The sequence below is a fragment of the Platalea leucorodia genome, assembly GCF_965183815.1.
Source record: "Platalea leucorodia genome assembly, chromosome: 13".
Lineage (NCBI taxonomy): Eukaryota > Metazoa > Chordata > Aves > Pelecaniformes > Threskiornithidae > Platalea > Platalea leucorodia.
In genome coordinates this window covers 12,152,725-12,224,813 of record NC_138835.1, presented here as the reverse complement: position 1 = coordinate 12,224,813, position 72,089 = coordinate 12,152,725, and the positions used below count along the sequence as shown (strand labels likewise).

General features: G+C 41.0%; 2 protein-coding genes across 2 annotated transcripts; both read right to left on the bottom strand.

The window, feature by feature from the left end:
• Positions 1-4,099: 4,099 nt before the first annotated feature.
• Positions 4,100-19,193, bottom strand: EDN3 (endothelin 3; the record flags this gene model as incomplete). The annotated part of the gene is made up of 4 exons (XM_082325638.1): positions 4,100-4,247; positions 5,732-5,896; positions 18,477-18,717; positions 19,142-19,193. The coding sequence occupies 4 exons, from the start codon at positions 19,191-19,193 to the stop codon at positions 4,100-4,102; spliced, it is 606 nt and encodes a 201-aa protein (XP_082181764.1).
• A 31,894-nt stretch (positions 19,194-51,087) lies between these two features.
• ZNF831 (zinc finger protein 831) lies at positions 51,088-70,852 on the bottom strand. The gene is made up of 7 exons (XM_082325773.1): positions 70,797-70,852; positions 57,054-61,338; positions 56,447-56,503; positions 56,103-56,257; positions 54,232-54,395; positions 53,380-53,531; positions 51,088-52,132 (listed from the first exon to the last, which is right to left on the bottom strand). The coding sequence occupies exons 2-7, from the start codon at positions 61,332-61,334 to the stop codon at positions 51,284-51,286; spliced, it is 5,658 nt and encodes a 1,885-aa protein (XP_082181899.1). The 5' UTR covers positions 61,335-61,338; positions 70,797-70,852; the 3' UTR covers positions 51,088-51,283.
• Positions 70,853-72,089: the final 1,237 nt, after the last annotated feature.

Here is a 72,089-nt window from a genome sequence, read left to right as displayed (position 1 = left end):
ATTTCACATCTCCTCTCTTCTTTCTCCTTTGTAGGCTAAAAAACTGAAATTCTTCCAAACCTCCCTTCTATATTGTTTTCTAGACTTCTGATCATTTATTGTTCTTATTGCTATTAACAACTGAAAACTGAACTTTTATAAACGGGAACTAGAATGAGAGCTATGCAACTCTGACGGAATTAGAGCAGAATTAGAGCCTTCTAAATTGGAAGGATATGGATTTGATGGGTGGACTGTTGGGTGGATAAGGAATTGGCTTGATGGTCACATCCAGAGGGTAGTGGTCAATGGCTCGATGTCCAGATGAAGAACAGTGATGAGTGGTGTCCCTCAGGGGTCTGTTCTGGGGCCAGTGCTGTTCAGTATGGTCATCAATGACATGGACAGTGGGATCGAGTGCACCCTCAGCAAGTTTGCATATGACACCAAGCTGAGTGGTGCGGTTGACACGCCTGAGGGACGGGATGCCATCCAAAGGGACCTGGACAGGCTGGAGAGGTGGGCCTGTGTGAACCTCATGAGGTTCAACAAGGACAAGTGCAGGGTCCTGCACTTGGGTCGGGGCAATCCCCGGTATCAGTGCAGGCTGGGGGATGAAGGGATTGTGTGCAGCCCTGCCGAGAAGGACTTGGGAGTACTGATAGACGAAAAGCTGGACATGAGCCAGCAACATGCTCTCGCAGCCCAGAAGGCCAACCATATCTTGGGCCGCATCAAAAGCAGCGTGGCCAGCAGGGCGAGGGAGGCGATTCTGCCCCTCTACTCTGCTCTGGTGAGACCCCACCTGGAGCACTGCGTCCAGCTCTGGGGTCCTCAGTACAAGAAGGACATGGACCTGTTGGAGAGGATCCAGAGGAGGGCCACAAAAATGATCAGAGGGCTGCAGCACCTCTCTTATGAGGAAAGGCTGAAAGAGCTGGGGTTGTTCAGCCTGGAGAAGAGAAGGCTGCGGGGAGACCTTATTGCAGCCTTTCAGTACTTAAAGGGGGCTTATAAGCAAGATGGGGACAGACTTTTTAGCAGGGCCTTTAGCGATAAGGCAAGGGGTAATGGTTTTAAACTAAAAGAGGGTAGATTCAGACTCAGTATAAGGAAGAAGTTTTTTACAATGAGGGGGGTGAAGCACTGGCACAGGTTGCCCAGAGAGGGGGTAGATGCCCCATCCTTGGAAACATTCAACGCCAGGCTGGACGGGGCTCTGAGCAACCTGATCTGGTTGTAGATGGCCCTGCCAGTTGCAGGGGGGATGGACTAGATGGCCTTTAAAGGTCCCTTCCATCCCAAAGCATTCTGTGATTCTATATATATAAATGGGTTTACATGGAATAGAGTAAGAATCAGAACTAATTTGTGGTTACAAAAGTAAACATGAGTGTCCTCAAAATAACATCCCAGACCAAGAACAATTCTGCTAACATGTAACTATGCTAATGTTACATGTTGAAAGAACATTTATTTCTAACTTCCGCAAATAATCATTTTATGATTTATCACATTTTAAGAGTTGTTTCTTAAAAACATTCATTACTTGTTTATGAAATTAATTTTGTGTATAATTTTCGAAGAACAGTATTTTAAATTAGCTTAACATCTTCTAGTTACAAATTAAAAATACATAAACTGAGTCCCTAAGAGCTGAGGAATATTAATGGTGACGTTTTCTATAAACGTATGAAATTAGGTAAAAACAATCTCATGGCTGCTAACTATTCCCAGTCAGAGTAATGGTAGTTCAACTCCAGAACCCAGCACATACAATTTTCAGGTATATGCTGTGGTTTATAGATTTATTTGGAGATATCTACAGTAAACTTTAGATTTTCCATCTTCTGAGTTTGATATAACAGTTATTTCTCATTTTCTTTCTTTTGCTGTATTCGTGACGGACTGATTTTTACATTAACATTGGCACAATGTTATCAGCTACTGTGCAGAGTCCCAAAACCAAACTACTTGAAAGTGGGATTCACATAGAAAGAAGTTGGATTTTTCTTTCTTGAGGAAAAAACACAACAACAACCCATAGCCCACTACTCAAAGGCTAAATCTACCCACATGCCAAAGAAAGAAGCCAATTTTTTTTTTTCCCCACCTGAAGGTTTAAAACAGAGTGAAAGCATGTGGGACTGGGGAAGGTGTGAATCCATCTTCAAATGCAACATTTAAATTAATGTGGGGGAAGACAGTAGAAATCCAAACACAGACTGAGCAGTTCATCTAAAAGCTGAATTGTATCAGTCGAGGAGGCATTGACGCCCTTGTCAGCACTGGAATGTGGCCGCAATTCCAGGAAAAACAAAATACAATGACTGAAGCTGAAGGCAGTGAACGTTGTTCGCCAAAAGAACTCACAGTCCAAGTGACCATTTCCTCCTCGTTTGTCCCAGGATACAAATCAGGCCAGATGAGGGTTACATTTATAGCAAAAGGGACACAAAATTGAAATGTGTAATTTTTATGTGTAAATTTTTATGGGTAATTATTATCAAAGAATTTTTTATTATGTTTTCATACTCAGTTCTCAAACTGTTAGGAGAACTATCAATCTCTTGAAGAAGGCAGGTTTTTGTATGACCTGGGTGTATGCGTTCGGGGCGGGGAGGGGGGAAATTCCAGTTGGTGGTTATAAAATGAGTATTAAGCATTCTTCATAACAAAGCTCGATTTTTTTTTTTTTTTTTTTTTTTTAAAAAAACCCGAAACTATACAGTGTCTTTAAAAAATTATGGGAAAATAGCATGTGAAGTGGTTTTATACAATAAATAAACTATTTTCTATAAATGTACAAAATCATTTGTACAGCAAGTAAGAAACTAATACAAATGCAATAACTGAAAGATATATTTAATTTTATAACCATAATAATTTATTTATGAAATATATCCACATATATATAAAATATATCATATATATTTTGGCAAAAACCTCCCTTTCTTGTTTCAAACAAAATCTATTACCACCATTTTAAGCCTATATAACCATTTTTACTGTTTCTTTCTTTTAATTTTTCTTTTGGTATCCATCTTTCTTCTGATAAAATATAATTTAATGTAATCAGGTTACAGTTTAACCTATGTGCCCTGGGGAAAGTCTGCGTGAAGGTCAATCAAACCAAAAAAATATCTGTAATGTCACAAGTAAGGGATTTCCTCTCTTTTTAAAATAAAATAGAACAGGATTTGCAAAAGTTACTGTTATTTTCCCAGCTCACTCTTGCATCCTCCTTTCAAAAAAAAGTCCATAATTTCTGAAGAAATCATTTACATTGAAAAATGCCCAGGGTTGGATATAATCCTTATTGCCAAGTTTCCAAGTTATTCAGTGATGATGGTTCAATGAAGAGATAAGAATGTGATTTATAGTACTAGCAAAGATGAATGTATGTACTGTGGATGATAACGTATGTAGGCGCTTAAATCACAAACGGTCTACTACAGTAAGTTCTTCTGATTGTATGAAGTTTCATTTGAAGTTCCACAGTCCTACCCTTTCATCTTTAGGAAATTCTTTGGGATGAATAATTGGAGTTCTGTTCATCAACTACAGTGCATCCTTAAATAATGACTGTAAATGTTTTTGAATGGAACTTTGAAGTGCAGGAATAATTTGTGCCTAAATTAGGTAACCTATTGAATACTCAATGTATACTCTTAACTTGCTATAGTTTATAATAATATTTATATTAGCCATTCATATTTATTCTGCATAGATACTGTCATTTAAACATCTGCCACAAAGTTACAATATGATGATTCAGGCTTGCATACATTAACAAGAGAAATATTTCGTATCTGTTTATTCTTAATGAGAACTCATGTATAGGCAATCTCTCTCTAACTCATCACATTCTCCAATTACAGTTGCCTGCATGAAGCTGTGGATGGATTCTTCAGACATACAGCGAGCAGTAAGTGGAACAGTATGTTTCTATTGTACTTTGTCAAATCACACAGAAAAATGTTTCCTGAAACTTTGTGTTGCTGAAGTTTGGATCTGCCTTTGAATTTTTCTTCAATAGCGATACATTCCCTGCCAGGTTACATGATAAAGATTATCCTTTACTGAGAGTCTCAGGAGGGGAGCGTGGGAGAAAGCTTCTTCATACAGGTTCACATGCCCCCAAAGTGGCATTGTTGAAATGGAAGGGTTGCATACTGCTGAATTCTCCACTGCCATCAGACTGAAGCATCAAGGGAGAGTTGTAGTTTAAGTTCTTGCTTCTGAGCTTCAGCAAATAAACAGTAAAGCTTTAAAAAAAAAACAAAAACAAAACACAAACCAAACTGCTTAATTATGCAGAACTAACTCCCTACTACTTGATAGAACTATGGTTCATCTTCTTGAGTATGCGTACACAGAGTGAATGCTACCCGGTTGTCTAATTCGCTCTGACCAAGTAATGATAGCAATCACAGCTTGGGGACTTCCAAGTGCTTCCCTTCATAGCAAAAAAATTTGGGTAATTGTGTGACTTTTTTTTTAAACTTTTCTAATTCTAATGGCTGCTTCATTTCGCTTATCCTGACATCATTTTGTATTTCGTATGTAGCAATTAAGGGTAGATTTGGAACTGGGACTTTTTGAAACTGGCTACTAGCTCACAGTAACCTCTTTATATCTGACATCTAAAATAGATTTATTTTTCCCTCCAAATACTTTTTCCACAAAGTTTGTTCGGTTTCTTTACCTTGACAGTTTAAGTTTTACTGAAGCACTGCACTGGGACACGTAGCTTAAGTTGTTGCAGTGCTAAATGAGCGAAAAGATGATAGACAGGAACAGCCCTTGCCTTAAAAAGAAAAAAGGGGGGACTGTTGCCAAAATATGTATTGGCTTATAGCCAAAGAATCCAGCTTTTGAAGGAGCTGTATCAGCATGAGGAAGGTTATAATAGTTCTGTGTATATTAAAGGTTATTTTAAAAAATAAATTTAAAAAAAAAACAAAACAAAACAAAAAACAACAAACAACTCATGGGCCAAATTCTGCCCTTATTTAGCAAGAAGTGATAATATTCAGTTGCAAGAACTTAGAGTTCTGCAAATACAACGAAAATTTATGGAAAATTCATATTTCCTTTCCACATGAAACATCTGTAGCGTACCTGACTGTTCAGAATCCTCCGAACTCTCTGTGCTACTGACTGAAGGTGTGTTCCTCTTCCCTGCATTGGTCTTTCCCCTCTGTCTTTTTCATTGATCCATGATTTCTGGGGGAGAGAGTTTCTTAGTTTGTCACTGTGTTCTCATCAATTACCCTTACAGAGACATTCATAAAATGACAGTGTCATACTCTTCAGTAGACTAGATAAAACTTAAAATATTCTAAGGTAGTGCAATATTAAGCATGCCCCTAACTGGACAGGAGATCTGCTGTGTAAAAAATACCACCTCATAAACGGAAACAGCAAAAAGAAAATTCAAAGCAGTACTGTAACTGGGTCTGGCCTCTTTCCTTCGCCTATTAAACGCCCTCGATTGTGACTTGTGAGTGCTCTCACTTTTGTTCTTCCTATTCACTCCCCCGTCCCGCTGAAGGGGGGAGTGAACAAGCAGCTGTGTAAGCGCTTGGCTGCTGGCCAGGATTAACCCACTGCAACCGGAGACAGGATTTTCTTTAAAATCAATGTATTTATGAATTGATTGCATTTGATACGTGCAACTTGATTAATTTATCTCCACGAAATAGTCAAATCGTGTAGACAGTTTGCAAGATTAAGAAAAGATACTCACCTTCTTCTGTTTTGCATTCTTCTGCAAAACTGCATACACTGTTTGTCCTGAGCATCCAAACAAGAACACCGAAATGAAGATAGCAAAGTACTTTGAATCTGGCCTGTAGACCTTTTGCCTCTAAAACTGCCTCTGTAGTTAGACAGCCCATACGGCACAGTCCTCCTGTTGTGAGAATCACAAAATTGTATATTTTAGGAGCCAATTAAAATGATATTCCATATTTTTTCTGTTTTAGAAAATAGATCTATTGATGCAAAGCAATAAACAGCGGCACAAAAATCAAACCCTATGCTTAGGTAAGAAGTTTTCCCTATAACAGATCCCAACTTCTGCTCAATCAACTCAGGCTGACATGAAGTTATAAAGTAGCAGACACTCAGCTTAACTGGCAGAATTAATTGGCAGCTACACTGGCTATATAAAAAAAATTGTATTACCTAACAGCTGATACAAATAAATCCTCAGGCTATTGTTTATTTTACTGCTTATTCCTTTATTGTATTGGTTACCACCCACAAATGCACAAAATTTGTTATGTTCAGTGTCATAGCTCGTATGAAATGACAATTCTGTGCTCATTTCCAACAGATAAATAACATTGTGTTGGCGTTGTCACCCTCATGATTCAGAGCCTGATTTGCCATTAATTTTATCATTGGGAAATGGAGAAAACTGTTGGCAGGATTCATTTACTCCATCATGTTTGGAACATGACCCATGGAGTTATAAATGTGAGAAACAGCTAGATAATCTTCCTCATATGTATCTACTAGTACTTTTCTACGAGAGATCATATGAAGTACCACAGCACACCAAGAAATACTAAAAGGTAGTTCTCTCTATTTCCCTGCGGTCTGGCATGCTTTGTTCTTTAATGGGTTATAGTCAGTACTATTATCTGGAAAGGGCACGCGCCATCTCTGCCTGCTAACATCCCCAAAAAGAGTTCGGTAATTTAGACTGATGTCATAAATTATTCTCCCACAAGTTGTTAAAGAATCTCAATTGATAGCAGCTGGACACCACGTGCAACTTCTGGAGACCCATAAAAGTTCCTGTGTACTTGAGGGGATAGGCTAAGCAACCCACAAATCCACAAACACTAAAAATCTGAAAAGAACCTCATGTTCAAAAGTGAGAAAGAGGAGTGGAGGAAAAAAAAAGGCGGGGGGCAGGGGAGGGGAAGTAAGACCTAGATCTAGAAAGGTTACAGAACAAAGCCTGAATAATCAGTCTGGAACCACTAACTTCACACAGTTGTACCACTTTCATTTGCTTTCATAAAAACATCATTAGGCTATTAATTGGAAAGCTGCAAATTTTCCATTTTCCCACACTCATGGTGGGCCGAAAGGTTCAGAAACATTATTTTCCTCAACTCTGCCATAATTTTTGATGTAACATCGGTACAGTTGATGCAAATCATTTATTCAAACCTCTGCACTTACAGTTCATATGAGCTTCTAACAGTGCATCTTGTCTTTCACAGCCTGAACCAGAGCACGCCTATCATATATAGATTTATCATAAAATCATACTGAAAGATAGAAAAATCACAAGCAGTATTTCTGTGTGTCGGAGAAGATGAGATGGTCTTTCTCTAGCAGATGCTGATCTGCCTTGCCTGTATGTGGAAACGGTTGCGTATTTTCACTACTTACTTCATTCTATGGCTATGCCTAGACACTGGGAGAGACCAAGAACATGCATCTTGGTCTTAAAAGACTTTAGGACTTGATTTTGGCCCCCCTTCTCAGACATTTAAAAAGCTTTTTGTTGTCTTCAGGATTAGGGGTGAGTCCCATAGAGCATTAATAATTGTATACTGCCATCCACTTTAGAATAATGAATGATAAATGGCTAATGTAGGTAACTTCTGGTATCTTCTAATTGCTGTATGGTCATACTTTTTGATATATTCATGTTTTTTATGAAGTAATGGCTGGTATTTAGAGACAGGAACAGGAAGAAGTTCCTGTATTTTTAAGAGTGACAAACCCTCTCTGAAAACTGTCTGGTAAAATTTTGTTATTCAACTCCCTGGTCAGATTTAGGCTGAAATGAAAAGATTAATTTTGCTTGGTCTAGCCAACCATGAAATTCCTATCTCATGGCAGATAGCTTGCTGGGGATAAAGAAACTTTTTACAGCTTTTGCAGATGTCATCCCACATTGTGCTAAGGACATAAAATACTGCAGCATGTTATTATTTAAAGTGGCTCCTTGTTAACAAGTCCACTTTTCCAAAATAAATACTGGGGTTTTTTACTTTAATTCTCTAAATCAGAGTCTCTGTGGGACTGAGCTGCAGTTTGCCCTGTGACAGAGGTTCTGCCTGAATAGCCAGAGAGGAAGAAAGGCACGTGTTTTATTCCTTAATTCCTGCAGTTTGCAAATTAATGGACCAACTAGAATTGTCATCAACTTCAATTTTATCTTACTACATCAGTATGTGAACTACAGTGATTGAGGAACGGGCCCCTTACCAGTCTGCTGTCTTTCCTAAGGGGCAGTAAGTTCCAGCAAACAGGCAGGAGTGGAGAATATACTACAATTACAAGTTATAAGAACCACGAATCACAGCCCTAAGCAAAGGAGGGGACTAATATTTTAGATACTGCTTCTGATCTTTCTAAAGAAGTGTCATGTTCTATAAAACTTACAATTCTTACAAGTATGCTTCATAGCTTGGAAAATGTATTCAAGACCGCTTCATTCTCAGTGGTCCAGAAATACATGTCAAAGCAATGACATTTTCAAGTGTAAGAATTTTAACTAGAACGCCCATGCGAAAAATTGTGTGTAAGCTAATGTGCAGATTTGCCAACCAGAGCTGAAAATATAATAAATCTTCCAATATGCCTGGTTGTGATGTCTAATCCAAAAATTCAAATCCAAAACACATAAACTTCAATAGCAACCCCGAGTCCTTCCAACAGTATTCAGAAAGAGCTAAAAAATATCCATGTTTTCTTGCCTGTCAGTTATTCTGATGCAACTCATAAATTACAACATTTAAGCAAATCTTAGTGTGTGTATGGTTATCATTCCAGCAGCTGAAAATGTTAGTATTTCAAGTTAGTTCATGCCTCGTTCTCAGCACTTCAGAAGTGAGAGATGCCTAAGAGATTCAGTTGAACAAGTATCAGAAGCATTTGCCTAGCAGCATGCTTAATCTTAGATTGTTACATGTGATTAACAAATGCTGCTTTTTATTATTATTTATTATTATTATTTATGGTGCTGCAGTGCGCAGGTTCAAAATGAGGTAAGTAGAATCACAATTTCTACATGCTGAATGGGAATTATTGTCAACATGCAATTGTCACCAAGCGTTTGTGTTGCTAAGAAGCCTCTTCGCTTTCCATTTCAGGTGAGGCATCTGTTTTGTGTAGTCAAAGCATGCTGACTTCAGTATACCCAGGGCAGGCTGTGTATCCACAGTGAGGATGAGGAACAGCTCAGCTAGGCAGAGGCAGGTTTGTTGGCTAGCCGTATGCTAGGCTTCTGGGGATCCTGAACAACCAGTTCCCTTATGGTTATGACCGGGTCCCTGGCCAAAGTACTGGCTAAGAGCCATTTACAAACTTTTTGGAAATTTCTATGCAAAATTTATAGATTTTTAAAAATTTTTTAACATTCACATTTCCCAAGAAACTTTGCATTTCTGACCTTTAACTCAGTATGCATCATTTCTTCCTTTAGGAGAACAAAATTCTCCTGAAGCAGTGAAATGGGTTTCCACATACCGAAGAGCTAAGGTGTACTGTGTGTCCTTTATGCCTTTCTTCTCTACGAAGTGGAGAACAAGCAAACCTACGCAATTCTGGATCAGCCTTTCCAAGGTACTACTTTGAACTGGTATCTGTGTGGCAACATACAAACCTGCGACTGATGTGGAAGTCACCCTCTTTCGTGGAGTTCCGTTACCAGTATGATCACTGCAGCCAGGGAGTGGGTGCATAAAAGTCTGCATGCTCAGTTTTAAAGCACTTTCTAAATTACAGAAGGTTTGAGTTGAAGGAAATGGTTTCTTCTTCGGTATAAGCTATTTGTTCTTTATTCTGTATGCAAAAAAGATGCTAACGAAACTCTCCAGTACCTGGAATTATTCCATATGATGAAATTATGATCAGTCATTGCAACAGAGATGTGTTAGTTGAAGGTAATTCCATATATAATATAGAGCCGCACAAAGCTTATCAAAGCACAGTGCATTCTTGTCACTTGAAACATAATTTTGATTTCTGCAATAGAAGGAACACACAGCAATCTTTGTCAGCCAGTGTTTCTCCTAGAATTTTAAAAGAAAAAAAGTATAGATCTGCAGATTGGATACTCAGATGCTGCAATAACCTAGATTATTTCTGGACTTTGTGTCCACAAAACACAATCAGAAAAGCTCTCCCCTGAAAAGTCAGCTAGCTCTTGAAGCAAGTTTTTGCCATTAAATTAACAGAGGCATTTGTTTGTTGAAAAAGACAAAAGAAGTACTGAGTACTAGTGAAACAGCCATTCTGAACCAGCGATATCAGTGAAGATTTCCCACAGAAAAAACCTGCCCATTGAATGACTACTACCTTCAAGTCTAATTGGGTAGTGTGACTAGCCTAAGTCCTGCTGTCCCTCATTTATACTATAGCGAATGTTCAGAATTCAGGCAGACAAATCCAATTGGTTTATTTTAATTTTTATAACATGTGGCTGAGTTTCTCATGCTATGTTATAATTGACCTATGAGCTGCTATTATTTTCTACTTTCCCAGCCACTTAAACACAGTAGATACCTCCAGGGCACTTTAGTTTCAGCCAAAACAAAGAGATGAGGGGGTTGCAGCAATCATCTTAGATGCTGTGATTTCAGTATTCAGCAATATATTTTCTGGCACGCATCCAGGCCAGCAAGGCTCCCAGCAGTCGCCAGTGTTTTCAGTCAATCTTAAAATGTATGAGATCCCTGTAAGGACCACTGAGAACAAAGAACGTAGAAAGGAAGCAAAATTTAACATCCTTCAAGTGAAACAAAATGTCTCCAGAATGAAAGATGCTTGGGGGAAAATAACCGATATTTCTGTGTGTATTTTCATATAAAGCTACTGCACTAATATCGTGTAGCTCTGTAGATGAAGAGATCATTGGCTGCTCTGAACGTTGGCTCAAACTCTTTCTGTAACAGGCATGTTTTTTTAACAGAGTAGTTCACAATAGGTGTACCTCCCATATTATCCCTTCCTTCTCATCCTCCTCATTTAAGTAGTAAAACACCTTCTTCAAAGAAGTGCCTGACTTGTTGGACTTCCGTCATCCTAACCACATGCTCCATTCACAGAAGCTGTACTTTTTCTGAGTAGCTTTTTGCAGTTGTAATTATTTTTAGAGGAAACAAGCTTTTATCCTTTATAGCCACACCTTTATTTTCCACATCCTCAATTTAGTAGTGGTCAGTGTTCCTAGACACCTAATAGGCTACTGTTATCCAAAAAGATGTACCTCCACGATCTTGCTAGATTTGGTTTAACCTTCACTTCCCTCCCCCACCAAGTCTTTAAGTAATACTTACTAATTTGTGAGGACCCTGAATTAGTTATAGTTAATTAGTTATAGCTTACTTAGGTAATAAGCTAAGGACTGCACACACCTGCTTCATCATCCAGTTTCACTGACCACATGAGTTCTTTGATTTCCCTCCTACTGGGACTTCGTGGTACCCAAGTTAAGCACTGTGAGAGAATCTGAAGGCTTTTTATCACTAGTCATCCTCCTCCCGTAGCTGTCAAAAGGATGTTACATGTTTTCTGTTTCAAATATGATCAGAAAAGTATCTGAGTTGTTGAGTGAAAAGCTGGGGTACGTTTCCTGAGGTAAGCAATATGAAGCATGCGGGGCGGGGGGGGCATTTTTCCATTACCAGCCCAAATACCCAGAGAGGCTGGGTAGAGCTCACCTGACCCCATAAACTGAGCCCTTGTTTCACAGAAATACCTCTCCCAAAACAACATTGCTCATATTCTTCAGTACCTCATACCAATCCTAATCTGCTCCCCGTTTTGTGGCAAGATATATGATTGTTAGTTTAAATAAGTAAAATCCCGTGCAGTATTTTCTGTCTGTGAGGCCCAAACTCCCATCATTCCTTTTCCTTCCTCTGACTGGCAGGGAGTAGTATTAGTAAGTTGGCTGGTTCTAACGCAAATACAAATCCCGAAAGGCAGAGCAGCTGGAAAATATGGATGAAAGGAATCAAGTTAAGTGTCAAATGATAGCTTTTTCAAACTAAAATTCAGAGTACTTATTGCTAGCTTCTGAAGCCACCGTACACAAAGAACACACGCTCTACTGCATGTTTCTGCCACTCTCCACAGTGTGCATAGTTCCAAATCCACTGCTGGTTTAAAAACAAATAACACAAAAACCTGGGGGAAAATAAACACATGGTGTTAAAATGTAAGACTGATGAAAGTGACTGTGGTTTGATGGCCCTCAAGACTGTTTATTCTTAGAATTAGACCAACATGAGCAGCAGTAGTAAAATTTCCAGGCAGTAGCTCCTAGGTCTCATCCCTGACCTCATCTTCTGCAGGGCCAGCTCCTGCAGTGAGATGGGATTTCAGTCTGCAGAGCCAAATCATTTCAAGTCTTTCTGAGAATACTGCTGTTAAAGCATCAATACTGTGAGTACTGTAAATAAGCTCTACAGGAAGACGAAGAGGATATATTCTACTTTTAGACTGTGGAGGCCATGCAAGTTGTGCATGTTTCAGACAGTAAGACACTGAAAGTGTGAAGTCGGTACACAATCAAAATATGCAAGAAGAATAACTATGTTTGAATAACAGGCCTAAAAATCAAATCAGTTTGTCCACGATAAAAGATAACAATAACAGCAGAAGCCTGTTACTATGTTCAGTAAATCTATTTGAAATACTCTCCATTTGATGTGAAGACTTGTGCAGCTTTTTAACACCAAAGATCCTCCAGTTTTTAGGATTAGAGAGATTTACAATCTGACATTTAAATTTTCACAAAAATTTGTAACTAAAAAAAAAAAAAAAGGAAAAAGTTAACAGGAATTGATGGAGATAAGGGAGATTATCTGCTTTATACTTGGCATTTTTTCTACCAGTGAGCATGACCATAGATTCCATAGCGTTAGTTATTTCAATTGTTACTAGCTTGTTAAGATTTTTCTTTTTCTCCTTCAACATTCAGGCTACATTAGGACATAGAGTGCATATACATAGTCTAATCTTGGTAGCATCCACACACGTAAGGCAAATAGATTTCAGTGAACATGTGGATAGTAAAGTCTGCAAAATGCAAGGCAAACTTCATTCAGAAAAATAAAATCAGCTCAACAGAAGATTCATCACTTCACTTTTGGCACTTGGTTCTGATGGTTAACCGTGCGCAATGTTTAACCGACAGATCGGCTTCCTTATTTGAACTGCCTGGCTTGCAGCCACTGTTTATCATCGTGCCTTTGGGTAGCAGGTATTTTCAGTCTGATCTATTAAGATTATAAGCACATGCATAGTTGTTTTGCTGAACAAGAGATCTTTAGCTGTGTACTTTTATTGCCAGTAATATACAGGACATCATCTGTACTTGCCTAACGATGAAGAAAATTCGCAAAAAATGGGGTAACTTTATAATACCACTTATTATCCATAAGGATGAAAAGCATTTTAAGTTACTTTATGTGGGCTTCCATTCAACAAAATTCAATCATCAATGAGATGCAGGTAACAAAAAGATGTTATGAAGGAAAAGTTAGCCAGCAGAGCAAGAGTATCCAAGTCTTGTTTTCTCTTTTGTAACAACATCCCCAGACATCACTTCCTCTCTATATATGAGCAAAACTATGAGTGAAGCCATGATAGGGTACAAAATGTTTCCATTCTAAGTTGACTTTCTGATGGTGACCTAAACCACTATGGAGCAAAGATTCATTAACTTATAACTGTTAGAGAGCTGATTGTATGTGGAATCAGCTGCTGTTGGCTGTTTAGCTTCTGACAAGTCCTGGACCCCTAACAGACCCATTTGTCAGGACTTTCAGGAAAGACCAAAAAAATGAAGTTGTATGAAAAGCCTTTCTCATCCCAACAGGTGGTCAGATTACGGCAGGAAAACAGATTTCTACAGGGGAACTATCTGGAGTCAACCTAGTGCTAAATTTTGATGGCCACTTAAGAATATCTGACTTGCATATGTTACAGAAACAAATTTCTTCTTTATTAGAAGTGACAAAACACCACATCCTTGCAGTCTCACCGTGTAACCACACGCTGTGAAACACTTGCCGTATCCTCTACCAATATATCCCACAGAGCAAAGCAACAGACTGCAAGGCAGTGCATGCCCTCGTCCTTCCACTGAGGAAATGGAACACGTGTAAGTACAGAGGATCAGAGTCGCAAACACAAAGATGTTAGATCAAATTCTTCCTTTCGCTTTGTCCATCCAATTCTACGGATTCAGAAATTCATGTGATTACTGAGCAGAACTCTTAGATCGTCGTGTAAGCTGGTCTTTATAACATGGTCACAGAATTTCATTGTTAGTCCTCATTTGAGCATAATAGCGGATACCAAAACAAGATGTCATCTGGAAAAAAAACCTTTTGCTTTGACTTAGACACTTCCAAGAAATTATTATTTTTGGTGTTTAGTTTGAGTGAGGAAGTAACTTTACCATTGTGGATCTATGCTAATTCTCTTTTGAAAGTGTCTCGATTATTGCCATAAATTCTCGTTACACTTTTATTTCAGAATTAAAGACCACTTGAGTATCTGATACTGTGTCCTCATGACAGTATCGCTTTCTTATAGTTATCACCTTCTAAACTTTTACTAATCATTCTGAGCATCTCTAAAGCTTCACACAGCAACATTAACGTCATTAACTGAACCACGTTTTTCTGTCACATGCACAAGCTCAGTTCATATTGAAATACAGGACCCCTTTGAAGAAGTGCAGATCTAGAAGAAGTCTTGCTTATATTTTCTTCTTTAACTTATAGAATTAAGCATCAAGTTGTGGCTGTATTACATCAGTGGGTACTGTTTTAAAAGACAATTTATTCTTTCTCCTTAAAAATATGTCTGTAGCTATACATCAAGATAACCATAATTAATCACTTGACAAAAAAAATACATTGCAAACTAATTCCTGAGTAATCAATCTTATCAGTGAGAACAATTTACCAGCTTTTAATTATCTTTGTTATGCAACCTTTGCCTACACGACATAATTGCATTATTCTGTTCTGACTTACCTGACTTGCTGTAGGTCTTCTTTTCTACTTAAGGCTCTCACTGTTCCCAGTATAAAACACTATGTCAAAATAACACTGTTGCGCTTAGTGGTCTGGACTAACAGCAGTGGTTCATGGTCAAGCATAAAGCAATGCTCCAACATGTGTGCAGAGATAGTTTCTCATTTAATTGGCAATAGCTGCAGAGAGTCAGAGGCTGCATATTCTGCAATTTTGTGCTCTTCTACAACTGTCGCCTTGCTGATCTAAATGGTTTTTCAGCAAGGATAGGAACAGACCCTCTATCGTCACTCTGCCTCCAACAGTTTCAATAAAAATTTTAACCAATTTTCCAGAAAAGGAGGAGAGGCCATGACCAAAATTTGTCTTGAATCTATTACAACGATGCTTAACAGCGTTTTCTGTTGGGATAAGCAGGGGGAAGAAACCAGAGGAGGAAGTAAAGTTTGTCTTTGAAGTACAGAGCAGAGAGTAACCTGGAAACAGAAAATACTAAAGAATTTGTGACGGGAATAAGAAATGATAAAGTGAAGGACATAAGTCAGGGGAAATAAGAAAGAAAAACATAATAAAAAGGAATTGTAGCATTTGATGTAGAAAATAAAACCAAAAAAGATGTGATAAGTAAAGAAGCAAGGAAAAAGATCAGAATCAACAGCTGTCAGGAAAACTTCTCCAATCTTTAACACCATCTTTCTGGCATCCCATTGGGTGTATGGCCCTCAAAGTTCCATTTGAGCCAAATTTTTTGTAAATATAAAAACTTTCAACAACATGCATACAACAGCAACATAAGGGCCCCATTTACAAACAGCCAGTCTGTACAGATCCAGTGGTTACTTCCCTTTAAAGAAGTATCGTAACGTTCTTGGGATATTAAATTGCGCAAGCAGGCCTGATGCCTCTCATTCACGTCCAGAAGTACCTTTTGACTTACTGAGACATCATTCCAGGTAGGATACCGGGCCAGAATTAGTGCCTGTTCATTCAAACATGTGACATGAAATCTTAATCCTGCTTCTGCTGCACTGGACATGGTCCAAAATGTCTAGTATCTCCACATACACTTATTCAGTGACTATCTCTGCCCTCATATATAGAAGCAGCCCAGTTCAGACACCGGGCTCTTCCAGCCAAAGCGCACCACTCTCTAGATACCGCAGCCAGCCAACTTTCAAGAGGACCTCCTTTCTCCAGTTCTAACGAGCACTTACAGAATCAAGAAAATTCAGAAAGCTCCTGCTGGACTAATTCCCCTACTTTCCACCATTATCCACTCACTCTTTATCAACCCCAGAGGGCCCACAGCATCCTAATTAACCTAGTTCCAACAGTGTTATTAGGTTATACAGGTTCACGTCTTTGCAGCACAGTAGCTCATCGAATGTACCATTCTATGCAAATATTTAATATTCAAATTGAATATTGAAATTGAATATTATTCATTCTATAGGTGCATAGAAATGTCTAGTCAAATGGCAGAAAAATGATGTGTGATAAGAATCAGAATCTCCTAGAACTCACATCGAATCGTCACAGGGTAACCTATACACTGGACAGTGGGAGTAGACTTTACATATCTGAGAGATTTGCTGTTATTTTATGTACAACTGACTTCAGTTAAGAAAGCAGAGACTTAGAGCCCCAACTGTTTAATATTTGGATTATTATACGTACTTCATTGCTAATGCTATAGGTATCGTGAAAATGTTATATATCGCTATTCTCTATTTTTTATTCTTTCTTTGGTGATGTTTTCACAAAAGTTTCAGGTAGGAAAAAATTCTCAGGATATCCTAAAAAAAAAGGGAGGAGGTGGTGTGTTTATCGTTATCAGAATTCTATTTATTCAGTGTGCAGAAGAAAAGGAAGGTCGTTCCCCCGTTTGCACTGGTGAGCTCTGACTTAAATATACTGAGTCATAAACATTTGGCTAAAATAATTCTAAGTAATCCTGGGGTGCATTAGTGCAGGTATGGAACTCAAAGAATTGAATGACTTGTGTGGATACATGATACTTAGAGGTTGGTAGAAGTTCAAAAGACTTGTCATCAGACATGAACTCTAGCCAGGACACACACATGAATTTACAAATTAAGTGCCGTAAACCCCATTTGACTTAACCTATTTTACAGCTGCTTTTTATTTTTTCCTATTCCTTTTGTTATTTTAATCTGATTAAAAGCTTTGCAATTGATTCAAAGGCAGATCTTTGTACAAATGTTCCCAGCTGTAGTCAGTGGAATACTTGATGGGGTGTGTAGAAGTTCACAGTCATACAGTCCCAAGATCTTTAATTCTTGAAGTTCATCGAAAGAAATCTGGTTTTAGATTCATCCGATCTCCCGATTATTTTTTAATGAACCGATTCCTGTGGTTGCTACAGGACTGAAACCTATCAGCCTCTGAAAACCTTTACAAATCCTTAAGACTGTTTTAGTTACTCAGAGAGACAGGATACATACAGTGGTCTAGGAAAAGGGGGCCTCTGACCTTTAGGATGTAGGCAAAGTGTCACTCTTCCTGGATGATTTCTTTTCTTTAAGTACTGTTAGTACCAGACCCTGCTTTCCTTCGTAGCTGCTCCACCCCCACTGACTTATGCAAAACTCAACATTTCCAACTCATGGGAAATATTTTCAAAAATTGTTTTTATGATGAGTTGAAATAAAAACTTATGCCCGCCCCTCTTGTAAAACAAAATTGCAAAAGACATTCTTTTGTAACATCTTAAATCTGGTGTATTGAGGTTTTAAAAAACTATTATTTTAATGGCAAAGCATTTTTCCGTATGATGTTTTATCAAAAACAGTACAGTTGCGCGCACACACTCTTCCTTTCCCAAGGAATGGATTATTAGAAACTGATTTCCCCGAAAAAATAACTCCGTTTTGCCCCGGGACCGGTCTCGCTCGGGCCGCGCGCGGCGCACAGACGCTGCGCGCGGAGGGACGCGCGTGCGGCCCGGCGCCCGTGCGGTACCGGGGACGCGCCGCGCCGGAGGCGGGGCTGCGGGCGGTGGCCCGAGGCTCCCTCTGCCTCGTCGCCGTCCCGCGTCCCTCCCTCCGGGCCACCCAGCCAAGCCCGGCAGGTGTCAAGGCGGCGAGGGAGCTGCAGGCCCCGCCGGGCTCGCTCGGCTCCGCGGGGGCGGGGAGGGCCCCGCCGGCAGCGCCTGCCCCGGCAGCGCTCCGCTCCGCCAGCGGAGCCGGGGCTACCTGGGGGGGGCTACCTGGGGCGGCCCCCGCTCGCCCCTCCCTGACGCGGCGGGGGGCGGCTCCGCCTTCAGCGGGGCCCGCGGCGCCCCGGCCCGGGCTCTCCCTCGGGGGTCCCCCGGGGGCGGGCGGGGAACCCCCGAATGTCACCGCCCCGCGGCAGAGGCCAGGCCGCCCCGCGGCCGCCCTCGCCTCCCCCTTCGCAGCCCGGCCCGCCATTTCGCGTCCCGCCCGCCCGCCCGCCCGCACTCACTCGGGGGTGTTGATCCAGATGATGTCGAGGTGGCAGTAGTAGACGCACTCCTTGTCCTTGTAGGTGTAGCAAGTGCAGCGCCGGGCCCGGCGCCGCAGCGCCCCGCCGTCCACCCTGGCCCGGCCGCCGGCCGGCGGCCCCGCCGCTGCGCTCTCCTCCCGCTCCTTCTGCCCCAGCGCCGCCGAGCGCGGTTCGCCGCCGGCCGGCAGCGGCGGGGACCGAGGCCGGGGCAGCGCGGACCCTGCAGGGCGGGAAGGCGAGAGCAGGGCTCAGCTCCCCCCGCGACACCCCAGCGCCCCGGGCCCCCGCCCGGGGAGCACCCCCTGCCCCGGCGCCTCGCAGCCCCGGCGGCAACAGCGCCCGAACCGCCGCCGCCGACCAGTTTCAGGGCTGTGAAAAGCCCCGTTACGTTTAGATTCAGTGCAGCGTGGCGGGGCGCACCCGGAGCCCCCGCAGGCTCGGGGTGCATCGCTAGCGAGTGTTTTTGTTTTAAACCTTCGTCCGGCCAAATGATGTCTTTGGCGTCTAGTTATTTACCGCGCATAGGAGCGGGCTATTGCTTACAGCCTTTTGGAAGAAGAAGAAAAAAAAAAAAAAACCAACCACTCAGCCTTTCTTTGTGTGCATGCGTTGAAGTGGGAAAGAAAGAAAGAAATTCACGTTACCTGCAGTCGACGTAATTGTAAGTCCAAAGAGGAACAATAAACCCAGCTCCATTAAACCCAAATTGCACGCGTGTTAACTGCAGGCAAAGGTGAACTGCCGGGGCGACTGAACCGTTCCAGGGGGAATCCCTTAGGTCGGAGGCAGGGAATGTCCCGGGGCTGGCGGCACAGGCTGCTCCGGAGTCGGTTCCCGCTCGGAGGTGTGAGTTGTGGTTCTCCCTTGCAGTTATTTTCCTCCAGTGCAGACCTAGTCCTGAAGGGGAGAGTGTTGTCAAAAGAAGGGACGATCCATCGCTTGGCTTTTCCCACACACACCTCCCTCCCCACCCCCAAATCTGATCAGGAACCGGAGCTGCTGCTTTCCAGCTGCAGACGCCTCCCACCCGCGGGCAGCGGCCGGCCGCCCCCCCCAGCCCGCGCAGGTAAAGGCGGGGGGAGCGGGGCGCCCCCCCGGCGGGGCAGGCACCGCCCTGGCCGTGCTGCTAACGCGGGTCCCCTTAACTGCTCTGGTCCTGCTGCTCTGTGTGTAGTTCCAGGAGGGCAGAGGGTTGCTTGTGCCTTGAAAACGCAAAGTTTCGACTCACATCTGGGCTACGGATTTGGGAATTGTTTGGGGCTGTTTTTCCAGGACTCTGCCAGTTATTTTCCAGGTGAAATTAAGTCACCAATTTATTAATACTGTCTTCTTCCCCAGTTAATTATGAACACCTGTTTGCGGACAAACCCACCTAGAGTGCAAAATTTAAGGTAAAAGGGGATTTTATATTGTGTGAAATACCCGATACTTGTCCCCAGCAAAACACTCCTGCATGTCACCCCATATGCTTTCATAGTATCAGCTATTAAGTGATAATAGCTAAGGGGTTAAGGGTTAAGGGAATTGGCTGTATCTTTTCTTACAGTAGTATGTGCAAGCATATGTAACAGCAAGCATATGTCATAGGTAGCATGTGGAGAAAGGTTAGCAAATTTAGTTGTGGGTATTTTAAATCAAAACACGATGTTTTATTTAAGAATGTTTCAGAAAGAGCTGCAGCCAAAACTGGTTTTATATATCACGCCAATTTGACGTATCCACTCAAATCTGTTTTGTGAGTAGAAAACTAGTTGCAGGATCACTCAGGCTGTGTTATCCGAAGGAGGAACGCCGTTCTCCGCTGCATCACATTCTTCTCCAGCCCTGCCCCCGATTCCAGCTTCTGGTGTGGACTATTCAGCAGCAACACTTACAAAACAATCTCATTAAGATGTCGTGTTTTGTCAGTTTGTCAAACCTTGCCTTTTGTCACTCACACAAGATTGAGAGTTTTGTGGGAGAACTTTAGTTGCCCGTATTCCCAGCTAACAACAAAAGCACGATGGGCATCAAAGACCGGGTAATAGCTAGAAAGTTGCTTTTTCTCAAGTTCTGCTGAGACCACGGCTCTCTGAGGAAACTTAAATGGCTTTTGTTTCGCACAGTTTGTGCAAATGACAAGACTTTGCAATATAGAATTGAAATGTCAGAACCATTAATCATGCCCTATCTCCAAAACCCAGTAGAAAAGACAAAATTTCAGTACATTTCTAAGGTTTGTGCCCACTGCGGTAGGTGCAGTTCACGAGGACGTAGCTGCAAGTAGTTTGCTCGGGTACTGACAACATTCAAGTACTGAAACAGAACCGTGAAAGCACTTTGTTGGTTTGAGTTCTGCTGATTTTAAGTAGTTTCACTGCGGTCGCTAGCGTTCTTATAACTAATACAGTGTGTGGGGGGGAATAGATCCCACGTAAATTACTGAACATTATATTGAAGTTCGTGCTTGATCTAGGAAAGTTAGTGCTTGCTTACCTTTAAGGATGAGTAACTGCAGTGACCTGAATGTTTATATAGTTTGCCTTGCTGGATTGTGGGTTTGCGCGTGTTGAAGTCATGCTCTCCGAGCATCAGCAGAGTTGCAGTTAGGCTTCACAGTTGTATAGCTGCTGCTATTTTGAAAAATATCGTGACAAAACATATCTGAAAAAAGAATGTTTTTGAAGTTATTTCCATTTCTTATGTAAGTAGAGAAACTAATTGCTTCAAATCAGGAAGTTCTAGATATTGTACTCTGATACCGTGGGATAGAGGATTGATTTTGACAAATGCTTATGATTGCATTTTAACTTATCTGAAAAAGACAAAAATAGAAATTTATTGTGCAGTTACTGTTTAACTGAACTCTTCACTGCAGTGAGTAGGAAGTACTGCTTATATGTTGCTGGTGTGATAAGAAACAATGACAGGAGTCCAAATTCTGAGTTATGAATTTCATTTTCCACATTGCAACATATTTTTTTTGTTAATAATGATGTAAAATTATCATAGTAACAAAAAGTTTAAAATGAGTAATATATAACTGTATCATGTGTATAGGTTTGTTATGGCAAAAAAAGGTCATGCGTTGTGTTGTGAATTAATTTAACCACCTTTTCCTAAAAAGTATTGTTCTATTTTTTTAAATGATATTTTGAAGGCCTCTTCTACATTGCTCTACTTTTTCTTCCATGTGCTGTTTAATCTCTGAAAAGCCAGGGGAGGCCATATCAGCACTGATACCGAGTGCTGTGTAAACAAAAGAAGTAATAAAATATATTCTGAAATTAGCTGTCAGGGTTCAGAAATTAAGAAGGGCAAGGGTTTGGTCAAATGATCTCATGTAAGCTTTAGAAGAAGATAAGACATAGGTTCTACAGGAAGAGAGAGACTCTTATCGAAGGAATTAATACTTCTGGACATTGTGGACGTGATTCTCGTTTACATTGATTATCAAGTTATTTGTGTTACCTATTACCTAATGACTTGAGACCTTATTTAATAAATAGAGCAGTCACAAAACAAGAATGTTGGTTAAACAAATAGCAACAAATAAATTTTAAAAAGCCAGGGTCCATTTTGAGTTGGGGTAGTAATAAACGATGTCTGGATATCAGATAATGACATGCGATGCAAAATGGTTTTGTGAATCTATTTAAGGACTATATTTTCATTTGGTTCAAAAAAAAAAAAAGAGTAGCAGCTATTGAGGTAGCTGGCATAGACTGGAAGCCAAGAGATCCAATTCGTATTATTTTACAGCTTTTCCTTTAAAATTGTTTTAACGTCATAGGTTCCGTTTCCTATTTGAGTTTCAAGACCTTCAGGATGGATGGGTACCTTACAAAAATCTTGAGAGACCTGGGCAAAATGTGTGGAGTTCATCCTTCTCTTTATACCTTCTAATCTTCCCCCCTCCAACGTACTCCTTCCCGTCCTGGCGCAGGAGCGGCCCAGCAGCGCTGCAAGAGCCAGCTCCATCCCCGCACCCCCTGGGAATTCCCCTGTGCCAGGACACTTCCTCATGCTTAGGGCCACCCAAGCAGCTTGAGGAAGACAATCAGCAGATCTACCCTGTTGCCGGGTGTAAATATTGTATATTTGAGAACTTCTAATTGACTGAAGGGAGAACATATCTTAGAGATGAGGTCAAGGCTGAAGGAGTCCTGGAATGCGGAGCAGCTGAAACAGATGATGTTAAGAAAAGTAAGCTCAGATTCCCGATTTTATATTTGAAAACCCTGGACTGCCATTTCGATTAGGAACATAATCTTGGTTTTGTTTAGTACTTCCCTGCCCCTTGTATCCCTACTTTATAAATACTTTAATGCAATTGTGAAGCAATCGGAGACCCTAGCAGTAATTTTACAGCATTTAACCTTCATCATACAGGTGACTACACAAAATAGTTGAGTTATAAAGAAGTTCCAGATGCGTTTAAATAAGGTTCGTTACTGAAAGAAACCACTTGAAAAGCTAACCTTCTAGGATATATTTACACTAGTAATAAAGCCTGTATTTAAAATGTATGGTAGCGTTTCGGCGGCAGTGGAGCAGTTTTTGGCACTGATATCTATCCTTACAGCTTCACGGCAGGCCAAGAGGAAAGTCTGATCAATACAGATGTGATACTAAGTAAAAGCAGCCAGCCTATTTATTACATTTATAGACCATTCTTTACAGACCATTCTTTATAGACACTTTTCCCGCTCTCTTGCTTCCTTCTTAATCACAATGTTCTTTAGTGTTATTGAAAGAAAAGATCACGTTAAGCTGCGAGCACTGTGTTTAGTAGCACACTGCATCACTCTCACAAAGCAAGCGACTTAATAGATGGTAGCTGATGTTTGAAAAAATGTGCTGAAATCAGTAGGTTCTCAAGAAAACCTTATCTTCTCATTATTATTTGTGACTTTTTGCTTGGGTTCTGTAGCCAGAAAGCTGAAGTTAATCTTGTCTCCCCCCCTGTTACAGACAGCCCTATTCAGAGCCCTTTGATGTCAGTGCAAAGAATCCCATTTTTAGTGGCCTTTGAACCAGACGTAGTAAAAGGGCAACTGAGCACTTTGTAGGGGTTGCAGTTGGGTAACTTGCTTAAAGGAGGAGAGTTCTGTCACCTATTTCTGTTTTCCCATTTTTTAATTATTTTTGATATTTATATACCATTAAAAGTAATGGAGATACTTGGTAAACAGCGAAGAGGACAAACGCCTCTGCTCTGACCACATTGCAATTTATTTAGGTAAAAGCAAAGTAAAGAAGGAACTGTATGGCTGTTTTTCAGCCTTCATAGCGGTAGAGCAATAGCACACAAATTTAATGATTCCTGCTTGTTTCAGCTGTTGTGAAATTTAGGAAGGAGTTTGCATAAGATAACATATCCTGCTGTTGTAATATACTGGAGACAGGGCTCAGATCTCTGGATAAGGAATGCTGCAGAAATCCTAAGTGTTATTATCACTACCCACCACTCTCCCCAGGATCTGAACCTGACCTCACTTCCAAACGATCTCTGTCTTCGAGAAAAAAACCCCAGGATTTTACAGGAAGAGAATTTTCTATAATGATTACGTGAAACATCTTTTCCTCGGCACTTATTCAGGTTTGGGCATGTTACTGAACAAAGAGAATTCCATATCCAAATATGATCAATCTGAACACTTCTTGTGTTTGTAAAGAATGGAGGGAGAGCTGCCAGCAAATAAGAAGCTAGAGGCAGAAAACTGAGGTGGCTGTCTTGGCAAAAGAACTTAACACATTTGAAAATTAATAAGGCAGAGAAGCAGACCACTTGGGAGGGCAGCTTGTTTCTGGAGATGCACTGGCAGGAGGAAGAAAACCTGAGTACCAAAACAAATCGGTTGGGCAGAAGCCAGTCTGGAGGGTGATGAGAAGAGGGAGGGAGTGGTGTGCACGTGTAAGGATTTGGGTTCTGGCCTGGTTTTCCTTCCTCAGCGGCCTGCTAGGAAACTTGTGGTCAGTTGTTTGTAGTGTGAGTGACTGGGGAAGTCTGTAGTCCTGGGAAGAAAGGGAGGTATAAAGATAAGCTGGAGGAAGGTGGCTAGCGACTAGGTATGTCCTGAAGGCTATGGCTGGCCCTCAGGCTATTACACAAAAAATGACATTCATTTTCTCTGACAGCACTTCCTTGAGAGCTCCCCTTCTTGGAGTGCACTGAGCTGAAGCCTGGCTGGATGCCTTTGAAGAGGGCGTTTTTTGCGTTTGTTGGAAAGCCGAAGGACCAGAAATCCTGAATCGACTGTCCTGTCTGGAGCAGAACCTGCAGGAGGGATACACTGGACTGCTGGAGAGGTGAGTGTCTGCCATTGCCATTGCTAGGAGCTGGATGGAGCAACAACATGAAGTGTACTGGGGCACTGCAACGATGCTGCTTTTTACGGCTCCCTTCATCCAGAGATGTAGCAGCTTGGGTGGAATAGAAGCCTAAAGCTTGTGTTGCAAATCATGTGGTTTGTAGCCCTTCTGGCTGTGAAGGGAGCTTTACAACATCTGCTGGATTTTATTTGAGAGCGTGGATTTTGCAGAAATGGTTGGCCTCTGTGTGTGGTAACAATTCCTGTTTGCCTAGGTAAGCAGTTCTGAGGCTTTTTTCTTAGTGTGGCTTCGTGATGTGACATGCAGGTGATTGCAGAGGTTTAAAAAACCCTGTGCTGGACCACTGATATGCAGGAACATCTTTTTACAAATCTGTAGCTGAGATGGGTGTCTTCTAACAGCCAATCTTGTTCCATAATAAGGAGAGTCTGGAACAAAGCTTAATAAAACGTGCAGTAGCACAAAATGTGCACATCAGTAACAAAAACCTCATTTATTTTTATATGATGTGCCCAGGCGGACAGGACACGTAATGTACATGCAGCAGTCAGTATACTGCGTGATAATAATTTCTTCACCTAGATGAAAACCAAACAAGCTGGTTATAACTACCTTTATTCTGTGGCAAATCTCCTCTTCAAATTTCTACTTAACAACATTAGTAAGAGATTAATGTTTCTGGTGCTGCCTTGTAGGATAGTATAAAGAAAGGTTCTGCTGCTGTTACCAGCTACTAATGAAGTCAGTGTCTCCTTATTGCAACCTCTTGGTAAAGCCAATTTTAAATACAAGTACAGGTCTGACCATTTCTTGTTCTGGAGGATCCACAGCTGAGACTCATCAGTCTAGCAGCAACCTTGACACCATGTTTGAATATATAACCTTTCCTCTCCCCAAGTAACTTATCTCTCACTAAGAAAAGACTTTCAGAGAGAAATAAACAAGTGTCTGCCTGTATGAACTAGTAAAGGGAAAATAAAATGAAAAATGAACCTGTATTATTTAAACAGTGTGACATGACAAACTGCAAGTGCTGCTCACACCTAGCCCTCTGAGAGCAGCTTTCTTTGTTGATAAGCTTTGATTGAACCTGAACCTTTAGTTACTGAACCTAAATTTGTGAATACATTACATTTCGCAATGGCATGATATTATAATCCTCCAGATTTTCTTCAGACCATTTGTTGGGATGAAATCACACAGATGTCTGAACACAAAGACAAGGCCAAGTTGGGCATCAGTGTTGTGAATGATCTGACTCTCCGTCCTCTGGGAGTATTCAAGTTTGGGGCAGAGGCTGAGTAGGTTAAATCATCCCAGTACCTAGAAGGACTGGGGGGGGGGGGATCTGGGGGCTGTAGCATGAAATCTGGGGTAACAACTGCGGACCACCTGTGCAGGGTGCGTGGCCTAGGGCTGGTGCAGGTTTAACTAAATCAGGTTAAGGAAGCTCATGCATTGCCAAAGTGTATGCGCTGTGCTCTAACCCTTTCTGCAGCGCATGTAGGGTGCACCGCTATTTTTGTGCATTCTAAAAATCCATTTCGGTGTGCATTACGAGCCTAGCACATCTTATGGCAAAAAGATAATTGCCATTCAGATCCAGATTACGAGGTCATTTTCAGCTTGAGATGCTGTTGGTAAATAACAGATGGCACAGATATCCAAGATAGTCATAGTTATGAAATTCATGTCTGTGGCTATGTTGTGTTTAGTCTTATTTGTTGGAAGAACACGAGTTGGCCACATCCTTCTTTGATGGTTCAAAAGGAACAGCTCATTCGAGGCAGAAGTCTGCAAAATAAACATACAGAGTTTCAAGATGAATATAAGCCTAATGTAACATGGGAATTCTTAATCTATTTAGCTGTTCTCACTGACGTGAATGTACTTATTCTGGAGGGTCTTGACCTCACATTCAGTTTAATAATATAAGCCTGGGAATAATAGCAATGCAGTATTATCTTCTCTGTGGTTGAAACATCAGGATAGGAAGAGAGGTAGAGGAAGAGTAAGTGCATCACACAACCTGCATGTAAGTTTTGAATGCAGCTGATGTAGCTTTTCCCTTTCTCACATCTTCCGCAACTGCATTTCACCCTGTCTTATCAGGGTTGGTAAAGCAAGTGCTGGTAAATCAGATTATGAGAAAAGAGTGGGTGCCAAAAGAATGTTCTCCCCTAGCTGCTAAGGAAGAATACTGGGACATTAGCCAAAATAGGACAGGGAAGGTAGCCGTGTTTTGTGGGAAAATAGGAAAGATAATGGGGAAAAACAAGAGGCAAAGGAAGGGGAAAAGAGAAAGTCAATTAACTTGCTTTTCACAGAAGTATCTTTTCTATAGAAAGACAAAAAAAAAAAAGGAAAAAGGAGGAGGAATCAACAAAAAATAAAAAAATACAATAGGAGAGTTAATGGAGAAAGTAGAGAAAAGGAACAAAGAAACAGGGTAGAGGAAGAAAATGAGATACTAATCTTCTTACAAGGGTCAGGTATATCCCTCTAACAGTTAGTGTGGCTAGGATTTTGCTTCTGCTTTTTGCCTCTGAGTGCTTCTTCAAAGCAAATAGCTAACCAGGCACCAGGCTGTTTAGATTAGTTGATGGTCATTTGAGCTTCCTAAGTATTATGCTATTTTCCTGGAAAAAATTCTGCAGCTGCAAACATTTTCAGGCCATTGCTGTGTTGTAAGGGCATGGAGAAAAGAGACAGTCTGGGATAATTTCTTAGTATAGTGTTACTTTTCATGTATTTTAGAAGATACATTGTGGTAAGCATTGAAAAGAATATTGAGGCAAGCTAGAACAAAAGGTAAGTTCAAAAAGCTATTTTATTGATTGAAGGACTTCATGAGGGAGGGAATGAAGAAGGACTGGAATTTGTACAACTCTGTTAACAGTCCGGTTGCATTCCTCTATCAGTATTTTTATTGACTGTCACATCCAAAGAAACAATGATGCTTCAAGCTGTTCTCCGAAGTCTGGATGTACCTTGCTGAACAAATGAGGCAGAATGCATCACAGCTGTTAGCGAGGGTTGCATGTGTGTACACACGTGCGTACATCACAGCTGTCAGCGAGGGTTGCATGTGTGTACACGCACGTGCGTACATCACAGCTGTCAGCGAGGGTTGCATGTGTGTACACACACGTGCGTACATCACAGCTGTCAGCGAGGGTTGCATGTGTGTACACGCACGTGCGTACATCACAGCTGTCAGCGAGGGTTGCATGTGTGTACACGCACGTGTGTACATCACAGCTGTTAGCAAGGGTTGCATGTGTGTACACGCACGTGCGTACATCACAGCTGTCAGCGAGGGTTGCATGTGTGTACACACACGTGCGTACATCACAGCTGTCAGCGAGGGTTGCATGTGTGTACACGCACGTGTGTACATCACAGCTGTTAGCGAGGGTTGCATGTGTGTACACACGTGCGTACGTCACAGCTGTCAGCGAGGGTTGCATGTGTGTACACACACGTGCGTACATCACAGCTGTTAGCGAGGGTTGCATGTGTGTACACACACGTGCGTACGTCACAGCTGTCAGCGAGGGTTGCATGTGTGTACACACACGTGCGTACATCACAGCTGTCAGCGAGGGTTGCATGTGTGTACACACGTGCGTACATCACAGCTGTCAGCGAGGGTTGCATGTGTGTACACACACGTGCGTACATCACAGCTGTCAGCGAGGGTTGCATGTGTGTACACGCACATGCGTACATCACAGCTGTTAGCAAGGGTTGCATGTGTGTACACGCACGTGCGTACATCACAGCTGTTAGCGAGGGTTGCATGTGTGTACACGCACGTGCGTACATCACAGCTGTCAGCGAGGGTTGCATGTGTGTACACGCACGTGTGTACATCACAGCTGTTAGCAGGGTTGCATGTGTGTACACGCACGTGCGTACATCACAGCTGTTAGCGAGGGTTGCATGTGTGTACACACGTGTGTACATCACAGCTGTCAGCGAGGGTTGCATGTGTGTACACACACGTGCGTACATCACAGCTGTCAGCGAGGGTTGCATGTGTGTACACACGTGTGTACATCACAGCTGTCAGCGAGGGTTGCATGTGTGTACACACACGTGCGTACATCACAGCTGTTAGCGAGGGTTGCATGTGTGTACACACACGTGTGTACATCACAGCTGTTAGCAGGGTTGCATGTGTGTACACGCACGTGCGTACATCACAGCTGTTAGCGAGGGTTGCATGTGTGTACACACGTGTGTACATCACAGCTGTTAGCAAGGGTTGCATGTGTGTACACACACGTGCGTACATCACAGCTGTCAGCGAGGGTTGCATGTGTGTACACACACGTGCGTACATCACAGCTGTCAGCGAGGGTTGCATGTGTGTACACGCACGTGCGTACATCACAGCTCTTAGCGAGGGTTGCATGTGTGTACACACACGTGCGTACATCACAGCTGTCAGCGAGGGTTGCATGTGTGTACACGCACGTGCGTACACCACAGCTGTCAGCGAGGGTTGCATGTGTGTACACACACGTGCGTACATCACAGCTGTCAGCAGGGTTGCATGTGTGTACACACACGTGCGTACATCACAGCTGTCAGCAGGGTTGCATGTGTGTACACACACGTGCGTACATCACAGCTGTCAGCGAGGGTTGCATGTGTGTACACACACGTGTGTACATCACAGCTGTCAGCAGGGTTGCATGTGTGTACACACACGTGCGTACATCACAGCTGTCAGCGAGGGTTGCATGTGTGTACACACACGTGCGTACATCACAGCTGTCAGCGAGGGTTGCATGTGTGTACACACACGTGCGTACATCACAGCTGTTAGCGAAGGTTGCATGTGTGTACACACACGTGCGTACATCACAGCTGTCAGCGAGGGTTGCATGTGTGTACACGCACGTGCGTACATCACAGCTGTCAGCGAGGGTTGCATGTGTGTACACGCACGTGCGTACATCACAGCTGTCAGCGAGGGTTGCATGTGTGTACACGCACGTGCGTACATCACAGCTGTCAGCGAGGGTTGCATGTGTGTACACGCACGTGCGTACATCACAGCTGTCAGCGAGGGTTGCATGTGTGTACACGCACGTGCGTACATCACAGCTCTTAGCGAGGGTTGCATGTGTGTACACACACGTGCGTACATCACAGCTGTCAGCGAGGGTTGCATGTGTGTACACACGTGCGTACATCACAGCTGTCAGCGAGGGTTGCATGTGTGTACACACACGTGTGTACATCACAGCTGTCAGCGAGGGTTGCATGTGTGTACACACACGTGCGTACATCACAGCTGTCAGCAGGGTTGCATGTGTGTACACGCACGTGCGTACATCACAGCTGTCAGCGAGGGTTGCATGTGTGTACACGCACGTGCGTGCATCACAGCTGTCAGCGAGGGTTGCATGTGTGTACACGCACGTGCGTACATCACAGCTGTCAGCGAGGGTTGCATGTGTGTACACGCACGTGCGTACATCACAGCTGTCAGCGAGGGTTGCACGTGTGTACACACACGTGCGTACATCACAGCTGTCAGCGAGGGTTGCATGTGTGTACACACGTGCGTACATCACAGCTGTCAGCGAGGGTTGCATGTGTGTACACGCACGTGCGTACATCACAGCTGTCAGCGAGGGTTGCATGTGTGTACACACGTGCGTACATCACAGCTGTCAGCGAGGGTTGCATGTGTGTACACGCACGTGCGTACATCACAGCTGTCAGCGAGGGTTGCATGTGTGTACTCACACGTGCGTACATCACAGCTGTTAGCGAGGGTTGCATGTGTGTACACACGTGCGTACATCACAGCTGTTAGCGAGGGTTGCATGTGTGTACACGCACGTGCGTACATCACAGCTGTCAGCGAGGGTTGCATGTGTGTACACGCACGTGCGTACATCACAGCTGTCAGCGAGGGTTGCATGTGTGTACACACACGTGCGTACATCACAGCTGTCAGCGAGGGTTGCATGTGTGTACACGCACGTGCGTACATCACAGCTCTTAGCGAGGGTTGCATGTGTGTACACGCACGTGCGTACATCACAGCTGTCAGCGAGGGTTGCATGTGTGTACACGCACGTGCGTACATCACAGCTGTCAGCGAGGGTTGCATGTGTGTACACGCACGTGCGTACATCACAGCTGTCAGCGAGGGTTGCATGTGTGTACACGCACGTGCGTACATCACAGCTGTCAGCGAGGGTTGCATGTGTGTACACGCACGTGCGTACATCACAGCTGTCAGCGAGGGTTGCATGTGTGTACACACGTGCGTACATCACAGCTGTCAGCGAGGGTTGCATGTGTGTACACACGTGCGTACATCACAGCTGTCAGCGAGGGTTGCATGTGTGTACACACACGTGCGTGCATCACAGCTGTCAGCGAGGGTTGCATGTGTGTACACACACGTGCGTACATCACAGCTGTCAGCGAGGGTTGCATGTGTGTACACACACGTGCGTACATCACAGCTGTCAGCGAGGGTTGCATGTGTGTACACACACGTGCGTACATCACAGCTGTCAGCGAGGGTTGCATGTGTGTACACACACGTGCGTACATCACAGCTGTCAGCGAGGGTTGCATGTGTGTACACACACGTGCGTACATCACAGCTGTCAGCGAGGGTTGCATGTGTGTACACGCACGTGCGTACATCACAGCTGTCAGCGAGGGTTGCATGTGTGTACTCACACGTGCGTGCATCACAGCTGTCAGCGAGGGTTGCATGTGTGTACACACACGTGCGTACATCACAGCTGTCAGCGAGGGTTGCATGTGTGTACACACACGTGCGTACATCACAGCTGTCAGCGAGGGTTGCATGTGTGTACACACACGTGCGTACATCACAGCTGTCAGCGAGGGTTGCATGTGTGTACACACACGTGCGTACATCACAGCTGTCAGCGAGGGTTGCATGTGTGTACACACACGTGCGTACATCACAGCTGTCAGCGAGGGTTGCATGTGTGTACACACACGTGCGTACATCACAGCTGTCAGCGAGGGTTGCATGTGTGTACTCACACGTGCGTACATCACAGCTGTCAGCGAGGGTTGCATGTGTGTACTCACACGTGCGTGCATCACAGCTGTCAGCGAGGGTTGCATGTGTGTACACGCACGTGCGTACATCACAGCTGTCAGCGAGGGTTGCATGTGTGTACACACACGTGCGTACATCACAGCTGTCAGCGAGGGTTGCATGTGTGTACACGCACGTGCGTACATCACAGCTGTCAGCGAGGGTTGCATGTGTGTACACGCACGTGCGTACATCACAGCTGTCAGCGAGGGTTGCATGTGTGTACACACACGTGCGTACATCACAGCTGTTAGCAGGGTTGCATGTGTGTACACACACGTGCATACACCACAGCTGTCAGCGAGGGTTGCATGTGTGTACACGCACGTGCGTACATCACAGCTGTCAGCGAGGGTTGCATGTGTGTACACGCACGTGCGTACATCACAGCTGTCAGCGAGGGTTGCATGTGTGTACACGCACGTGCGTACATCACAGCTGTCAGCGAGGGTTGCATGTGTGTACTCACACGTGCGTACATCACAGCTGTCAGCGAGGGTTGCATGTGTGTACACATGTGCGTACATCACAGCTGTCAGCGAGGGTTGCATGTGTGTACACGCACGTGCGTACATCACAGCTGTCAGCGAGGGTTGCATGTGTGTACACACACGTGCGTACATCACAGCTGTCAGCGAGGGTTGCATGTGTGTACACGCACGTGCGTACATCACAGCTGTTAGCGAGGGTTGCATGTGTGTACACGCACGTGCGTACATCACAGCTGTCAGCGAGGGTTGCATGTGTGTACTCACACGTGCGTACATCACAGCTGTCAGCGAGGGTTGCATGTGTGTACACACACGTGCGTACATCACAGCTGTCAGCGAGGGTTGCATGTGTGTACACACGTGCGTACATCACAGCTGTCAGCGAGGGTTGCATGTGTGTACACACACGTGCGTACATCACAGCTGTTAGCAAGTGTTGCATGTGTGTACACACACGTGCGTACATCACAGCTGTCAGCGAGGGTTGCATGTGTGTACACGCACGTGTGTACATCACAGCTGTCAGCGAGGGTTGCATGTGTGTACTCACACGTGCGTACATCACAGCTGTCAGCGAGGGTTGCATGTGTGTACACACATGTGCGTACATCACAGCTGTCAGCGAGGGTTGCATGTGTGTACTCACATGCAAAGAAGAACAAAAGTGTCGTGACCATGCTTTTCTCACTCTGAAGTGCAGTTGTTTCCATGCCTTTTGAGTTTTGAATAACAGTGCCTCACACGTTAGAAGGGTCATAATAAAATTTATTATCCCTGGCTCTGAAATAATTTATTGTTTTTTGATATTTTTCTCTTCTACTGTTTTCTCTTTTCTCAGGCTAGGAATAGAGAACTAGGAGTCAGACTTTCTACTTTTGATATTTGCAAGTTTGCAAGCAAAGATTGACCTAATGTCTATACCAGTTAGACTGGTAGTGACTCTCTGTCGTAACGATACATAGCTGAAGAGGATGCAGGACTTGTATTCATTTTGTGATGAATCAGAATCTAGGGGCAAGGATTTTGTATGTCCATCATTGTCATAACAGTGATGGGCAGAAATTCACTGTCTTACTATAAGGTAGCTGCAAAAAGAGCGGTGAGGATAATTATAGACTCCAGTTAAATAGCATAAAATATGAATTGAGTAATGACTGTCAGTTTTTCACTGAATAGTTTTTCACTGAATCTAACAGGTGTCTGATCAGATACAGATTCATTCAGATAGATAGCTTTTATTTTATTTTAGTTACTTAGTGAAAAGTTGCATGAGCAATTGTAACTAACTATTGCTTTAGTGTATTTGCTTCAAATAGTTTATATTTGGGGTTCTGAAAATGCACCAGGACCTTAAAATTTTCAGAGTATAATAAAAATGCTTAAAAGGGTTGGCATCGAGCATAAGGAGATGTGAGCAATTAAAGATAGTTATGCTGCTGGAAACTGGCCACCCAAGAAGATTTGGCAGAGAAAGTAAAGTATTAATAGCGTTATTAATCTAATGAGTTTTACCGCTAGTATAATAAGTAGAGAAAGCAAGATCAGGGAGGAGAAGTTGTCAGGCAGCAACACAAATAACGTAACAACTTTACAGTTGTCAGAGGTATGATGTTTGCGGTTCCCGTTACCTAACTGTGGGTATACACAGCGGCAGCAGCTACGCCATACGTCCAGATATTGCAGTTCGCAGTGGGATAAAGGGCATAACGCTGTTTAAACTCAGTATGCTTCTTATATGGAGTAAATCCCCCCTGATTATTTATTACGACAATCAGAAGCCATTTCTCCTGGGTTTGCGGGGGCGGGACGCTGAGTTAACTGAATGCACTCTGCCATTGTTACTCCTCCTGTATTTCTAGATAGATTATTTTTTTTTTCCAGACAAACAGTTCCTCTAATTTTAGAATGTCTCAGCCCATCGAGACTGTCATTCCCTAAAAGTTTGGGTCACAGTTCAAATTGTTTCTAAAAAACTGCTTCTTTCCAATCCAGCACCACTCAAGGCAGTGCCACATCAGGCCCTGGAAACCTCCGTTGTACTTCCTGCATGTATTCGCATCCATGCTTTGACAGAAACACGTTAAGCTTTAATTAAGGGGTATGTTTTATTTCTAGCGCATAAAGAAAATTCTGCTCTAAGTCTGTGGTTTTCTGTTAAGGTTCAGATTTAGTTGCCAGTTTTCAGTGAACACTTTTCTTTTATTCACTATTTTATTTTGTTGCTCTTGCCTTCCTGACACTCACCATGACTTCTCAGCTAAATAATGATCGGTATAAATTTTTCAATATATGCTTTTCAGAGTTAAAGAACAGAGTGTAAGAGCATTTGGCTACACAGGCCTCCCTGAAAATGACATGAAGCTATTTTTTATTTTATTTTATTTTAATGTTTGGTTTGTAGCATCAACTTAAAGGGCCAAAACAGAAGAAGGATGTGATTGCTAGATACACTGCATGTGCATAAAAAGCAGTTCCTACCTCCTCCATTCTAATTGTTCCTGGTCAAGACAGTAGGTTTGCAGAGTTGGAGAACTGAAGGCAGACGATTTAGAAAAGACTGACTGAAAAAGCAAAATACTGTGAAACGCCTTTGCCTGACATCAGATAGAAAAAATAACTGACAGTAACTTTATTTTTATACAGAAGATCTTCAATATGAGCAGTCTCTAGCAGTCCCTCTTTCTTACACGAAGCACGATGAAGCCAAGTGCAATTAAATCCAGAAACTGATCTATCCGCCAGAAAATATAGTCTTTCCAGGATTTGGCCCAGGCTATTCCACATTATGTGGTCTAGGAGAGGAGGGAGAAAAAAACCTAACACATCGGTGATTTCAGGTCCTACAATAGATACATTAGGGCTCCTATAGATGGGTCAAGAAAGGATGCAGATTCCAGGTAAAAGGCCCAAGTAAATAAAATATCTGGGACAATAACTTGAACGCAGAAGACTAATAAAAAATCATATCTGTGTGGAAAAACACATATGTTTTTAGATAAACAGATGAAAGACAAAACAAAGTCACATGTAGCTAGAAATTCCTAGAAACATGAAAAGAATGGGAAAATTGTTCGGGAAAAGAGAATAAAAACAGATCAGCAGGAAAATTGCAACTTAGTACATTAGCTGTCAGAGAACCAGCATTCACTCTTTGATTCCTCAGAAGCAGAGGAGGACACAGTGCTTTCCTCTGTTGCTTCAACTTCTTTCCTCTTAGTAAAAATCTGTTGTTTAGTTTGAAAATTCACATCTGTTTTATACAAACTGCAGGAGTATTTTAAACTTCAGCTATAAATGCTGTTAAGACATCATTCGCTGCTCACAGTATGGTTTATAATTGGGAACACGTACTCCCTTCTTGAATCAGGAACTGAAGCCAGGATTCCCTATCTCGATAATTATCTCAGGAATCAGTGACAAACTGAGTCTCATCATCTGTGAGCGGGGCTGTGTCAAGGGTGACAGACTGCCGGTCGCTACCAGTTACTGCATCAGCTCAGAAGGAAGAGGAATGTGCTGGGAATCCAAAGGTACCAGCCTCTACAGGGGGGGGGGGGGGGGCTTTGGCATAACTTTTTTTTTTTTTACTTGTCTGTTTTTAAGTAATTTGTTTCCAAAATCTTCCTTACTTCCCTTTCCCCAAACCAAGTTAAATCCAAGCAAGCATCCTGTTTAAAAGTAAATAAATAAACAAAAAATCTAGCTATGTAATCAAATCTCAAGTATGTTGCTTATGCAAGTGATCTGAACTAAGTCAGCACGAAAAATCCAGAGTTCTGGTATTTTATCCCCTTAAGATCTAGGTTTTGGCTTTAAAAAGTTTTTTTTTTTTTTCCCCCGGTTTGTTTTAGACACATCTGAAAAACCATTGCCTTTTGAGGTTTATTTTCTAACCTTCCTCCAATACTGCAGTCTCCTCCTGTCTTTGGGGTGTGTATCTGGCCATTTGCTTTTTTCTCTTTCTTTCTGTTTTTCAGGATTACTTGTAATCTCTTGGGTCTATAAAGCGTGTCCAGGTTGCTTTACCATTCAGAAACTGAAGATACAGCAATATAGGAAGCTGAACAAAACCTTTTAGGTTTAATTCTGATAGAAATTTTCCACTATGATTTAGGAAGTCACCATCTCTTTCTGGTAGTATCTTACAAGCAGGGCAAGTGGTGTTCCTCAGGCCTGTCTGTTTAGGTTATAAGCCATTCGAGGCAAACTCTCCTCGTCTTTTATGTGAATGCTGCCTCGGTGTTTGCATTTTGACTCTAAGTACAACTGAAATACAAAATATGTAATGATAAGTCCCTCCAGTAAGCTCTAGTTTTGATTCATAACTACCACTGAAGATAGGCTGATTATTCCCCATCGTAAAGAACTGCATCTTAAGTAAGCCAAAAAATTGAAAAAAGCTGCATCTTGCATAAGCTTCAGTATTCTGTTTCAGTGGTATTTTGAAAGCTGAATGTTTTGTTTGAGATGGATGTTTGGAGTTAAAGTTCAGTGGTCTTCGAGAATAAAGGGTCTGTATTTGGGGCATTTGAAATATATGTTTGGTTTTATTTTCCTCTTAATTTTTGTATGCTGTCTGTATTTACATTTTATGCCCAGATGGTTTTCTTTAACGTCTTAGTATAGCTCGTATGCAAGATCTTGCACCAATGTTGTTTTCTTGATTTATGCCTCTGTGTTTGAATAGTTTGAAAACTTTGTTAGGGCACCTAATGGGGAAACTGCTTTTTTAACACTGTGGATGGCTGTTCTCTATCAACAGAAAACTGGAAACTTGTGGTTTGTGTGTGAATTGCCGGACGGTATTGTAGTCATGTCATGCTGCTGGTTTTTTTGGTTTTTTTTTCAATTTTATCCTTTAAAGAAGCCTAAAACCTTTACCCCCCAATTGAAAGAGCATTATTTCTTAGCACATTAATAGCTCTGGAATTAAGGATTAAGTAAGTAATTTAGATTTTTCATAAGGGATCATATTCTTCCCGTGTAATAAAATGCTGTATGGGAAGGGGAAGGCATGTATGACTAAGATAAAGATGAAACTTATGAGCTGATACATGTGACATGAAGTATTCACAGAAGGAAAATCCAGTGTTAGGTAGAACTAGAAATGCTCATTAAGTAGATATAAAGCCTGCAAGTACTACTGGCTGTAACCATTCTGTACATAGCATTATCTGAAAGAAAAGGATGTACAGTAAAGAAATATTTATAGAAAATTTTAAAATTACTCTGCAACCTGATATGCAAGTCAGATGTCCTGCATTGTAGCAGATAATTTTGTTCTATGAGTAAAAAAAAATAGGATGCAGCCTAAAAAAATACGCTGTATAGAAATCCATAATGTGCTAAATTGAACTAGCAATTGAGGGTATTCTCAAAACAAATTAACACAGGCTTCCTTCTTTCTGCGTCTGGGGAGGGCCTGAGGGCTTTTGAGATTACTTTAAAGATGAAGTATAATTGTGAATGAAATTATGCAGCTGACACAAGGAACTGATTTCTTATCAGTTTTGACTAGGCCAGTTATAAAGTGGTTTCGCTGCAATGACTAACAAGTATTTCTGTGCTGCTGTAGAACAAAATGGGCTAGTAATATTCACAAACAATGGAGTGTAGATTTTTTCTTGAAATGTGCTGTTGCCAGAGTTTCATTTCATCCCCATTTACAGGAAAGGAGAGTAGAAAAGCGTCTTGTTTTTGTATAACGTGAATGTAATAGAAATTAGGCAGAGTACATCAAATTTACTGTAAATGTGCCACCTAAACTGGGGAAGCCTAAGTTACATTGGTAAAGTGAAGTTATTAGCTAGTTAAACCTTGCCAACACACTGAGATCTTTTCAGGGGGGCAGGACTTCTGTGCAAGGCCAAAGAGATGAGATCTATTAAAGTAATTATTGGTTACACAGAAAAGTGCCGACTTCCTGTCTGCAGATCTTTCCATATACATTTGTTTGCATCTCTTACCCTCTTCAGACAGTGCTTAGAGGAAAATATTATGCTGAATCCACTATGTTGGCAAAACGTAATTAGAAAACTTGAAAGCAGCAGTTTTCAGTAAATCATGATTTGCAAGTAATGTTCATTTTTGTAAGCCTGCATTCTACATTCAGACTCACTTTCATCTAAAACGTACCAGAACATATCAACTCTACAAGCAACCTGAAGCATGATCAGATCTGTAGCTTTGAGTGGAAGAACAAGTCTTCTTTTCATTGACTACAACATGTACGTTTGCCAGGGTCATACAATCCTGCAGACGATCATTGGTAAAGTATAAATTTTTCTGAATTAGTCTTATGACTTGATTGATTTATTGGAAGAATTTAAATCCTTTAAGTCTGATAAAGGACTATTAGGATTTCATTGCTTTTAGGACTTCTTTATATTTCTGCTTTTTTGCAGAATAGCTAGTGTTCTCCCACAAAAAAAAAAAAAAAAAAAGACTTGTAGGCTTAGGAGCCCTTGGAGCAATTTACTGCTTTCTGTTTTTTTTTTTTTTGGAGTTGAGCATGTTTAATGCAGACTTGTGGTCTGTTTTAAGTTGTGCTATTCTCTGAAGCCTTTATCTTCCAAATGATGTTAATTCTCCCTGCATTGCATAATTTTGATTGCTCATTTGGTGGAGGAAGGGAAAGTACCTGTGAATACACTTCAGTCTGTAAGGCTCCTCTTAGGTACTGGCTACTCATATATGGCACTCGGTTCTCTGGGAGACAGAGGAAGGTCTTACCTTGTTGGTCTGCTATTGCTGTGGTGCTCTGAGTCTCCTTCTGACACTGCTTGTACTGCCACTGAGAGAGAGGCCTCACAAACCTACACTTTCCCATGGGCAATGTTCTTCCTAATTCATATTCATGGCTTTCCTTTATTTGCGGCCGATCTCGCTCCCATGGCCATTTTTCAGGCTGTTATCTCTGTTGGTTTCAGCACCTGCTCATCAGCTAATCCCCTGAGCCTCTGCCATCTTTCATAGCAAGGGAAAGCACCAGAGGTCTCCCTGTTGCTCTCTGCCCTAAAAATGTAGCTCTTCAGCATTAACTCCCTAAATGATATCCATGACTGAATAAGAAGTTTTTCTATCTGAGCTTCGCTCTCCAGCTACACCCAGCCTCCCTTCAGCATCCCCTTGCTGTTGAATTCTTGTGCTTCATTTCCTGCCCTGATTTCCTGTACTCCAGAATGACGCTTCCTCTCTTTGGTTGCTTCGATAACAGAGTTGTCTTCTGGCAGATAGCTATTGCTATCCTTCCTCTAGTATTTTTTCCACAATGACCCACAGCCTAGCCATTTCCCTCCTCACCCATTTGGATTTGGAAATAAAGAACCAAAAGATGAATTAAAACTCTACCTGACTGCGTCCCCTTGCTGCCTTTTCTTCAGTTCTCTCAAGTACGTTAACTTGGCAACTGAAAAGGGACTTGGTGAATTAGAGATTTTGTGAGTAGACTGGAAACATACTCGGGCCTGAAATGTTGCATCGAAACCAGTCTTCAAGGATATGTTGGAAGTAGTTCGACGACACAGCTATTCATTAAATGCTTTGAAATTCCTTTTTTTATCACTTGTGGGAGTTCCAGGGCTTCTCACCAGGGCTTATTGGCTTAGGTGCAGCTCCCCATAAGCATGACTAGACTCTGAATTGGTTTACTTCAAGCCAACTTGATATGTCTGTTCTGATCTTCCAGGTTTACAGTATTAACCCAAGTTAAGAGAGTTTGGACAGAGCCAGCTTAGTTCTTCCTGAACCCAAAAGCATGTAGGAATGTCCACCCAGCTTGTAAATGGAGCCAAGGGAAGTGAGAACGTTGGAATGAAGTGCAAAGACGTGATAGTGAGAAATCAACATGTTCCTGGAAGGCCCTCCCAGAGGATGTAGTAGTTGCTGTGAACAGACTAGTTGAGAAAAATTTGCTTTTATGTGTGTTTTTAGTAATAAATGTTTTGGCTGTCTCCAATGAAGCTACTTTATTAAAATATCAAATTGCAGATTTTAGAGCAGTAGAATGTGTTTAGTGAGACAAAAGAAGAGCAAGCTATAAACATGTTCTGCCACTGGTGTACGTATATTAAAAAGACTTTTTGTAAGCAAAAGTCAGGCACTAGTTAAATAACTATTGCACGTAAGTGCCTTTTTTGCTTTCTTTTCAGAAGATATTTGAAACACGGTATGTAGCTTTTAGTGTTATCATTTATGTAGATTATGGGAAAGAATTGAAAGATCCATTCATAGATAATTTAAACATATTCTTTTTTTCAACAAAATTATCTGACACAGTTAAAAAGAGGGAATTCAACGTCCAAGTTAACTGCCCCTTGGAACACTAGCCCTGAGTCTTCCCAGAAGAATGTCGAATGAATTTAACTTTTCAAGGGGCAAAGATATTTAAAGCAATACAAGCTATGTAAAGAGCTTAGGGATAGTCAACGAAATAGTTTTCTGTTGACTCAAGCACTCTTTTTCTTATTGTCACGCAGCATGGGATCAAGGGTGGTGGAAATATGCGTGTGAGGAAGCGTGAAGAAATGTCTCTCTCTCTTTGTATATCTTATGGCTTTTTTAGACTTGGCCTTACTGCAACATAGTTACTGTTGCTACAGTCCAGTCGGCAATCTTTCCATGAGAAATGCTATTTTGAGTACTGACTTCTAAACGTTTCATGTCTTATTGTTCTGAAATTTGTCACATATAGAGCTTGGGAGGCAAATTAAATCCCATTTAATTTTAGACGGGTACTTTGCTATGCTAAAGACCATATTTGTTTTTGTTACTCTTTTGGCTTAAGATTTCTATTGATTTCTGAAGTCAGAAACATTATAGGGTTGCAGAGGTGGGTAGCACAGTTATCTGAATGGCTCGAGTAACTTGGCATGGGATGTGTGCTTTGTATGTAGACCGAGACATGTATTTTTTAAAAATGTTTGGTGCAGTCTAACTTTGTTTCAGTTGAGCTGAATTGAAAGTACAATGAACACAGTGCTTCTGGAATTCCTGTTCATGCAATACAGATGCTTATGCACAGATAGCATCAAGCCAACTTGCTACCCGCTTTCTTTGTTCCACTTAAACGATAGCAGATCTACATCTTTCAGGTTTGTTTTCGTAAGACGAGTAAAGCACGTCTCTTGCTCAGCATGTGAACCTCAGCCATATCCTGAAGAAATTCCTGGACACACGAAGAGGGTCATGATTGGGAACAGTCAGCATGGATTCATTGCCTTCCCTGATGAAATGACTACATCTCTGGATGAGGGGATTGCGGCAGATATTGTCGGCCTTAACTTTAGCAAGACTTTTGACATGGTCTCTCATGGCATCCTTGTGTCCAACTTGGGATGTTAGTGTAGACAGGTGAAATACTAGGTGGATGCAAAAATTGGCTGGACTATTGGGCTCAGAGGGTACCAGTTAACACTCGACACTGTACCTGGAGTCCAGTTACCAGTGGAGTTCCTGAGAGTCTGTTCTTGGACCTATCTGTGCAATATCCTATTTAATATCTTCATTGATGACCTGGAGAAGGAAATGGAATGCAGCTTGATTAAATTTGCATGACACCAAATTGGAGGGAGCAGTTAATACACGTGAAGGTGGCATTGCTCTTTAGAACAACCTAGATAGCCTGGAGGAATGGACCAACCACAACCTCATGAAGTTCAGCAAGGACAAGTGCAAAGTCCTGCACCTGGGATTGACTGACCTTGTTCAATGGATGACTGGCTGGATAGCAGCTCTTCTGAACAGGGGCAGGAATTCTGGTGGGCTAAACGTGAGCCAGGAGTATCCTGGGCTTTGTCAACAGGAACATAACTGGTAGGTTGAGGGACGTGATTGTCCCCCTTTACTCAGCACTCATTAGGCCCCATCCTGATTACTGTGTCCAGTTTTAGGCTCCCCAATACAAGAGAGATGGTAAACTTGAGCAAGTTTAGTGCAAGGCCACCAAGATGATCTGGAGGCTGGAGCCTGTGATCAGTGAGGTGAGGCTGAGACAATGTTCACCCTGGAGAAGAGCCGATGTCTTTCGGTTTGAATACCAGCATGCCGATAGTTTTGAGGCAGTTACCAACTAGATGGAACCAGACTCTTCACTGAGCTGCATGTTGGGACAATGAGACACAACAGTCATAAGCTGAAACAGGAGATTCCAGCTGCCTATAAAAGGGGAGAAAATCATTCTGAGGATAATTATGCATTGGAACAAGTTTCTCAGAATGATTCTTGAATCTCTATTCATAAAGGTTTTCAAAATCTGACTGGACAAAGCCCTTGGGTGCCTTCCAGCCTGAGTGATTCTATGAAATAAATAACATTTAAGCAAATAAAAGTAATCCGGTTCACTTGTCTCCTCATGGAGAGTTTTATTCTGCCTGCAGAAACTACCACCAGAATGTGGATCTTGAATGTTTGTCTACTAAGAAATGTAGTGAGACAGTGACATTTGTTTTATGAGTTTCATCACACTAGTGTAGATTTGACTAGTCACTCTGTCTAAAAGCTGTTATCTCTACACAGAGATTTTAGTTGTAAGACTGGAGGAAGGAATCTTACGGGAAAGATCTGGAAGTTGGAAGAGGAAGAATACAGTCAAGAACACGGTCGCACATCTGAACTGTGACTGGCTGATTTCAGAGATCTGGCAGATGCTTGTAATCATGAGCAACAGGTTTAAGTGATTGTTGCCAGGGTACTTTTTACAATAAGGCTAAATTTCCAATTGTTAACCCTGAACATCATGGTAATATGAAAGTTTGCAAACATTCTTCGGTCTTCTGTATTTTTATCTGGATTCCCACGTGCAGAATTTTGATGCATTTTGGGCATAAGTGCATGTGCGCTGAATCTCTTTGCCTAGTGGTTAGTAAGTTAAAATACTGACAAGCGTTGTTCCTTCCAAAAGCAAAATACCAGCAAATAGATGTATTTTCAGATCTATCTTAGAAACTCTCTCTTGATCGTATTATCCAGGGGGCAAGGATAAGTGGTAAGATTGCTCTCCTTCTGGCCCCGTTTTTTCTGCAGCGCCGTTGTTATTAAACCAAGAATGGTGGTTTGGTTTTTTTTTTGAGGCGCTCTTCTTACACAGTGTGTTTTTGATGAATACAAAATGGAACATCTGGTAGACAGCACATAAAGACAATGCAATTACATTTTAGTAACTGATTCAGCTTGGATAAATTTTCATAATGTGTTAGTCACTACTGTGTGAATTAAGGTAGAGAGAAATGATGGGTGTAGGCATAGAAACAATGAACGTAGACATTACCTCTGCTTCTGTGAATGACAGGGACATCTAAGAGAAGAGCTGCTTGATCGCATTCTCTGGTGACCTCCTGTGTATAATTACTTTGTACAGTGAGTGGCTGTGGTCTAGCTTCATGTTAAATACCCCAGAGGAGGTATTTAGTAGATGTAACTGCAGTGGACCATTCTCTGGCTGTGTTTTCCTTCTTTTCAGTTTAAAACTTACTGCAGGGCTTATTGTTTCCCTAAAGTATTTTACCAATTCCTTTCCTTCCTAAAGGGAATTCTTCCTCTGAGCATTTCTAAGCAAATTCTTCATATCATACGTTTCAGTCAAGCTTTTCTCCTGATTGTATTGGTACAGCGTCACTGAATTTAATTGGACCGCGTTGGTGTAATTGAGAGCAGAAGATTGGTTCCTTTAATCTTTCTGCGTAAGTGATCTATTTCCCCAATCAGTTTTTTTCTCCCTGCTTGGAATTTCTTCAAATTTGTCAACATCTTCAGGGTAAGGAGGTTATTCCAGTTCTAATAGCACCTGAATTCTTTTTGAAGCACAGAACATGTTTCCATAGGCATGTTGTTAATTATGGATATTTCCCTAATTCCACTTCTCTGACTTTTGTCCAACGGTTCATGTCTGCCTATCCACATCTGGTACAAATAAAAAAAACGTTTTGGGTTTTTCATATCAAGCATGTTGTAATGACCATTTTGCTTCTGTTCTTATTTTTAAATCAAAGTTTTTAAATACTTTTAATATCATTTCTTAAGCTTTATAATATTGCACAGAATGAGGAAGCTTTTTGTGCTTTACTTAGCTATATTTACTTTCTTGCTTCTGGACAACTAGTGATTTGATGTCCGAGACCTTTGTATTGTTTCCCTTTTCAATATTTGCTCCATTTGGAGATCGCATAACCCATAACTGGAACCAACAAAGTTATGCAAAACTTCTTCATAAGAGGGGCGAGTTGGAATAAAAACCACTTGTGGGCTGCAGAGGCTGTGATGATGTTTTTTATGCCTGTATTGTCTTCCATTTGAGGAGCTCAATGCGAATTATTCTCTGTAAGCAATGGGAACATTAAGAGGCATTGTAGAGTTAATGGTCAAATTACTTTTTAAGAGGTGTAATTTTCCCTGTTCCTCCTTCCAGCCAACACACATAAACGTGTATGTGCACATAGCTATCTAAATTGCTGGTTGTGCCGATCTCATAATTGCATTTGTACGTACAGGTTTTGAGATTCGAGCTCGCTCTTATAGCCCTGGCTTGGCTTCCCAGGAGGTGTTCCTCGTCTCAGACTGTGGTTTCCTAACATAGGTAGGAACAACCCTGGCTCCCTTTCCTCTCTTTAGTTGCGAACCTAGGTTGCTGCCAAAGGATGCTACGGAAATAAATTTTGTTCTTTTCTTTTTGCATTAACCATTTTGATGGAGAGGGGGAAGTTTCTGTAGTGGCTCCTTTTTGCAGAGGAGAGAGGGCAACAGCAGCTCATCTGAATGACCCTGTCATACTCTCAGCTGTGTACTTGAGACAAAATGTTTTATTTGGAAATGTACAATGAAATGGGAAGGACGTTTTCAAGAAAAATCTGAATATGATATGTATAATAAAGAATGATAAATCATAGAAAGATTTTTAGATATAAACACTGGCTATAGCTCTATCAGTGCAAAAGAGTGGGGAGGGCTGTTGATGTGACCTTAATTTTGCCCCATGAATACCTCTGTAATGTGTAAGAGGCTTTGCTTTGCAGAGGTTAAGTGTAATTCAGAAAGATATATTGAAGCCTGACTCCATAAAGGCTTAGCTGTCTACGTTTGTCTAGAATGACTGACCTCAGCAGCAGCACTACTGAACCTAAGTAGCATTCAAAGACATCTGGAAAAGAGTAGGTCATGAAACACAGCTCCCACGGCTTTCATCCAATTGCTTGTTTTGTTAATGGCATAGGAATCTTTGATAAGAATCAGAGTCTAATATATCTGAACTAGCTCACTCTGAAACACTTCGAATCATTGCTGGATTAAGTACATTAAGTAATATTATATCCAGTGTTGTACTTGGAGCTGCTTGTTTTGTCAATCAGTGAAACAAAAACATGGTACAAATGCATATACACAAAACTTGTGATGCTTAAAAAACTGAATTATGGATTAATTCATCGACTGTATTAGAATCACCTTGGTTTGTTTTGTTTTTTAAACCCTAATAATCATTAGGGACTGATAATGAGACTTTTATAGTGAGGTTTTTAAAGCCAGAATCCTGACACAAGAATCCTGGCACAAGAATCCTGACTCCTTTGCAAAGCACCCACAAATACGTTCAAGTGAGTCCATCCCTTGTTTAACTGGCTCTTGCAGTTCTTCTGAACTCAAGCATTACATAAATACGGAACATATTTAGGCAGTGGTCATGAGTAGTCAATAGGTACATTGACTTTGACTGTGAGAAAGGAAACCGTTTTTTTATATTTAAGTACTGCTGAGACTTAAGAGAACGGCTTTTAACCAAACTGTGGTAGCATTACAGTTCCCTGGAAGACACAGCTTTTAAGTTATGTGCTTCTACGTGACATTTATCTGGTTCCTTCAGGACACTTTAAATGTGCTGTTAAAATCTCACAGTATTTTAAAGTCTAAAAAAAAATAGTATTGACCTTTTCATCCATGTGACTTTTGTGGAATGTGGATGGTAAATGAAAAATACAGGCCAGGAGTCGATTAATCTGCAGCCATAATTCCACACAAATCCTTAAGGTAAAATTAATGGTTTAACAAAGCTACTTACCTCCATGAAAATGATTATAATATAAACACTCATGAATGGGAATGAATTTGGTTGTGTAAATAAAACATAGGCAACATAAAAACCCAGATATACACTGCGAGTAAAGCAAAACAAACGTGTTTAGGTACCACTCGCTGTGTGTATCGGTAGTGCATATAAAGCCACAGAAGTACTACATATTTTAGGCATTGTGTTTTGGGGAAACTACTGACAAACAAGAAGTTATGAATAAAAAATAAGGCTGTTAAAAGAAAGTCTGCAAGAAAGTCTGTTCCAGCCCTAAATAATATTATACCTGTAATAAGAAATACTTGCCTTAGCTGTTAACTGACGTTCCCGAGTGCTGAGGAGTCCCTAATCTCCCTGGGTTGTTGGTTACGTGCTTAGTTGCTCCCTAAATAGGAGGCTTTTCTTAATATCTAGTTCATACGCTGCAAATTAAGCCCATCGTTTCGTATACGTCCAGAATGGATGTGGAAGACAGATGATTGTGATAGTCTTCCCACATTCTTCTACTGAACTTTTTTTGGGCATATGTCCTTAATTTTCTCTTCTGATAGCTAGCCAGCTCTTGTTATCTTTTCTCATAAATTACGTATTCAAGGCATATCTTTATATTTGTGGGTGATCTGTGGGCTTGCTCTGGTTTGTTCACACCCCTCTCATTCACCCTTGTGTATGATTTGGGGTTTGCCAGGCACATCAGCAAAGTATCAATAATTAATAAGATCTAATATAAAAATTTGAAAGAGTAAGAAATAGTTTGTTCACATCTAAAGAGGAAAATCTGAAGCATCCACTTATTTACAGTCTATTTGAGCAGATGTACGTGTTGAATATAGATCTTATCGGTGATCAGCATTTCTTATCAATTTCCTTCCTTCGATAGAAGGAGAAAAAGTTGTTGAGATGCATTCATGTGCAAAGGAATTTCGAATTTGCTTATAGCAAAGCAATGATCCATCAGAACTGCTCCTGGCTTTGACGGATAAAGAAACAGAGCTTTTTCTCTGTGCCTGGTGCCCTCATGTGGCTTTGATGTTCAGCTTCTTGCGAATTAATTAAATACATCACTGCGTGGCTGACACTTTTGCTGTGTAAAAGGTAGAGAATAACTTGCCTGTGTAGCCTTTTGTGTTCTTGTGTGAGTACAGCATCTTCTGGAAAGCCAAAATACGCAGTTTGCCATATGGCCAGCTGGATTGGGGTATGCAGGCTCCTTGTGTTCTCTACCTTAAACCAAGAACGTTTCTCACAGTCTTCACACGTTGATGTATGTGATTCAGACCTTACTCCTCCACGGGTTGTTATGGCTGAAAAGATTTGTGCTAGAGTCGCTGCCTTCTTTAGCGATACTGTTAAAAATTCCACCATAGATCTACTGGTGCTTTTAAAGAACTACAATTTTTTGGTTTTCAACTCTAACGTTAGGTCAAATTTTTATACTGTACACTGAGCTAAAATATCAAGGATTACTTCTGTCAGGAAATAGAGTTTAAAATGTACTTTCTCAGCTAACTTAAAATTGTCCCATTTTTCTTACAGCTGCAGTATGACAAAGAAACTTCTATATTTCATGCTGTAAAATATACACGGGGTAAATGTTTCTTTGCACAGCACGTCTGAGTCTGTCATTAAAATATTTCTAAATTACTGATCTAGAAAGTCCACTTTAAAACACATCATTTAGCCGCAAACATTATGCAAAAAACTTGATCTAGCATATTTATTGCATGTCCATAAATTATAATAATGAAACTCTTGCACAAGCAAGAGGCAAATATAGTGGCTGGGGAGGCTGCTGGCGTGGTTTGATGCAATGGCTTTCTTGTACTGCGCTTTCTAAAGGTGCTTGTCAAAGCTGGATCAGGTAGATTTAATAGGTATGGAAATTTTCCATTAGCTCTAAAAGACTGTACAGTTTTAAGAGACTTTGCAGAACTTGGAAACATTTGAAATTTTACTTGGTCAAGTTTTTGGATGGAATGGCACAGAATTGAAAATTCTGATGAAAAATTGAAAAAACCACTTTCTTGTCATCTATACTGCTATTAACAAGGATAGACAGGGAGTTTGAAAATGAAGATGGAAAAAGATCTGAAGCTAAACCAGCCGAAAGCAGGCATAGGCTTTTTTGTTAGTTTGTTTATCTAATGAACGTATTCGTGCAAGTACCTGCACGCCAGCAGTCGCACAGCCTCTGTCACAGCCTGGCCGCCGGTCTTGCTGGGGACGCTGCGACTCGGGTATCTCTGTCAGCGTGGGCGTTGCTTTTCCTCCTGCTTTTTCTACAGATTCAGAATCCAGCTGTAACTGAGCGATTCCTTCAGAAAAAAGTTCCAGAACTTCGAATGGTTCAATATTGCGCCAATATTGATGGCATCTCCTCTGCCTCCCTCTTGCCTCTTCTTTTCCTCTTTTTCTCCCCAACGGGAGTTACATTAGCGTACTTCTTTGAATTCACGCTATTTAAATTCTTCGCACTTGGGATTCAGCCCAGTACCTCTCCAGTTTGTCTTGGAGCACAAATACTGAACAGAGCAAGAAAGATTTCAAGACAGTTTTTTTCTTTTATCTTTCTTGTCCTTGTAATACAAAACATAGTGAAACTTGTTGTATTAGTGAGGTTATCAATGTTTTTCTTGCTAATGATCTCGCTCAGAAGTTTCCTGAGTAACATGTTAGTCCTTCTGCTAAGGTTTGAGGTAGACTAAGAAACGTAGCATAATTGCTACTAAAAATCATTAGATGTTAACATGCTTGAACTATAATACTAGTGCGTGTACTAAGATCTTCATGTTTCATTTTTATTAAGATAATTTAACAGTATAAAGAGAAAAATCTAATATAAAAACAATCTCCAGCTATATCATTCTTTCCAGCTGTATCAGTCTAAACAAAATGGTATTTTTTGTACTGTATCTCAGTCAACAAAACAGGCAATTTGCAGGGCCTTGCAATCCACCGCTGGTGATGCCGGTCATTCTTCAGCTTTACGCCCGTGCTTGCTGAGCTCTGCATACCCAGCGGCCCCCGTTTCGGAGGCTGTTGCTTCACCTCGTCCTCTCGTTGTGTGGTGTGTGGAGATAAAAGCGAGGTTTGCAGCAGTTTACTGTAAGGTGTAGCAAAAGAACAGACCGGTTCGCTGTGTGTCCGAGCTGCAAATTCTGATCACAACCCACCAGGTTAGGAGTAATACTGTTGTGATAAAACCCCAGCGCTTGGTAAATGAGAAGTAAAGCAGGAGAATAAAAATGCATAATTCCTTAAACTAATATTCCTAGATTTTTTTCCTTGCAGTTTTGACGCCAATTATTGGTGTAATTGGTGTGATATTGTAGCATTTTTAGAAAAGGAAAAATATCTTTCATGGTTCATCCTCTATTCTGAAAGAGTAGATTTTTTCCCTAACATTTTTTTTTTTACATATTAGAATTAGGAATCAGTGTAATATTTTGATCATGATTTTTGTTTTCTCTACCAATAATAAATTTATGAACACAATTTGAGGCTGAAGGTGAAGCTCTGTACGGACGACCTCAAGTCTTGTCGTGTTCATAAGACATCTGAAAGCACAGGAACTGCGTGGGACTTAGCACTTGGTTTATCTCTGTTAGCTGTTTTGGCATCTTTTTGCACATACACATTTATTTTTCTTATGTAGTACGCTAGATTTCTTTGTGAGTGTGATCTATAGAAGCTTACCTGTGCATGATTAAAGTAAAAGCAATTCCAAATATCCCATGTAGGTTAACCCATAAAACCCTATGAATGATTCACAATGTAAGAATGGTGGAAGTTTAAGTATAGTATTTGACTATAATGTAGAAGTGGAATGTTTTTAATGGTTATCCGTTTACTCAAGCAAGTGAATACACTTGGTCAAATAAAATAGCTAATTATTTATTCACATAGAAACCAGTAAATTTTAGGGTTCGTAGCACAAAACTTTTTGTTAAAAAAAGAAAACAAGCTATGCCGTATAGCTTCTTTACTCTCAATAAAATAGCATCATTGCAGTTAAACTTAAGATTACAACAAAAATGAAACATTCCAGATTACACCGGTTGGAGCACAATGTGATGAATATAATGAGAAAATCCTTGTCAGAAATTTTACCACAAGGAAATATCAATAGCTAACACCCATATTCTCCAACTAGAAATCAAGAATATTGGAGTAGATCTTGGCATAAAAGGCACAAAACACAAAGCAAAGCATGCTTGTGTCATTTGTCACAAAGAAGCGTTGACATTTGTGCAACATGGAAAAAGATCGGCATTTTTCCGGACTCTTCCAATATCACGGATACTTAGGGGACAGATCTTCCCCTTAATGCCAGTGTATCGCTCCCAGTACGGATGGCAGTGACTACGAGACAAGAGGAGTATCGAGAAGAGAATATAACCATACCCTTCCAGGAAATCTTAGCTCATATACTGAGGAAGCTGCTGCCTGTGGTATCGTTAGTAGTAAATAAATACACTGCAGCCTCTTAATCATACAACCACCGGCAGCTAGCACTTGTGGGAATTATCTAGGACTGGTAAGAATGTTAGCAATGCTGGAAACCCCTCATAAACACAGGTTTACCACTTGGATTTAAATGCATGATGCCAGCTCCCTCTTTGCTTCAGATAAGCTTTTTTTAAAAAAGTTTGAGTCCTTGAAATAAAGGGCTCTCTTCAGAAGATAATGCTGCCTATTGCACAGAGGAATGGCTTTTCTGATTTTAAGGTGCTTCAGAAATACAGATCAAACATCCGTGGTGTTTCCTTCTGTAATGGGCCATCATCCAAGCGTCTTCTGAGCAGCCTATTTGCTATATTTCTATAACAAGCCTATCTTCATCATCACTGCTAGTGTCATCATACTCAACTCTGGTTTGCTTCCTCATCATCTCTAAACCTCTCTTTTTATATGTCTTGGAAGGTGTTGCAGAGTAAGTCTTGAACTCGGGGGACCTGAGAGTAATTGGGGGCTTTTTAAAGGTAGTCATAGCTGTTTCGTGTGGCCTTACATTGCTGTTTGACTGCAGGTGGGTTCCGTTCTTGTCTGCGCTTCCGTGAAGGTCAAGCATTTTTGGAGAAAAGTTTGCCCGCTCTGTGTATTCTACACTGGGTAATTTAGCCCTTGCGACGGACTCAGGAAGAGACTCTGCTTTGGAGCCGAATAAACGTGAACATCCAGGCTGGGAACTGGGAGCTGAGTTTTCTTTTGGAGATGAATATGTGTTTTCTTCAACTGGAGGTTTCTCCCTTCCTGAGGCCTGGATCACCGGGTCTAATGTACCAAACCTTTGACTCTCGGACTCTATGTTTAGTATGTTTTCCTGGCTTGCTTCTAGATGTAAGGAAAGAGGGCCAGCAGTCTCTGAGTTTGTGCTGTCAAGTTGGTCACCTGTGCCTGTATTTGTAAAACCAGAAGGGCAAGACCAACAAGAAGGTGCCGTTGAGTCACTCTGAACGTTTGGCTGTGACTCCCCTGGGACCGGTCGCTGAAGTGGTTGTGTCACTAAACAGCGGATTTCCACATCACCGCTGACTTGCTGCGTGGCTGTATTAACTGTGGATGAAAAGGAATGAGCTGTCATCGATATTTCCAGAGGAGCTGTAATGTTCTGAAAAGAGAAGTTTGTTCTTGTGTGTTCCCTGATTTGCCCAGAAATGTCCTGTAGAAATTAGGGGGGAAAAAAGAAATTTACATTTAAAATTTTCAATCCGGAGCAATTCCATCCTTTATAAAAGTGCAATGGTAACTAAGTTGACCATATCAGTAGAAAACATTTACCTCTGCTATAACTCATATCAACTGAGTAATTAAGGCTATTTATACAATTGTAATTAGATTTGCACTTTTTTTTTTTCATTACTGCAGACCAAGTTACTCATCTCTCTTTTGATGAGAAAACTTTTTTTTTCTCCCAGTGTGTGGAGGAGGTGTAGTAAAGGATGTACTTTTTCCTCAGGTGTTTTTCTTTGTGGTTAGCTGGCGGATCACGCTAACAATTTATGGATGATAGGGGTTAGGGGTTTCAAGCTGCGTTCGTATGTACTGTCTAGGATGATGTTCTTTTCATTAAAATATTTTAATATACGTATTGCAACAATGTTTGTGCAATGTAGGGGGAAAGGTTTGTGATGAGTCTGTAAGAAATATTACAACATCTGAGGTGATGAGATATGCGTAGGAAATAAAATTACTTAGCAAAAAACACTTTAAGGATTAGGTTATATGATACTGCTTATGCTACATGAAGAACCAGTGCTCATGCTACATAACAGCAGTCTGGCTCAGTAGCTTTTGTCTTCAAGTGTGGCCAGCAGAAGTCTAGGGAAAAGTACGAGAATTAGGATAAGCACAGGTCATTCCCGGCGCTGTGCTGACACCGCCTCCAGCAGCGCGGTTTGCAGCACGCGCAGAGGTGTCGACGGCCCCTTCTCGCTAACGCCGCTGGCGGTGGCATTGAAACCACAGCAGCTCTGGCTGCCACAAAGGGCTCAAGAAATTCAGTTGCGACGCTGGATGCGCATTCTTCCCACGGCTACGTGGCCGTTGCTGCCCTCCCCGCTTTTCTGGTTTCAGGCTCCCTGTGTCTGTCTCAGGATACTCTGTGCTACATCTACCGGCACCTCCAACATCAGTGCTAATCGATCCTCTGACAGCAAGCATGAGAAATATCCTTTTTAATTGACGCAACTTTAATTGTTCTTTTAAAAAAGCTAATTCTAACATTAGTAGGTTTTCGTTATATTTTAACCCCAAAAATACCTTTTACACATTTTTAAACAAAAATCTGTCGTACCAAGTAGTCTCAACTTGAACTTTAAAACAGCTGAATATAATTCAAGTTTTAATTACCAATATCTTTTTTTCTTTTAATAAAAAGTAATACATGAATGAAGGTACAATACCTACTTTTTTATCCATTTTGTCTTTTTGATTAACATGGTTTAGATTTTCAGTATGGGAAAATATTCCTGAGTTATTCTTTCCTTCTTTTTTCCTTCTGCAAAGCGGCTTGTCTGAGGCGGAACAAGATGTGTCTTTTTGCTGGTGTAGGTAATTTTCTATTGAAAAGAGTTTGAAGAAACTTTTACTTTGATTTTTATTCCCCCACATGCTAGAACTTGCTAAATTTCTCATCGTATCACTGAACTAACGTCTATGTTTTTACTATTTTCTGTAAATTTTTATTCTAAGCCGGATACATTTTCTCATTTCCTGTATATGTGTTTGGGTTTGGGTTTTTTTTTTTTATTGGCCATTACTGCCCTGCAAAGTAATAGCTATTCATATCTGCTGTGAACGAACACAAGGTCTTGTCCCTGCTTCCAAGATGGTTGTGGCATAAGCATCATTTGCATTAATACCGCCAATTAAATGGGAGGGGGTGGTCATCGAAACATAGAAAACAAGTCAACGCACCAAACGCATTTCACACTGCAAACATACAATTTTGTTGCAGAAACTGATAAAGATCCATCTTAAAACTGTTTAGGCTTCTAGTCGAAGGTTATTTTGAGCTATTTCTTTTTAAAATGCCCTCCTAATTGTCCAATTCACATATGTAAGTATGTGTATGAAAATCATTGTGCGTTCAGTTCTGAAAACGTGTGAGATGTTTGTATTTTTACTCGCAGGCCATACTGAAGGACAAAAGTGGTTTTGCAGTTCCATGTGGAACAGGTGCATATCAGAGACACTGCTAATGTTCATTCTCTTAAAAAATAAACATTAAATACATTAAAAAATATTCAAAATACTTACCTTGTACCTTTGATGGAGGAGAATGGCACTTCTTATACTTATTAAATTTACAGGGCTGCGATGAATAGCCCTTTTTCAAAGCATCCAGTGTTCTATTTGGAAAACAGTGTCGCTTGCTGAGCCGGTTCAACTGAGCATATCCATGTACGTGCCTCCCTCTGTACCTGCATTGCCAATGGCATTGAAAGGGTAAATAAATATGTGCTATTTAAAAGCAGCCAGAGTAGAATAATCCCACATCATCGGGTAAATGTAAGTCTAACAGCAATTTCCGACTGTGAAGGAGGTGTTCGTTTATGTTGACTCAAAAAAAAAATCAGGATTTTAGGCAAGAGACCCACAATTATTTCATTATTTTTTTCCTCAGTAGGATTCGGTAAATCCTTGGTTTGCTAAGAGAAAAGGATTCAGGAATAACAAATCCTTTTTCCTATATCTGGAATTTTAAACCAACGTACTTCATAAAGACTTGAATCGCACAGGAATCACTTGAGACTGCATCGTTGTTGGCTTTTTTACTTTTCATTTCACTTCTTGTGTGCTATTATTTATCTGCTTATGTGCTATTGCTTATCTATTATTCATCATCACTAATGAAAATGTCAGTATTTCAGTTATTTAGAAGACTCGTGCTGAATAATCCAACTCTGCTTTGTCTTCTACTCTAGCTAGATCTTTCAGTAACTCTCAATGACTGAGACTAAAGTACATTGGAAGGTCCCGTTCCTGTATCGGCAGAATCAGTCGCTATACACAGAGTAATAAGTAAATCTAAAGGGACATGCTTATGCAGGTGTTTGGTGTATTAGAAAAAATATATTACACTGAAGGATTAATAGTTTGGCCAGTTAGCTACTAATATGTATGACCTGAGCTTTGAGGACCCTGTTCTTAATTGAGTCCCTGTACTTATTTGATAGAGCCAAATAAATAAATTCTGAGACCAGCGGGGAAAAACAAAACAAAACAAAACAAAAAAACACCCAAAAACCAAACCAGAAAAAAGTCCTAGAAGAACGTCCCTAGACTGGACAACGTAGACCTGAGTCTTCTATTTTTGTTCTTATGATCCTTCACAATTGCCGTGCTGTTTGCCAAACTAGACACGGCGATTAAGTTACTGACACTGATTTGTCCACAAGGGAGTCACTCTGTCTGATTTTGGTCATGAAATAAAATAAGACGGATGTATGCACACAATATGTGTTTCTTATTGAAGCAATTCATCAGACATTCTGCTATCCCACACTCTTGAAAAATTGGAGGCTAAATCTTCCACTGATATGAATTCCCATTAAATACGGAGAAACTGTGCTGAGTGATACAATGTGCCTTTGATAGTTTTATACTCAAGTTCTTCCTGTTTTTTATTTAAAGTGAATGACCCTTGTTTTGCTAGTTCATGTTAGAACGTGATATTTATTATTCTGCATTCTCTTGTGAATACAAGCTCAGGAGACAGATCTGAGGACAAAAGGGTCTCGCACACTGCTTTTAGCTGTAACAGGATTAAAAACTGAAGTATTTTGGTTCCCTTCAAACAAAAGTAAGTGCTGACAATTTTGACAGATAAGAATCATTTCTAAAGCATAGCGAGAGGCGACTGCCCAGTCAGCATCTTGCTTTGGTACATGTCTGTTGTGCTTAGAGAAGTCTGTTCCTGGTAGTAAACAACATACTGATATTTTTTATAGTTTACCTTTGTGGAACTGCTGCAATGTGGGATTAGCTCTCGCTGAGAGGTTTATTTTTTCCCCCGGTTTTGACAAGGTTGAATTTGGGGGATGACTTTTTATTTTCTGTGGACTTTTTACACCCATTTTAGCAAAATTATGTTTGTATCTAGGGAAGCTGAAAACCACATTCCTTACCATTTTGGGGTGACTTTAATCTTTTTCTGTTTGTGGCTCCCCTTGAGTTTATTTGTTGACAGTTTTTCCTTTTTGCAAACTACCGTTTTCTTCTTTTGCTCTGAAATATTTTTGAAAGCACCACCAGGAGCTGCTGAGCTTAACTGTTGAGAATACTGGAAAAAAGCAAAGTACATGAATACCGTGAATTACGTTAACTGAGAGATAGGAAATCTATGCTCTTTATAAATAGCAGTGAATAGCGCAGTAGTTAAATAGCACAGCTCTGAATTTTTCCTAGAATTTGAGTGTTAGTTTTTTCTAATCACTTTGTCCATCTACTTTGATAAAATAAAACAACTCACTGCTTTTGTGGATCTTCTTTCATATGTGTATGTGTATGTTCTTTCGTATTCTTCTTCCTATATAAAAAGTAAGCTTAGTCTTACAGAGCTGTTCTAGGATCTGTACAGATAGACTAGTCTATCTTCACTTAGCTAAAAAGGAAAAGCTTTCAAGCCTTAAACACTTTACAGGGTATAAATGCAATTTGGTTTTGTTGACATTTCAGTGTCTCTAAATGATGAGAGATCTAGTACACAGTCTGTCTTTGACTCCAGGTATCTCCAAGTATAATCTCCAGGTCTTGACATTAATGGTCTACTTAAGTCCTACTCTAATTCAAATCTTAATTTAAAATTAAAACAGTGACATACATATGCTGTTACAGAAGAATATAAAATATACTCATAAGGGGAAAAATCAAGAAATAGAAATACACTCTTTGCACTAGACAGCATTCCTACTGAAATTCCCAAGTGAAAGAAACTTAAATTCCGTATCAACAAATGCCTGTTAATGTCCATAAATAAACTTCTGATAATTCTTTTCTTTTTCTGATTGCGGGGGGTGTGGTGTGCCTGTCAGCCAATTACACCCTCTTGAGAAAAGAAATAGGATTATTAATATTACCTCCTGCGTCTGCGATCCTTTAGAAAGGGATGAAACCAATGTTTTTAAACTCCTGTTTGTTAAGCCATATGCCACAGTCTTGCTGATATTTTTCATTTTGAAAATAGAAATGTCATATTTTGACAGTGTGCGTTCATCGCCAGATTCCTTGTCACAGGTGTGCATGGAGGAATAAGCCGAGTCTGCGTTCCCCTTCTGCTCAGCAGGCAGAGGAAGGCTTCTCGTTAAGCAACACCACGTTAATTGAGGTTCAGCATTTAGTGATGGGAAGGTGCTCTTCGTGCTCGATACTGTTAAACTTCCAGAGTAGCAAGTCAGATTACTGGGGGGTAGCGCTGGGAATTCTTTACAGTGAGTGGTGAGAGCGTGGCAATAAAAAGTGCCAAAAGAATGGCAAAAATACGTGGGGTTGTCTGTTGAGCTCCGAGAATGCTGCGTATCCTGCGGTGGTGGTGGAATGTCCTTAAGAACGCATGGGCTTCCACCTCGCTCCCGTCCCATGGTTGTTGGCTCTGCACCCTTGCTAGAAGCTGGCGTCATTATCAGAGAGTCACTTCCTGAGCAAAGGTGATGTAAAACCTTCCTCTCTTCTTTGATGTCAGCTGATATGAAAAAACCACTTGTATACAGAGAAGTAAAGCATATTTTCTTCTTCGGGGTCTGTGTCGAGGAAGTAGTTATGTTCATCCACTTCTCTTCTGTTTGCCTTTGATAATTTAATTTATTTTTGTCCTCTTTGTTTTTCCAAGTGTCTCTTATAATATCCTGCTGCCTGAAGTTTTGGTTATGAAAGGTGTTATCCGCTGTGGTTAGGATATTTGTTGTTTCTGAATTGACTGGTGAACAAAATACTGGGGTTTTCCAGTTTGCATGCACATTCCATCGTAGCTCTCCTTTGCCGGCCTTTTGTCTCACTTCAAATTTTAAAGGGGCCCAAACGAGATCATTAGAATGCAAACTGAGTGATCCGCTGTTGGAAGAGCAGGGGGCGTTGGGTAAGGTGCCTGTCACAGATGTGCAAGGTGTCGTCTTCTGTTCTGATCTAAGCAAAACCGACGAATCTGAGGTGCTCTTGTCTTGTGGCAATTTAAGGATATATTTTGGAGAAAAGGCATTTTGTTGTGGGACTGGAGTTAAATGACCAGATTGCAGATGATGAATTTTAGAAGATACATCAACAGCATTATCACTGAAAAGTAGTACTTTTGCTCCTGTTTTCACAAGACATGTTTTGACATCTTTATCTGTTGCATTGTGCAAGGCAAAAGAATTGCACTCACTTCCCCTTAACTCAGGCCCTAAAAATCCCACAAATGAAGCTTTTGAGGTACCTGCTGAATGTGAAATAAGGTTAGCATCACCGTCATTAAGAGCTTTTGTGGGGAGGTTGATTGTTTTCATATACTCCACATTCTCAGTACCGTCAGTGGATTCACTAATTCCTGTGCTTAATTTTCGCTCCTCTGCTTTACTGGAGAATTTCACTGGTGCTGTGGAAAGACACGGAGTGTTGGTGCAAGAGACGCTCTCTGCTTCACTTACGGCATTGTTTTCACTACTGGGACTAGGGCAGGACTTTGAAAGAATGTTTTGTGTCTTCTCCACTTCAAATTTCAGCTTTTTTCTTTCTGATGGTAAATTCTGGGATTTCCCTGCAGCTTCTCTGGTGTCGTTGCAATGGCCCCACAGGGGTGTCAGGGCACGCTGCCCAGTCTCCTTAGTCCTGCTATGGTTTCCGTAATTGTTTGAAGTGCTTTTACAATCTGGTTCAAATGTACTGGATTCTTTCCCAGGGCTTGGGTTTTCCCATTTGCTGCTCTGTACTGGCAAGCAGTCACCATTCCTTCTGTTAGTGTTCAGCCGACACTGAGTATTTTGAAGCCCGAGCTCACAACTGCTTGGAGCTAGAAATGTGCTCTTGCCACCTGTGTGTTTATCCGTGCCACTGCCACTGAGGTCCTGGGAGGTTTTGCTCGTTACAGTATGTGCACTAGTGTTTGCTGAATGTGACGTCTCCATCACGTAGGTTACACGGTCTGCAGTTCCCTCGGAGGACACGTTCTGTAGAACATGGTTCCCATTAGGACAGGCTTCTGATTTACCAGTGTTTAAACCTGTTGTCACAAGGGAGGAAAGACTGTCACCGACAGAGCTCCTGCCATCTCTTTCCTCAGTAATTTCCGTACTGCTGACTGATTCCTTTGAATCAGGAGTGAAGCTTGTAGTATCTGTAATCTTACTGCCCCTTTGTTTAATTTTCTTGGCATTTTGACTGCTTTTCATTTTTTGGTAGATTTTCTTAAATGTTTCATCTCCATACATTTGCCATTTTTCTTGAGAGAACATCTTTAACTTCTTTTGATGGTGTTTCTTATTTTTAGCAGTGATTACTTCTCCAGCCCCAAGCTTTTTACTCCCTTGCAGCTCCTCTGATGGAGGAGGATGATCAACCACATTAGTTAGTGGCAAATCATCCACTGCTGTTTGTCTGACGAGAGCTCGGGGATGGCTATTAGGAAAATCCACTGAATTTGCAGCAAGATTGTTGCTAGGCAGCAAACTGGCAGTGCCTGTATTTACAGACTGCTTAGTAAGAGAAAGTGGTGTTGAGCAGGCTGCTTTGTCATGTACCGTTCTTGTGCCCTCCACAAACGGCAAGGAGTTGCTTCGTGTGACCGGCACCGTATCTATCGTTGTGGAGAACTGGGTGGGGACTGAATGAAAAAACATTGGCTTGCATTTTTCTAGGGGTGCGAAGGTAGATTTGGCTGAACAAAGGGAAAGATTCTTCTTCCTATTTACATCACAAGTTCTGATGTCAAAATGGAAAGAGTCTTTGTATGTATAAGGCATTGGCAGATCGATGCTTCCCTGTTTAGAAAGGACAGTTTTTCTGGGCCTAACGTTGTCTAACTGGGTATCATCCACCACACTTTTGTTATGAGAAATAAGTTTTGAAATGTGTTCTTCCAGTCTCTTTTTCTCTAGCATCGAGGCTGTAGCTTTCTCAGCTGCGTCTAGCTTTGCGCTGCTTCCGGAGGTACACCTTGAGCTGCTGAAGGCAGTTTCATTTTCCAGCTCCGTGCTGTGTTCACAGAGGCTGTGCAACGGGCTGGATGATGCCATCTGTTGTTCCGTGCTATCAGAGCGTGACAGGTACCCTGAGTCAGTGCTCTCACACTTCTTTAGCTTGCAGTCAAATGGCTTGTAATCCCACTGCTTTTCTGAAGAGGTTGCTTGCTGCCTTTGCAACTGAATATGCTTATTGGCAGTTGGAGTTCTTTGCTCCTGTATCTTCTTTCTCTGGCACTGGCCATTTGGCAAAGCTCCTGGAGATGATAAACTTTGAGGTTCTCTTTCAGGAACCCCCTGATTAGCCTTTGAACTAAAAGACTGGTTCGTTGTTTCTCGATGTTCTGAAGGGGATGATGACTTGCTTGCTGCCGGCAGTGAAAGCTCATTAAGAAGTTTCTTAGTGTCTGTTACAGCGCTGCTCTCTGAACCCACTTGTTTCGTCCGCATCCCCTTGTCTTCACAGGTGCTACTAAGCAGTTTGCTGCCTCGGTGCGACGTGATGCTCTCCGTTGGTTTCTCATTTTGCTCCAATACGCCACCGTTGTCAGAGTCTGAGGGCAGTCTGGTATTGTTGACGTGGGTTTGAGTTCTTCTGTGTTTATACAAATTGCTTTGAGTTTTAAATGCAATTCCGCAAGTGGTGCATGGGAAGGGCCTCTCTCCTGTGTGAGAGCGAAGATGTTTCTCAAGGACACTTGGCTTCAAACAATCTCGTCCACAGTGTTTGCAGATACATTTCCCAGCTTTTTTTGATTTTCCTGGGCTTCCAACAGATGCATTTACACAAGAATTTGGTGATGATAAAACTGGTAAAGTGCTCACTATGTTCAATGTTAGAGTTTGCCCAAGTTGTTTCTGAAAAACTGACTGAGGCTGGTCTGTGCCTTCTGAAGGAACAAGCGGATTCAGGATTAGAGGTATGTTACTGCTGTCTAGATTTACACAGCTCCTGCCAGTCACTAACTGACTGTTCGGCTGAAAGCATCCTGCCTGGACGGGCTGATACAGTGGTATGGTGAGGGCTTTGAGATACACAGGTTGAGACAGTGCTTGCTCCTGGTGAGGAACCACACCGCCTTGGCTGAGATCTGCAGAACCCTGCGCAGGCTGAAGAGAAGAGGTTGGAACTGGTCGGTCTGCCAGTGCAACTGTAAAAGCAGGCTGCTTCTGTGCCTCCATTTCAAAGGTTATCGGCCATATGCTCATCTATCTGTAAGGGAGGGGAAAAAAAGCAAGTAGGAATCTTCAGATAGCAAAATAAAAGAAACACTTCCAACTGCTGGACTGGGAAAGTCAGCAATTAAGAATATCGCAAATCTTATATACAGGCATTATACAGACAGTAATTACTTCATTTTCCAATTGATTCATCTTTCATTTTTTAGCTAGGGGTTAAAATTCGGTACAGAATAAAGAACATTGAACATTGCACTTAAAACCCACAATAAGTACCCAAAGTATCTGAGCATCAGCTTTGCAGATGGAGGCTCCCAGCACCCCAGAAATAATACAGTTTTAATTTTCTGGAACCATATTCCCGTTACATATTTGTACCATATTTTTTTAATTGAAGAATTTACATTAATAAATGTTAATACAGAAACACAGAACAATTCAGGTCAGAAGGGACCTCAGGAGGTCTCTAGTCCGAACAGCTGCTCGAAGCAGAGCTCGCTCTGGGTCAGATGAGGTCGCTCAGGGCGTTATCCAGCCTGGTTTTGAAAACCTCCAAGGATAAAAACTGCACAGCTTCTTTGGACAACCTGTTCCAAACACAGGACATGAAACACGGCTGCATATTGTCTGCGTTTCCCCAATTTAAGTGAGCTAAGGCTAAACACATTGCAACAAGTGATGCAAAATGAAAATATGTGAATAAAATGAAACGGATGTCCTGCGTTACAAGTGAGATTTACATAAACATGTACCAAGTAGAAAAGATGGTAGCACAGGAAAACAGTGGGATAAATTAAAGCTGCTTATTTTTAGATGCTTCCAATGCCAGATGAAAACACTTTGTAGACACTGTTTTTGGAAAAAGCAAACCTATTCTTATGAAATCTGTGCAAATATTTTCTGGGTTGGTGCTGGTCCAGACTACTTCTTATTTTAACAAAAATTTGTCTTGTCTTTTTTTCTTTCTTAGAAACAAAGTAGGAAACTATCACAATAAGCTGGTTGAAAAGTAGTTTTGGAAGTCATCAGCATAACCTCTTGTAATTATAGTTTGGGTGAGAATTAGGAGGTGATCTGTGAATGTTTATTCAATATCTTACTCAGCTATACTCACAGCTCTGTATCCATTGGCTGTTATGAATAATAGGCTGCTCTTGTGCAAACAGTCATAAAAACCCCATTTGAAATGGCATAATCAGTGGCTAAATGTGAAATCTGCAATTTGTTGCCTTACTGCATAATCCGTAGTGGTGTTTCTGTACCTTCCTTGGATCACTTTAATAGGTAATCATTGCTGGGAAACAGTAAAAAAAATTACTCAAAAACATGGTTTGAAATTTGGACTGGTTCCATATGACACACACACTACGTTACCGTTACTCAAAGCAAAATCTCTGTTGCATGTAGTTACTGAGAATTTTGCAAATAATTCAGATAAAGGAGAAACGGCAAACTCCGTGTAATTGTGTTTGACTATTCCTCAGTTGCTAGTAGAGCAGTTAATAAAGCTGGGAAGTTGGTATAAAGTTGGATGGAGATCCAAGAGAAGTTCACAACTGAAAATGATAGTGTCTCATTCACGTCACATGAAAAAATGGGAAAGTAGCTTTCTGTTAATAATCAAATGGAACAGGTTTAGGTCAGTGAGTTATGTGCTCAGTAATAAATGTCATTAGCATCTCAATAAATAGAGTAGGAATTTAGGTAGTTTTCATGTTAAATGTATGCACCATTGACACTGAATGATAAAGCAACCCTCTTGGTTCTCAGTCTTCTGCAAAGGAAAAGGTTTTGCATATTAGGATATTGCCTTTAATCCCACTGATTATTTCACCCCTGTGTGTAGCTCACAATGCCACTGCAAATACTCATCTGTCTCCCTGAGCAACGGAAAACTGATGTACCAAGAACCCGGTACCTCTTACTCTGCGCTTCTCACGCTGCACCACTTTTGGAAGTTCTGTTGCTGGCTGGCAACTTAGGTTTCACAGCCAAGGCTTCTTCCAGTTTCTCTCTGATCTGCTTTGCTTATTGCAAGAATTGGAAAAGTGGAGGAAAAACCAGCAATGCGGTCCCTGGGGTGTGTTCTCTGCCCTTCCCTCTGGTCACGAGCAAAGCCGTTAGCTTCTCTGCATGCATCACAGGCACCAACAAACCGGCTGATGAGCCACTGAAGTAACGGAGAACTGCTCCCAGCTGCAGTGGGTGTAGGGTTAGACCACTTATGGGAAAGGCATCCGTGCCTGATGGGACTCTTTGTCTTCACCCGGAGATTTTAGTGTAATAAAAATCCCAGAAAACAACCTGTAAAATGAACTGATCTGCGCATAGCAATGTGTTAGATTTTGCCTCTTCTCCTTCCTCATGAATTTTATAAATCAAACTCAGTTATGAAGCATGGACTTTTCTTGTCCACTTCAGAGATTTCTACATGAACAATCAATTAAGTGGCTTTGTAATATAGGTATTGACCATACTGATAAAAAAATGTTAGAAGAATATGGCTTGTTAAAGGAATTAAGTTATTATCCATATTCTGCAGTGTGGCTAACACTACGGGATAAAAGCGGGTTTCTCTAATTTGCAAAGTGAGGTTATAGACGTTTCAGGTGCATTTAAGATGGTTCTTAAGCTATACGGTCACCTTTATTTATAGCAATTTAAGCACAGCATACAGTAAAAACAGCGGCAAGTGATAAGACATGAGCCAATGGTACTCATAAACTAAGCGTGCAGTAGTTTTTCCAAAGATGTGAAAATAAAGAAAATCTGAGGGGAAAAAGCATATGCTGCAGAGACAAGACTCAAAGAGGAAAAGTGAAGTCTGAGTACCACGTAGCTAGCCCACCTAACGCATCAGATGAAACAAGTCATGGTATCTGTGCTCCCCGCCTGCCCTGGAGAGAAGCGTGGCAATGCGGAATTTCCAGTTCCACTCCAACAAGCCTGCTCCAGTGCCACAAACTTACGTTCTCTCTTTGAATACCCTCATGCACATGCGTGGTTGATGGGCCCTTCCAGGCCAGCCTGGACATTAGTAGGACTTGCAGTGGACAGATGTTTTTAATATGAATCCTATAGTTCCAAAGTGGCAGACTCCCTGTGTAACTTCGCTTATTCTGTTAAGTTTCTGGAGCCCAAAATACAGTGTCATTCCAAGAATCATTTCAGTGCTCTGTGCTCTACAAAGAAAATACCTAAATGATGACAGAAAATTTACAGGAAAGTTTTAACTAATGCTAAACAATTGAACTAAATGGTGATACACAATATCATTACTTTTAAGAGTTTAATAATACATTTCTACCAGCTGTGGTAGTTTGTGGCTTTTCACAGCAAACAAATGGTACTTTCTTCCTAAGTGACACTTTTGTGGCTTGTATTCTACTGTGGTGAATATGATCATACTTTTCACATCTGTCATTTATATACAAAAAAGCCAATATATTTCTTTGTACATGGACAAAAATAGCTTATCTCAAACTAATTCTACCCCAAGGCTAGTTCTAGGTTGTCCTTGCCTAAAGTAGAAAAGCTTCCTGTGTTGATTATCCCCCAGGTTCTGTTACTGAGCATCTACCTGATGTTCTGAGCTCAATTTGTAACTTGTAGCATCGAACTACGAGTATAAAAACTTGATCCTAATTAGTAAGGAAAAATTTCCAATAAACAGAACTAAAAGCAGGATTTGGCCTGTCCAAAAGTTTCTGAATTAGTTTCTTAAGCTATCAAAACTGGTCAATGAAACTCCATTTAAATCCAATTATTTTGTTCCTAGTTTGAATTATACCTTCAGGTGCACACTGTAGGTAGGTCTGTGGAACACTGAAAAGTCAAAAAGTGGAGTAGTTTCAGACGACAAATCAGTGTAGCAGAAACTGTCTGACTCCGTATAGAAGTATGAAGTATTTTAATAAGGGAGGATGGTATAAAAAATCAATTTAAATCAAATGTGTTCCTCTTTTCTATATAATTTTTTCCTTGATTCCAAATATATTTTATAAAATTTGCTTCATTTTATCAGCACGGTTATAATAGTCTTGGATTATACAACCAAAAGATTTTTGTTTTCTGCATGGCACACATAAATGCACTGTTAACTGCCCATCATTATTAATAAAATCATTAAATAAACATGTAACTACTTATTTCCTGCACTTAGATATCATTTTTTTACACCACTGAGAGGAGCACCGTAGTCTTTAAGCAGATGCAGTGCTCAATCCCCTGGCTTGGTCTACAGATACAATCTGTAGACATGATAGAGTTAGTTTATTTTTGTAACCACACAGAAGCAGCTTTTCAACATTCTGAACATACCTAATATGCTATATTATACTCGAAGTCTTTGCCTTTTTTAGAAGCTTTTGGTGATCCCTACCTTAAATATAATACCAGAGAGCATACAGAAGTGGAATCCTCTTTAGTCTGTAAATACTTTTAGCTTACATACCTTTTATTGAGCCAGGCATTTCAGCAAAAGAAGTCTCATGTCTGTCAATACTTGATGCAAGCAGAAAGAAACGAGGACAAAAACTTGAAAGAGATTAGAAGGAGGAAGTTGTGTTTTTCTTTTTTTTTTACATTGGTGTCACAGTAACAACCTTCAGAAAACAGGAAGAGATGAAACAGAAGAAAATGAAGCAGCGTTTCAATCTCTTCATATGCTTTATCATTATTCACGTAGGAACGCATAAACAGAATCAGCTGTCTTTGAAACGTAGGCATTTTGTACACTGCATTCAATTGTATCATTCAGTGAAATACACTGACACAATGGCAGAATTTTTTTCTTTATACCCCTGAAGGTAATTTGCTTATAACTTTACAGTAAAGATCTCTCTTAAGATGTATTGGAAAAGCAAAGAATGGTGGAGAGAAAACACTTGCTACATATGAAATGCTAAACTCATCCAGCGTGGGTATTATCCACCAGCTTCTGATGGCGCCCTTAGGTAGGGTCGAAAGCAGTAACCAGGAGGGAAAATACTTCAAGAATGTTAAAAGTGACTAGGTCATGCTCAACAAACCTGCCTAAAATTTGTGAAAAACTGTAGGGAAAACAGGACAGGGGACAGTCAAGAGAAGTGAAAAGATCATTTTAAGAGTTTAGATTTCGTTTGTGGGTTGACTTCATAAAGAGCCCTCAGCTACAGCAGTCGGCAGCGCCAAGCTGTCCTGGGGGGGTCAGCTGTTCCCTGGGCAAACATGTTTAAAATGTGGACTGGAACAGCTACTTCCTCCGCTGCTAGTAGCCTAAGTAAATCCCAAACAGGAATATGCATTCCCTAAAATGTTACAAAATCAGCATATCTGGCATGTATAAATTCCTTAGGAACACTGTATTTTGGAAGATGTAGCTTTGAATCTGGTTATAATTTACTGCGATGAGCATCTGCCCAATTCAGATAGCTGCAGCCTGTATCTTTGTCGTGGTTTAACCCCAGGCGGCAGCTCAGCCCCACCCAGCCGCTCGCTCACTCCCCACAGGGGGATGGGGGAGAGAATCAGAAGAGTAAAAGTGAGAAAACTCGTGGGCTGAGATAAAGACAGTTTAATAGGTAAAGCAAAAGCCGCACACATGAGCAAAGCAAACCAAGGAATTCATTCACCGCTTCCCATCGGCAGGCAGTGTTCAGCCATCACCAGGAAAGCAGGGCTCCATCACGCGTGACGGTGACTTGGGAAGACAAACGCCATCACTCCGAACGTCCCCCCTTCCCCCTTCTTCCCCAGCTTTATACGCTGGGCACGACGCCCTGTGGTGTGGGACAGCCCTTTGGGCAGCTGGGGTCAGCTGTCCCGGCCGTGTCCCCTCCCAGCTCCCTGTGCACCCCCAGCCTGCTCGCTGCTGGGGTGCGGGGAGGAGCAGAAAGGGCCTTGACTCTGTGTAAGCACTGCTCAGCAACAACAAAAACATCCCTATGTGATCAACACTGTTTCCAGCGCACCTCCAAAACATAGCCTCATACTAGCTACTATGAAGAAAATTAAATCTATCCCAGCCAAAACCAGGACAATCTTGTAAATTGGATAGTGGTGAAACTGTAATATTATGATTGTCCAATATCCACTTTAGTGGAAACTCTTTCTTTTAGTCATTCAGATGATAGACTCATGATGGAAGTGTCAGTGGATTTTCATCCTACGCAGCTTTATTGATCTTGGAGAGTTTTGCCTGTTGTTTGGATTGCTTTCAGTTTGTTTCTGGACCCTATTTTAGTAGGCCTTTAATTTTGGAGATGGCGAAATATTCTTCCTGTCTTTCTTGCCTGTCATTTAGTTATTCACGGAGGAAAAAAGCTCTTAAAAGGGCCTAGTATTGTTGCTTAAAATCCCTCTAGTTTCTATTATACCCTGAAATGCTCCCAGTAATTGGTAATGGCACTGCACACGCTTAAAATCAGTGAATCTAGAAAACTACTCAACATTGTGAACTGCTTTACAATGACTCATGCTTCTGATCTACAGACTAATTCTGTCCATATGGATAAAACTATATGCAGCAACTAGTTTCAGCTCTACTGGGAGATACTTTCCTAAAGGAATGGATTCTCACATATAACTGAGATCTTCTGGAGGATTATTGCAGCTACAGTCAACAAGCTAACGGAGAAAAAAACGCACCTCTTTTAGAATACTGCCATGAATCAAATCATACAAACAGATGATTACAGGCATTTTACATAACCAGTCAAAATTAGTTTCTCTTCAGGTTTATCACATAGCTGAAGTCCATTATATTTTTTTTCCACTTTGAGATGGGCTATTATTATTTTAAGATGAACATACTTAAAAGGGACACTTATTTTAAACTGTACTATTAATATTAATAATTCCAGCAGTATCCTGGTACTAGTAACAACTCTAAAACATATATAAGCTTTTAAAATTCATTATTGAGAACACTCAGGAGCATATCAAATTCTAAATGCTAAAACTGCAAACTTCTTATCCTGACAGGCTTAAAGAAGCAATAATTAAACAAAGCAAGTTACAACTAAAGCAAGCGACTGCCTGGACGTCTGCCAGTATCACACAGGTTTCGGGGCCTAGCAGAATCTTTTGGAGCTTGATCTAAAATCTCTAAGTCTTGAATAAGTGACTCTGGGATCAGACTGACTCCACAGCATCCTATGATTCTTCCCATTTATATGGACGAACATCTTGCTGTAACGGCGAGAAGTAATTTGAACTGTACGCTCAACACAGAGGACCACTATTACACTGCATTAGTTCTATTTGAAATTAAGTGATTTTTGTTTTGTCTTTTTACCCGGTCTATTTTTGGGTGTCACTTCCTAAGCTGGAATCTCTATGCAAGATTACTTATATTCATTTTAGTTCAAAACATTATCCTGCTCAGAGAAACTCAGTTAACTTCAGTTGGCTCCATATACAGCAAAGTATCTATTTTAACCATGTATAAAGATAAACCTACTGTCAGGTACTACACAGTAGGGAGTATGCGGTGCTATACCGCACTTCACTCTCAGTTCATGTCTTAATCAGGATTTGAGGAGATAAACCCACATACCATTGGTATGCAGTTCTGGGTTCCAAGTATCTGCGGAAAGGGCTCCTTCCCAGGTGTCTAAAACCCTGTATCCTTCGAAGATACCTACAGGGTTTTAGTCAAAGATGTGATTGAGTGAAAGTAGCAATAAGCATGCTTCCTCTGCTAATAAGCAAATAGATTTCAAAGACCCTATCAACTGCATGTTTTAAAGTACTTTACAAACTTAAATGAAAAGGAAGTATCTTATAGGATTGTTAACTATTAATTTTTCTTATGAGGACAGTGATGCTGAGAACAGCACACAGTATCTTCCCGTCAGCAGCAGATACAGACACTGGAATTATCATTTCCAGTTGCTAGCCTACCACTGACGGCTAGCACAAGGTGCCAATGGTTATGAAGAACTCCCTTGATTGACTAGGCAGAACTTCTACTGAAGTGTTAGTATAATACAGTAATAGTGAACCCCAGGTTCTGAAATAAATTTTGAGCCGGTACATTAAACACTACTTGTTCGATGGAAAAGTTTATGAGCGTACCCTAATTCTGGCACTTTCTAGACCTCAATTCAAACGAGCAAAACGGAACTGATACATTTCCTGATTAGCCCAGAAATTACTCTTAATCTTGTTCTACTTAAAAACTATTTCTGCCTTTGCTCTTTTCTCAGTTTGACTTCATCCCTTGTAGTGTCTCATAACAGAAGTCCTGACTTCACCTTTCCACTTGTTCTTGAGGGACGTATCTGATCTTACGAGGCTGCAGGTTCCAACAGCAGTGTGCAGACTGCTTACAACCGTATTAACAAAGTTGAGAGCCTCAGTCCCCTGCAGAATTAGGATGAAAATGCGTAACAACTCCTTAATCTTCTGAAACCCTCATAATCTTTCAATGATAACGTTTCCTGCTCAAATTCTGACTTTGGGAAATCTTGCTACTTGTTAAGAAATCATTGTTCCTGAAGTTTTGCTCTGCTTCATATGTTATAAAAGTACAAAGCAACTAGAAAACACTCTGACTGAACTTTGAAATTCTTGTACCATATCCTGAGGACAAATATTTTTGACACTGTACTTCCACGATTGTGTAGTATCAGTGAAATTGTTTTACTTTTTTATTTTTGTAAGTACTGTACCAGAATACAGTATTAAAACCTTTTAGTAAGAATGTGATCTGTAATACCTTTCCTTCATTCTAGAATAGCACCGTTTTGATCATTATTAAATATACCATTTTCTGTCTTTTTGATCCTCCTTTTCTTGAATATCCATAAATGAAAGCATTCAAAAGGCTTAAATCAGTAAGAACATTGTTAGCTAAAATACATTTCAGTGTGTAAGTAAACATTGTATTGGCCCTTTTGATGTCTTCATGCAATTTGTGTCAGAGAATATTTCCTATTCTACTTCTTATACTGCTACTTTTCTCAGCTCCAGTCATAAGAAATGCTTTCTAGTTTATTACATGCCTTTATTTTAAATTTACACCACTTCTTTCTAAAAAGAAACATATCTAACACATCTGTTGGTTTTATAACACTGTTGGTGGCTTCACAATGAAAAAAAAATAGGACTGCTAGTGCTTAAAGCATTTAAAAACCTCAAAGTATTTCCATTCTTTTGTCCTTTCATCAAATTCGCTCCTGTGCATTTCCCTTGTTAGGAAAGAGTTAACAGCCTCCAGCCAGCAGTCTGTAATCAACAGGTTACTCTAACAGAAAAATAATAACCCTAATCCGTCTTTTAAAGTTTAGGAGGTTGGACTAAATGATGAAAAAATACTGATTAAAGCCCTCTTAAAAACAGAAGTGGGGCCAGTACTAAAATGCTTTGTGTTTTAGGAAAAAATCTTTCTCATTGCTAAGTGAAAGAACCATCACATTAAAAAAAATATAACTTTAAAATTTCTGTCTTACCATCTAGAATTTAATTATATCTCTGTCTGTATAAAATGATAACAAAACACTTGCTAACCTTTCGGTGGCCAATTCAGAGGCAGGTGGAGAGGTTCAGGTCTCTCTGGAATAGCGTTGAAACGAAGCATCCTGTTTTCTTTTTTCAGTGTCTTTCTCTTCCCTTTTTTTTAAGCATTTGAAAATTGAAGGGTGGGTGGTGGGGTGTGTGCAAAGAGAGGAGGGGGTGAAGCCAGCCCACGCTTGGTGTGGGAAGAGTTTTAATGGCCGATGCTGGTAATATGGTTTGCCTGCTACAGTGTCTGCACTACTGCAGCTCTGTGTGTGGGCGTAAAGAAATGACACGACTGGGTTTCAAACCATTACACTGAAGATTTGCAAACAGTTAAAAAAAAAAAAAAAAAAAACACACAGCCCCATCAGGCACAAATGAAAAATTATTACTTTTTTTCTTTTATCTTTTTCTAAGGTTTGTTTGTTGTTGTTTTTTTAACTTAACAGGTGTAATCCAGTCAAGTTTCTTCCTCAGCCTCTAAATTTAAAAAGGTAAATTAAGTATTTAGGAAGGTTTTTGATTTTACATAGTGTGATCATTCTGTTATGATTTTTGCTGCTATTTTTTAATTAACCTACAAGAGTCCGTATTCCAAAAGGCATCCAGATTTCCACAGCAAAAGTCTTCACAGGACACCTGTATTTCTGCCTTTGAACATGCTAAATAGGTACCCAAATCTTGGTAGCACCGCCCAGCACGGTGCCATAGACATCGCAGCCACTCCACAAGCGGCCAGGGAGGAAATCTCAGGCAACGACTGTTCCTGGGAGTAATCCACAAAACGCAGCCCAGAAAAAAAAGGGACATCCTGGCAGCCCATTTTGGTTCGGTAATCCAGCAACGCATCAGGCTTACTGATCCGAATTGGACAGAAAACAGGCTTGAATGTTTGTTGTAACTACTGGCTATAAAGGAGACCAACAGGAGTGTTGGGGGCTGTTCTCTAGAATATGATGGGGAATGAGAGGAAAATGCTATTTAAGCTAAAATATAATTGCTGGCACAAGAGAAAGCGAGTATAAATGGTTATGAATACACTGTTGTTGGGAGGGGCAGGTGGAAGTTTTTTGTCAGACAAATGAGAACACTTCTCAAACATATTTTTGACCACAAAGAGTGAAACAGAGACAAAACAGTTTTAGAAAGGAGCTTGAAAACTTCAAGGAACCTTTATGACTTGGCTGCTCCATGGTAGTAAGGGACTAGCACTTGCTAAATGCGTATCTTCATGTATGTATGAGAGAAGACATCCAGCCTGAAAATCGTGTGCTTGAACGCAAGGCATAGGCATTCTTGAGT

Bases quoted from the DNA above. Each gene is read 5' to 3' on its own strand.
- ZNF831 (XM_082325773.1), bottom strand. From the start codon at position 61,334: ATGAGCATATGGCCGATAACCTTTGAAATGGAGGCACAGAAGCAGCCT. The intron at 56,258-56,446 runs GTGAGTTGTTTT...GCTTTTTTCCAG, and splicing joins AAAGAAGATCCACAAAAGCA to TATTCTCAACAGTTAAGCTC. The intron at 52,133-53,379 runs GTAGGTATTGTA...TAATTTCTACAG, and splicing joins AAGACAAAATGGATAAAAAA to GACATTTCTGGGCAAATCAG.